This window comes from Oncorhynchus gorbuscha, linkage group LG15 (genome assembly GCF_021184085.1).
Source record: "Oncorhynchus gorbuscha isolate QuinsamMale2020 ecotype Even-year linkage group LG15, OgorEven_v1.0, whole genome shotgun sequence".
NCBI lineage: Eukaryota > Metazoa > Chordata > Actinopteri > Salmoniformes > Salmonidae > Oncorhynchus > Oncorhynchus gorbuscha.
In genome coordinates, this window is record NC_060187.1 from 64,379,703 (window position 1) to 64,432,796 (window position 53,094).

At 42.6% G+C, this 53,094-nt stretch overlaps 3 protein-coding genes across 8 annotated transcripts; 2 read left to right on the forward strand and 1 right to left on the reverse strand.

Moving 5' to 3' along the window:
* Window positions 1-22,630: 22,630 nt before the first annotated feature.
* On the reverse strand, window positions 22,631-37,936 carry hormad1 (HORMA domain containing 1). Of its 6 annotated transcripts, none has more exons than XM_046301410.1 (16): window positions 37,645-37,775; window positions 37,300-37,363; window positions 36,997-37,141; window positions 36,822-36,885; window positions 36,651-36,687; window positions 36,536-36,556; window positions 36,418-36,444; window positions 36,209-36,276; window positions 26,088-26,239; window positions 24,586-24,743; window positions 24,397-24,486; window positions 24,187-24,244; window positions 24,004-24,065; window positions 23,734-23,817; window positions 23,462-23,527; window positions 22,631-23,226 (listed from the first exon to the last, which is right to left on the reverse strand). In XM_046301410.1, exons 2-16 carry the CDS (start codon window positions 37,330-37,332, stop codon window positions 23,134-23,136), a joined length of 1,158 nt encoding a protein of 385 aa, XP_046157366.1. In that variant the 5' UTR covers window positions 37,333-37,363; window positions 37,645-37,775; the 3' UTR covers window positions 22,631-23,133. The 6 variants fall into 6 exon arrangements, with proteins under 6 accessions (XP_046157366.1, XP_046157365.1, XP_046157364.1 ...); XM_046301409.1 differs by having other exon boundaries at window positions 37,627-37,771; XM_046301408.1 differs by having other exon boundaries at window positions 37,561-37,676.
* Window positions 37,937-38,163: 227 nt separating this feature from the next.
* Window positions 38,164-47,305, forward strand: LOC123997754 (alpha-endosulfine-like). The gene is made up of 3 exons (XM_046302280.1): window positions 38,164-38,347; window positions 42,702-42,824; window positions 45,232-47,305. The coding sequence occupies exons 1-3, from the start codon at window positions 38,294-38,296 to the stop codon at window positions 45,400-45,402; spliced, it is 348 nt and encodes a 115-aa protein (XP_046158236.1). The 5' UTR covers window positions 38,164-38,293; the 3' UTR covers window positions 45,403-47,305.
* Window positions 47,306-50,265: 2,960 nt separating this feature from the next.
* On the forward strand, window positions 50,266-52,869 carry LOC123997755 (induced myeloid leukemia cell differentiation protein Mcl-1 homolog). The gene is made up of 3 exons (XM_046302281.1): window positions 50,266-50,902; window positions 51,094-51,344; window positions 51,472-52,869. The coding sequence occupies exons 1-3, from the start codon at window positions 50,419-50,421 to the stop codon at window positions 51,586-51,588; spliced, it is 852 nt and encodes a 283-aa protein (XP_046158237.1). The 5' UTR covers window positions 50,266-50,418; the 3' UTR covers window positions 51,589-52,869.
* The last annotated feature ends 225 nt before the right edge of the window (window positions 52,870-53,094 follow it).

Sequence of the window (53,094 nt, forward strand, 5' to 3'; positions counted from 1 at the left end):
CCGGCATGATTTCGCTTGAAAACAGAGGCACTGTTCTGCGCAAATGATGGAACACATGAAACCTGAAAGCGAAACCGTGTCCAGTGCCTTGGTTGTTTACCTTCTAGCCCATAAGGGACAGGGCTTTGAGATCATGTCTGTTTCCTCTGCTTTAACCATTAAGCGAAGACTCCTTACCAGACTAACTTTTCCTCGAATCCATTGAAGATTAGGATAAAAAAGTAAGCTATAGGCCAAGTGCATGAAGATGAAATATCACACACACAAACACACACACATGTACACACACACGTACGGCTTACATTTCCATATTTACTTTTAAGCTAACCTCAAGTTTCGTACACACACAGTGACGATGTTATGTGTGAAAATATTAAGGCTGAACATGTGATCTGTAGGCATATTGTCTCAGAGTTATCAGATTCCCTTTTTTAAATGAAGAAAACATAATATACAATATGTGTGTATTGAATAGACTAGTTGAGTCGAATACCTAATAGGCAAATCATAAAACAAGAATAAAACGCAAGGCCTTGCACTATACTTCTGCCGATCACTAAAACATTCGTTTGGGCATATTCTGCAAGAGAAACACAGAGGAACACATTCGAGGTTATTACATTTATTCACGTTTTACTGTGTATTATGAACTTGATTTATTTCATAATTATTTATGCATACCCTACTTTATGTTTATTCGTAAATGCAGCCAAACCATACAAACGTTCCATGCTCTCCTGTAACAGCTTGTGATTGTTCAACAAAACCTTGCATCCAAAAGTTACTTTCCAATTTCGTTGTGTCAGTATAGGCTTATGAAGGCCTATCTGCATGGGACAGACTAACTTTTATTTTAACGAGTTAACAAACCATACACTAATAAACTGAACGATCTTGACATTTTTACATTGTAAAAACTATTCCAAACGTTCATTGTGCAGTCCATTGGATATATACTTTGATAAACACAAACAAATATATGTTTCCTGTAGTCTATTCTCTTTCTAAATTATCACTTTCATTACACCAATCCCAGTTACACGAACTTCAGCATTTCCACTTTATATAAGGCCATTAACATACATGTCTGTTACTTGAAATAGGCCAGAGCATGTCAAAAGTTGAAATAGTTTCAATAGTTTCAATCAAGAAAATGTCGCCAGTTTGTTGGTCTGTTTAGGCTTTATGCTGTGACGTAGAGGTGTATGGATGGCATTTGGAGTTGAGTTTGGGATTTGCATAATAAATTGTAAATATCTATCTATTTATTTATATTGTTGTGCAATTTGTTTTTCAGTTTCAAGATAAAATGAAAATTAAGATAGCTGAATAAAAAGGTATTACGAAATAGCTTTTATTGTAACCACAGTGCTGAGAGTTTTTAAACCGCATAATCATTTTATCTAATCTAATTCTTTCTCAAACGATTAGAACTACCTCATGCAACATTTTTTAAAGTAAGAAAATACAAATTTGTCTCTAAAATATATGTATTTTGTGGTCTTTTTCTCCCCCCGAAACTGTATGACTCTTCATTTTATTGTTTTTATTTCATTGGGCCTATATTTCAATTCATTAAAGGAAAATACACCCATCAACCAATCAATAAATAAATTACTACCATGATGCTTGATGCAAGAGAATCATCAATAATTGAATAAATTTGACCGGATTAGATTTCTAACATCAGAAAATAAAATTCTAGGCTATTGATCTATTCATCAATGAAAAGTCTGGATCATATTCGTGTAACTTACAACATAAGACACCACAGGTGTTTTTAGTTAGTCAATACATGAGTGAGTCAATAAATCCGATAGAGATATAACTTGATAATCAATTGTGGGTGTACTTTTAGTTGTGGATAACGCATACTTTATAATGAAATCCAACGCATTGTGTTTGAAACGTCGTAAACCGCGCATTTAGGCCGTTTGCTGAAGTCGTGTCAATAAAATCCATACTTCCCTTAAAAATGTGTCATCTTGGAAAGCAAACTCATATTTGCGATCCAATTATGATCCAATATTTTGATGAGATCCTAAAGACATCAACTGCGTTGAATGACAGGTTGACGTCAACAGAGGCTCAACATGTAGCCCAGGGGTTCACTTAGGTGCCGAAAGAGCGCGAATGTAGGATACTTACCCATTTAGAAATGAATATTTTTGTGTTCTAAGATTTTTTATTTTATTCTAAAAGTATAGCAGCATATCTCACGTTAACTGTATTCAGTCATTCGCCTACCAATGCCAGTAATGATATCCCAAATGTCAGGGTCAGAACAACTTTGTGCACTTATGATTTGATGCCTTATACTATTTTCTCTATGAACATATCTAGTCATTTGACTTTAGTTTTGACTTTTTCTTTCAGTTTAATATTGAATTTAGAAGTCCTATAGGCAATAAATAGAATACGTTACACGTAGGCTATTGGTGACCTGTCAAACAATTAAACAACATTTGGATTCAAACGCTAAATACGATAAACAATTAGCCTAAATTACTGTACTTTTGTTTACACTGGTCTCAATTCAATTAAAATAATATATTATAATACATCGTAGATAGGTTTTGCCCTAGCCTAGGCTAATAATTGAGGAGTGTCGATTTTTCGATGCATCGAGTTTTCAGAATAAGACACGTGTGTGCAGCCAGGTGCAGCTGTTGGCTAAAATGATGGCATACATGTTATCAACACGAGGGTCTTCGATAAAACCACATTTGGAGTTGTTTTAGCTTAGTTCAGTTAACTTAGTTCGGTGTAGGCTAAGTCTTCGGTGTGCGCATGTGTGCATATTTGTTGATGTTTAGCCTAATCAATATAGGCATCTTGCATATTTACAAATATAGACCTAAAAATCACATCGCTGTTATAATTAGAATAATTACAGGAATCCATTCTTTATGTTAATGACATTATCATATTGCTAATGTTTGCTTCCCGAAAGAGGGAAAAACGATTTCATATGCAACCTTCTGCTCGAGGGGTTAGAAGGGTCGATATAGTTGCCCTTTGTTTTACTCCCTGGATCTGGTGCACATCTTACATTAACTATGTAGGAGTTCGGTAAAGTTTGAACATTAGCAGTAGGCTACTCAGCAACTGACAGTTTCTGCAGATGGCAACATAGTCCTGCAGGAACATATGAGTGCAGTAGCATTAAACACAGTCAAATTGGTCTTGTGTAACTAAAACCCCAATGTTGTATGAAGAAAATTGTCTCTTGTCAAAGTTAATGTGAAATAAATATTGCCTTTAGGTCATGGTTACAATCTCACCTTATTCCTCTTGGTCAATAAAATATTTAGAGCCATCTTTAAAGCCACAGTCTGGGATTTGGGATGCTGTTCACCAGTCATTTAATGAACTTAAAGGCCCAATGCAGGCGTTTTGTATCAATCTCAAATCATTTCTGGGTAACAATATTAGTGCCTTACTGTAATATATTAGAATGGGCAAAGCTTTTTAGCAAAAAACTCTTTCTCAAGCAAGAATTTAGCTAGAACTGTCTTGGAGTGATCTGATTGGGGAGGGGGAAACTGTAAACGATCTGTTATTGGCAGAGAGGTTTGGAACTCTCTTTCTTATTGGTCTATTATCTATTATTATTTGTCTGTAAACCAATTTATGATGTCACCATGGAAAGCCCATACTCCCACCCTGTCACAGTTCTTGTTTCTCAAGCGCTGTGTGAATTTGAGAGGGGTTACATTTCCCTAGTCCCATCCCTCAGCTGTATATCAAAACAACTGTCAGGGACCTCATTTGGTTTGTTTTTCAAATCCCAGAATATAGTTTTGTAGAATCTATGCATAGTACCTAGTGAAATTATTCTAAAAAGAACTATTTAGGATTCTTCTAGAATAAATCTAATAGAATATCAGAAAATATTATGATTGCGCAACACCACGTTTCACTGCAACCTATTGCGACAAATGCCTTTTGATTGTCTTGATTGTCAACTATGTTGATGCAATATGTTTTGGTTCTTGCACATTATATTTTATTTTCTATTCTACCTTATAGTTCAACAGATTTGATTCCAAAGCAAGCTAACATGAACACCCCCTCTCCCCCTCTTTCTTCCTGACCCCCCTCCTTCTCTCGATTCTCTTCTCTCTCTATCCCTCTCTCTTCTCTCTCTCTCTCTGTCTCTCTCTCTCTCTGACTATCTCTCTCTCTCAATTCAATTCTCTCTCTGTCTCTAATGCTCTCTCTCTCCCCCCTCACACACACACACACACACACACACACACACACACACACACACACACACACACACACACACACACACACACACACACACACACACACACACACACACACACACACACACACACACACACACACACACACACACACACACACACACAAACAAACCCTGCCGTTCTATCATCTCCCTCCTTGCATGCTCTCCACACCTTTCAGTCCCGCTTGGAATAAAAACCCACTTCTCAGAAATATCCATAACCATCTTATGAATTCCCTAATCATAACTGCTTAACGATGTATGACCGTTTGCCACTGTGCATTAGAGATACCACTTATGAAACATTTACAAACAGATTAGCATCATACATACTGTTCTATTTTCTATCATGATAATGCTTGCCTTGGCCTGTCAGCATGAGTGTGTGTCTCTTACAGCCAAGAGTGTATGAGTCTTTGCGGGTTAGCTCAGTGTTGTCCAGTCGGTGCTGTTTAGGGTTTGAAGCCGTCAGCATCGCTCTGTCAGGTCAGCACCTGCATCCATTTCCCCCTCCTCTCCCATCCTCCGTTCCGCAGCCGCAGCCTGCTCCGGAGCTCTCCTCTCCTCAAATTATCCCCTGCTTTCCGTTCCTTGTCCTGTTTTTTTAATCCGTTCTGCATCCTCTGCCTGAGCTCTGTCTCCCTGCTTGCGGCAGGGCTCTTCTGTGTCCCAGCTGCATATGTGCGTCTCTCTCCTGCCTACCAGTTCTCTCCCTTCTCTCTTTAATCAGCATGTTAATAAGAAAGGTAACTAATCAATACATTCAATGGCCTGGCCTGGCGATTGATACTATCTCAAACACCCCCCCTCACTCTCCCCAGCCAAACACACACACACAAACACACACACACAAACACACACACACAAACACACAGAGTTCAAGCACTCTTGCTACAGGGGCTCTCTGTGGTAATTGTAATACGTTATAATTTTCCAAATGTTTGGGGCAAATTTGTCACATCAATCTAATTACACAGAGTGAAAGGCTGACTTTTCTCTCTTAGTCTTTTTTTTCTCTTCCCTATCAGTGAACTTCACATTTGGTTGTTCATACTGTAGCTTTTAACCCATATTCTTCCTTTTTTCGTAGGTTAGTACTGTAGTGTTGTTTAGGTTATTCGGGCTTGGAGGCCTACAGAATCCTCAGGGCAGAAAAAGGTTGGTCTCAGAAGGGATACAAATGTTTAAGAGAAAATATACTCATACAGCTCAGGGCTTTTATAAAAAGAGGAAAGAACATCCTGCCTTGTACCAAAGCAAATGCATAACCACATTCCCACCCCCCCAGTATTATTAATAGAAAGAAAAACTTCCAAAACCGTCCTCAGGATATGGACTCAAACACAGAAATAAAACATGTCTCTGCAACTACTGAGGCTCACATGAGAGACATGGCAGAAGATAAAGGGAAAGGATTCATGCAGGGAGGAGGCAATGCTACATTGGCAACTCTACAATACAAGGTGGCCTTTTATGGCTGACAGTATGGGCTTATTCCCCTGACCTTAACCCAATGCGGTTTTGCCTTCTGGTAACTTCACTGCCGAGGCCAGAATGGTGTAGATCCATTTACATCTGTCTGTGAGTTGAAATGTTTCCCTTTTCCCCCTCCGTATCATTTTACCCTCTCACGGTGTGCAATCAATAAGAAAAAGGCTGCAATGGTACCTAATTGTATGAATTATTACTGACAATGTGTTATGAATTTATTGTAAATATTTTATGATCATTGAGTCAAGATAATAACTACATTATTAGTCGGGGTAACATGTATTTATACCGTACAATGTATTTTAGAGCTTAAGAGTTTTTAATGATTTAATTACCTGCCAAAAGGGTCTCATCTTTTTATTATTTTTAAAAACATTTTAGAACAGAATTGAGGTATTGTAAATTCCCACTTCAGATTGTTGTGTTATGTGGGTGGAGGGTGATTGTTATTACATTGGTTTAGAAACACCACAAAGGAAACTGAAGCCTAATAATGTCCCCATAATGTTTATACATGTTGAGTGCAATTCTAACAAACAGTGGCCACTGTTTAGTCTGGATAGAAATGCACTTACATTGTATTTGAAACATGCATGTTTGAAACCTTAAAAGGCTGAAGAGAACATATCTAAATGTTCAGTAAATAGCTACCTTCTGGTTGCTTGTACATTTGGAAAATTGCTCTTATTATTAACAGTTTCCAGGTAAATGGCTGAACAACAGAATCCAGCCAATGGATAGGTATCAAACCTGCCTCAGCCATGTTTATGCAATATCCTTGTTTACAAACAACCTGCACATTCATGTCTGATTCAGAAAACTGGAAGCATCTACTCGAGAGGGGGGAGTCCATGTTGTATTGATGTACCCTAACCCATTCTGCAAAGGTATTAGACCAGGGTGGAAAACCTATGCTGCATAAACACTGCAATGCGTATTCAATTGATTTGAGCCTAATGTACAGAAAGCTGTGAATATCACTGGGAGATTCCACATCTAAGGCATTCGACGCCTTAAATCACAAATTCATGCTTTGCAGGATACTTCTATAGCCCATATAGCCTATATCCTGTTTCATTGCATTATCTGCATGTCCGAAGCCTCCCATTGGGGCTCAGAATGACCACTGGCCCCAGTGACCCTCAGCTCTGCTGTCACCCTTCATCATCCCGTGCTCCATCTTGGATGGTGTGGTCACCTAGCAACGGAGGCCAGGGTTCGCGGCTCATGGACCAGAGGCTATTGGGAAATTAATCGATACTCCTCGGCCAAACTCGGCTCATCCCCTTCCCCCCCTTATTATGGCCAAATGAGACGAGGCATTTCTCACTTTTCTACACCTCTGTTTGTGAGGATATCCTGTTACAGGACAAGAAATGGCTCTGCTTGCCAGCAGCCTTCAATGAGGATGCTTATCTATGTATCTGTCCCTTCACCCACCATCCATTTCACCAATGAATGGTGGAAGGGACAAATAAAGCAAATTTGTAAGGATTTTAGTATCTTTGAATTGAGTATGGCTTTCAGTCATATAATGCTGACCGGAGATTGTTTTGGTGCAAGATCCTCTGCTATGTACAGTATGGTCAGCACAATGTTTCTGACGGCATTTAGTGCCTGCACTCCATTTTAGAGCTTTTGGATTTTCAGTTTGATTCATGAAATCGTATTAAACAACTCTCTGATATGAACACAACGATCATTTCCAAAAAAGCCAAATGAATAAATGCTAATAGGATATTGGATTCGTAAATAAAGGTGAAGCTGAGGTTTAGGCATATAGCTAGTGTTATCTAGCAATCCAGATCTGTTTAGCAGGATCCCTGTTTATTATGAAGGTCCCCAACCTTTATAATCAGGCAAGGGTCAGTCACCTTTGATCCCCTCCGACCATACTGGGAGGATGGGCAAAATTCGATCACCTTAAACAGTTTAAGACAGAAGGGCAGAGAAGGGGAGGACGATGAAAGGTCAGGGGGAGGGAGGAGGGAGTAGGAGGAGGAAAGGGAGGAGGTGTAACAATCCAGTGCTAATCTGTTCCCTGATCAGAGCCATCAGACTGAATGGGGAGACTAAAGTAGATCTGGTAGTCCATCTGTGCTGATTTACCTCCATTGTCTTCCCTATCTAAAAGGAGGAGCACCATTTTTTGCCATTCCTGTACAAATGATTTCACAACAATTCAGAGATTTCACCCTAAAATCATTGCAGCCGATGTTGAACATTTTTAATATGGTTCTGATCATATTTATGTCTTACATGTGGGACAAAAGAGAAACTGTCTTCGCACAGTAATAGTTGTAGTACTGAAAGCACCAAAGCACACTGCAGAGGCACACACCGAGGCAGCTGTGGCGGTAGCCATCTTTTGGAGATTCTCCACAGATCAGGCAAACAGCTTTCGGAACTTTTGTTGCTCATCCCGATAAGAGGATGCCACGTACACACAGATGGCTGTCCAGCGCGTGGCCGGAGGTGGGCCGTGAAATGACCCCCCCCCCCCCCCCAGCTGGACACTGTGGACAGGTCACTGATCTCCAATCCCTTCCTTTTGAGCCAGCTGCCAGCAGGCCATGCTAATGGTGAACCCCTCCCCCTCAGAGGCCAGGCCACAGGGAGTGTCCAGCTGCCCCCCGCTCCCCCGGCCTTTCACTGGACACCATAGAGCCTGGGGGTGTAGGGGCAGGGGTGGAGGCCCACAGGAGAGGCAGATGAGAGCAACAGCCACAAGGATGAAGCATGGAGGCATGACAAGAGAAGAGAAAATAACATTTTAACCATAAAACTGAGTCGCCGCCTCTGGAAACTGGTGAGACAGTATGTGTTTGTGTGAGAGTGCGGCTCCCATTGTCCCTGTTCAATGTCCAGTTGAGGATAGAATGGTGGATGATAGAGAATGAATGGAGGAGCTCTGGAGAAAGCATTGACTCAGCAACACATTACATTTGGATATGTCTGATGCTAATGTGATGCTCTTACGGACAGTACTGTTTCCAGTTCGATGACTTGGCATGGGCCCATCCTGCACAGGGGGTGGTAGCTCTACTGAGCTGGAGCCTGGCTGCCTACTGAGAGAAGGCTTTTGGGTTCGGTTGCCTGGAGTAATGTCGATAAATCAATAGGACACACGTCACTGCAGGCCTGAGAAGCCACATGAAACTGCCATTGATCGGCATAAAGTGTAGCGGAGGGGAGGAGGGTTGGGGGGGCTGAACCGAGGTGTTGGGATGGGAGGTACGAGGAGTCGAGAACCCGACCTTCACAATGAAGACACGGGTCAAATGTCAGGGCAGTGGCCAGTAGCCCTTGAACAACACCGCAGAGCCACGTGCCCATCAACACCACTATGTCACAGTTCACAAAACAGGAACAGCCTCCATCTCAGCAATACACTGCAATGGTGCACTCTGACACATTACTTGACTGACTGGCCCTGTACAATACAAACATAGCTTATAATGTCACATTGTAGCGGTTTTCACTGAAATAGATTATGTAATAGTGTTAGGAAATACTTAATAATGTAGGAATGTTCATGTGATTTAATTATGTTTAATTTTAGTGAATGGAAGGCTTCATCAACTTAAACCAAACTAGATTGAAGGAAAATCTTAGAAAAGGCACTCAATATACAGAACATGGTTTTCCATAACCACTGTTTCCTACGACTCAATGTCCATGACCGCAGCATTGTATACCAGATCCACTGTAGCAAGTCTCCACAACCAATTCCCCTCTCCTCCTGCATTTTCAGCAGTAGTTTCGATTGCCGATCAATACAACAACACATGATCAACACAGGCCAGATCATGATATCCATCCCCCTCACTTAGGGCAGACCAGGGGAGCACCAGGAGCCAATGAGTCCCTTGTTTAAAGTGTGATAAGTTCAAAGCACACTGCAGACAGACAAGAGTATGTCTGGTGTCAAGTTCTCTTGACATTCTGTCTGGCTCTGGTGCAGCGTTTTGATCTTCAGTGCTGACCAAGAGGAAAGCGTAGACAATCCCTCAACCACTCCCTCTCTCTCATCCAATTTCTCTTTGCTCTCTGGCCTTGCCCCTACATTTGCTCATGGTGAGCTAATGGCCAGCACATTGATCATGCTTGTTCGACCTCCAAATTGAGGTCAACCACGAAAGAAGCCCTCTCCAATGTCAGGAAACAACTGCTGATTTCAACAGTAATATGTGCATTATTAGCTTTTATGAAATAATTTAATGTATTTTCTTTCTTTTTTTCTATTGCCACATGAAACGCCTATTGACAATTTTTTTTATTTAGGCCTACTCAAAGTTATTACACATTATATAATTTCTTTAAAAGTGGAATATATATAAATTCCAACATCGTTGCATTAATTTGCCGGACACTTTCATTATCACCATAGGAACATGAAATAGGCAGGTGTAAATAAATACATGGCAGTCTCTGTCCTTGCTCTGCGAGTTTCCATGGAAACGGCTGATAGAGTATCTTATCGATTGCGGTGTCCAGTCTGAATTGTGTAGCCTCCTGAACCGACTTTTTTTCTGCAGTGATGGGCGTGGATCAATATCCCGATATTGTATGCTTTTTCGCCTTCCGTCCTCCACACTATCAAAAGATAGAACAAATAATTGGAAAATGTCAGAGATATTATTTCTAGAAAAGTCTAATGATCAACTGAAATGCTTTAATTGACATTAAAACGAGCATTTAAATGTATTTTATCCCAAAATGTGACAGATGCTCTTATATGACGCGCGCATGTTTTGGGGGCAGAATAATGGTCGTGCAGCCCTCAACATTCTGTCACAGCCACTCCATAATCACCCATTTCTTTAGTCTCAATATTTACGCATAGCCTACAGTCAGGGTGCATTCACCCAAATGTGTATCCATTTACCCAAATCGTCTCTCTATAGTCGAATGGGTATATTTAACCAACTGCTAAATAAAAGTCTATTCATCTGTTCTAAACGTAATGGCGTGAGAGGAGCCGCAGCGGACCTGGGGGAGCTCGTTTAAATCCTGCCTGAGGGATCCCCCCAGCTAGGGGTCATGGTTGAAGTCATGGAGCATCGGATTTAAAGGTGGGCTCTCCTCAAGGTGTCTCTGTCGCCCCGAGGCACGGTCATCACAATTCCTAGGTAGGTGGAAATGGAAGTGCAGAGTGGACAAAGGATTTTGGACACTTCTAGAAATGTTAGCCAATGAGCTTGGTGATGGTCAACCACCTTCAATAAAAACACCTTGCCCTAACCAATACACTATACGCCTTGTACTGTTTCACTGGTCTCCAAACCAACATTTTTTTCAGGACCTATTGATATGGGGGGGGCAAATGATTATTGTAGTGTCAGTTTCATTCAGTGTGAGGCTACTAATAAACAGACAGATGTGATATTAGACTTTGAAAAAGAGCGTAAAATAATATGGCCTATTTTACTTCCAGCATGTCATGGAGTCAATGAGAGTGTGTTATGGATGTCCATGTTTACCAAAAAAAGGGAACATGAAATGCATAGAAGCAGACTGAAGGTGGTTTGTTAGTGGACTGGTGTCATGCTGCTTATTCTTTTATAGTCCAGCACCAACCTGACAAATATACAGTCTCTCCCCACACAGAGATGTCAATATGTTTGGTCTTCACTGGGTGGAATGCGCCCTCAGGCTCCCGTATGAAATTAGCTGACCATTCCCATGTTGGTTCCTTTCATGCCCCCTCTTAATGCTGTATATACTATTGTATATACTATCAATAATTCAGCCACAATTTAGTTGTAGTTGTGCCACATGTTACAGGTCAATTGTAATGGTTAGATTGCACTGTATGCCTGATATACGCTAGATAGAACTTTTGTGACCAAGCCATATCTTAGAAAAAGGAGCTAAGTAGATCCATACAGGGTTCTTCGGATTGTCCCCATAGGGGAACCATTTTTGGTCCTAGGTAGAACCCTTTGCAAAGGGTTTTACTTATAATGTAGGGTACTTCATAGATGTAGCGTACTTCATAGAACCCACTATGAACGGTTCCATCTTTCTTAGTAGCCTTTAAAATGAAACAATTTATGACAATACCTTACACATATCATAAGGCCTTTCATTGAGGGACTAGTTATACCCTAACACAGTGGTGTTATGAAACGCATGGTTTACAGGCCACATCTGGCCTGCAAGTCACATCACTAGAGTTTTTACATTTGAGTAATTTAGCAGACACTCTTATCCAGAGAGACTCACCGTAGTGAGTGCATACATTTTCATACTTAAAAAAAATATTTAATGCTGGTTAACCAATGGGTATTGAAGCCATGTTTTTTCAAGCACCATGCTCTACTAACTGAGCCACACAGGACCATTGTGCTGGCTTGCAAAGTGATGTCTAATTTCTATTGGAATCCAGCCAGTGAGGATATCCAACAACTTGAACATTTAATCACCCACAACCTGCATTCAGAATGACTGCCAAGGTAGGGAAGATTGATAAAAGCGACTAATTAAACCATCTCAACTGAAACAACCATCTCAGTAATGGGTGCATTCAGTCCAACTACCAATAGATTTGATTAGTTTAGAAAAGTGTATCTTATTTATCTTTGTGTAGGGTAAGATCAATCAATCAATCAATGTACATGCAAAAACTGTCACGCCTTGGTCTTAGTATTTTGTGTTTTCTTTAATTATTTGGTCAGGCCAGGGTGTGACATGGGTTTATGTTGTTGTATTTCGTATTGGGATTGCGGCTGAGTAGGGGTGTTGTATGGGATTGGCTGCCTGAGGCGGTTCTCAATCAGAGTCAGGTGATTCTCGTTGTCTCTGATTGGGAACCGTATTTAGGTAGCCTGGTTTCGCTTTGTAAGTCGTGGGTGATTGTTCCTGTCTCTGTGTAGTTTCACCAGATAGGCTGTAATAGGTTTCACGTTCCGTTTGTTGTTTTGTATTTTGTATATTATGTTATTTTCATGTATCGTCATTTCATTCATTAAAGAACATGAGTAACAACCACGCTGCATTTCGGTCCGACTCTCTTTCGACAAAATGAAGAACGACGTTACAGAAGCAGAAAAAGGAGGACGTTATGGACAGCAATGGCATGGAGTATACGACGTGGGAAGAAATAGACAGGTGGGCGGCCGACCCAGAGAGAGTGCAGGAGCCCGCCTGGGATTCGCTAGAGCAGTGCGAAGAGGGCTATAGGCGAATGGAGTCGAAAAGAAAGACACTGCGGCGCAGAGTGAAAACCGAAAGTAACCCCCAAGTATTTATTGGGGGATGGCGCAGAGAGAGAGTGGCTGAGTCAGGAGTCAGACCTGAGCCTACTCTCCCTGTTAATTGTGAGGAGCAGCAATATAAGGACTTCTGGTCTTGGGAGATGATATTAGACGGAAAAGGACCCTGGGCCCAGCCGGGAGAATATCACCGTCCCAAGGAAGAACTAGAGGCGGCTAAAGCGGAGAGGCGCTGGTATGAGGAGGCAGCACGGCGACGCGGATGGAAGCCTGAAAAGCAGCCCCAAAAAATTATTGGGGGGGGGGCTTAATGGGAGTATGGCTATGCCAGGTAGGAGACCTGCGCAAACTCCCTGTGCTTACCGGTGGGCAAGAGAGACCGGGCAGACACCGTGTTATGCTATGGAGCGCACAGTGTTTCCAGTGCGGGTGCATAGCCCGGTGCGGTTCATATCGAGCCAGGTAAGCTTGGGCAGGCTCGGTGCTCAAGAGCTCCAGTGAGCCTGCACGGTCCGGTCTATCCAGAGCCACCTCCACACACCAGTCCTCCGGTAGCAGCTCCCCGCACCAGGCTTCCTGTGCGTGTCCTCAATCATGTAGCACCAGTTTCAGCACCACGCACCAGGCCTTCTGTGCGCCTCGCCTGTTCAGCACAGCCAGAGCCTTCCTTCCCTCCTGCGCTGTCGGAGTCTCTCGCCTGTTCAGCACAGCCAGAGCCTTCCTTCCCTCCTGCGCTGTCGGAGTCTTTCACCTGTTCAGCACAGCCAGAGCCTTCCTTCCCTCCTGCGCTACTGGAGTCTCCTGTCTGTTCAGCGCTATCAGAGCCTTCCTTCCCTCCTGCGCTGTCAGAGTTTCCCGCCTGTTCAGCGCTATCAGAGCCTTCCTCCTCTACAGCGCTGCCGGAGCCTCCTGCCTGTTCGGAGCAGCCTGAGCTGCCAGTCTGCAGGGAGCTGTCAGTCTGCAAGGTGCTGTCAGTCTGCATGAAGCAGCCAGAGCTGTCAGTCTGCATGATGCAGCCAGAGCTGTCAGTCTGCAAAGAGCTGCCAGTCTGCAAGGAGCTGCCAATCTGCAAGGAGCTGTCAGTCTGCAAGGAGCTGTCAGTCTGCAAGGAGCTACCAGTCTGCAGGGTGCTGTCAGCCTGCATGGAGCAGTCAGAGCTGTCAGTCTGCATAAAGTAGCCAGAGCTGTCAGTCTGTATGAAGCAGTCAGAGCTGTCAGCCTGCATGGAGCAGTCAAAGCTGTCAGTCTGTTCGAAGCAGCCAGAGCTGTCAGTCTGCATGAAGCAGCCAGAGCTGTCAGTCTGCAAAGAGCTGTCAGTCTGCAAAGAGCTGCCAGTCTGCAAGGTGCTGTCAGCCTGCATGGAGCAGTCAGAGCTGTCAGTCTGCATGATGCAGCCAGAGCTGTCAGTCTGCAAAGAGCTACCAGTCTGCAAGGAGCTGCCAGTCTGCAAGGAGCTGTCAGTCTGCAAGGAGCTACCAGTCTGCAGGGTGCTGTCAGCCTGCATGGAGCAGTCAGAGCTGTCAGTCTGCATAAAGCAGCCAGAGCTGTCAGTCTGTATGAAGCAGTCAGAGCTGTCAGCCTGCATGGAGCAGTCAAAGCTGTCAGTCTGTTCGAAGCAGCCAGAGCTGTCAGTCTGCATGAAGCAGCCAGAGCTGTCAGTCTGCAAAGAGCTGTCAGCCTGCATGGAGCTGCCAGAGCTGTCAGTCTGCAAGGAGCTGTCAGTCTGCATAGAGCAGCTAGATCCGCCAGTCAGCCATGATCTTCTAGATATGCCAGTCAACCAGATTCTTCCAGATCTGCCAGTCAACCAGTCTCTTCCAGATCTGCCAGTCAACCAGTCTCTTCCAGATCTGCCAGTCAACCAGTCTCTTCCAGATCTGCCAGTCTACCAGTCTCTTCCAGATCTGCTAGTCAACCAGAATCTTCTAGATCCTCCAGCCAGCCAGGATCTACCGGAGCCTACTACCTGCCTGAGCTTCATCTCAGTACTGGGCTTCCTCTCAGTACTGGGCTTCCTCTCAGTACTGGGCTTTCTCTCAGTACTGAGCTGCCCCTCAGTCCCGAGCTGCCCCTCAGTCCCGAGCTGCCCCTCAGTCCTGAGCTGTCCCTCAGTCCAGAGATGCCCCTCAGTCACGAGCTGCTCCTCAGTTCTGTGTGGTTCTGGGTGAGGACTATTAGGCCATGGTCGGCGGCGAGGGTGGATTATCCCAGGACGCGAAGGGGAGGAACTAGGACATTAATGGAGTGGGGTCCACGTCCAGAGCCGGAACCGCCACCATGGACAGACGCCCACCCGGACCCTCCCTATGGTTTTGAGGTGCGTCCGGGAGTCCGCACCTTAGGGGGGGGGGGGTTCTGTCACGCCTTGGTCTTAGTATTTTGTGTTTTCTTTAATTATTTGGTCAGGCCAGGGTGTGACATGGGTTTATGTTGTTGTATTTCGTATTGGGATTGCGGCTGAGTAGGGGTGTTGTATGGGCTTGGCTGCCTGAGGCGGTTCTCAATCAGAGTCAGGTGATTCTCGTTGTCTCTGATTGGGAACCGTATTTAGGTAGCCTGGTTTCGCTTTGTATTTCGTGGGTGATTGTTCCTGTCTCTGTGTAGTTTCACCAGATAGGCTGTAATAGGTTTCACGTTCCGTTTGTTGTTGTTGTTTTTGTATATGTATAAGTTATTTCATGTATCGCGATCTCTTTATTAAAGACATGAGTAACCACTACGCTGCATTTCGGTCCGACTCTCTTTCTACAAACGAAGAACGCCGTTACAAAAACACAGATATTGAAACAAACAATTCTAAAAATCATTCTGCTATAGAGCTGGGAAATATAACAAGGTTTGGGAATGGTTTTGAGTGTTTTACTCTATACAAAGTAAAAATGACACAATCACTCTCACCTTTGGTTATTAACACCAACACTCAGGATATTTAAAACGGAAATATCTTATTCACATAAGTATTCAGATCCTTTACCATGAGACTCGAAATTGAGCTAGAACCTGATCGTCACTCTGTCAGAGATCTAGAGTTCCTATTTGGAGATGGGAGAACCTGCCAGAAGGACAACCATCTCTGCAGCACTCCACCAATCAGGCCTTTATAGTAGAGTGGCCATACTGAAGCCACTTCTCAGTAAAAGGTACATGACAGCTCGCTTGGAGTTTGCCAAAAGGCACCTAAAGACTCTCTGGCCATGAGAAACAAGATTCTCTGGTCTGATGAAACCAAGATTGAACACTTTGGCCTGAATGCCAAGCGTCACGTCTGGAGGAAACCTGGCACCATCCCTACGGTGAAGCATGGAGGTGGCAGCATCATGCTGTGGGGATGTTTTTTTAGCGGAAGGGACTAGGAGACTAGTCAGGATCGAGGGAAAGATGAACGGAGCAAAGTACAGATAGATTCTTGAAGAAAACCTGTTCCAGAGTGCTCAGGACCTCAGACTGGGGCAAAAGTTCACCTTCCAACAGGTGAACAACTCTAAGCACACAGCCAAGACAATGCAGGAAGGGCTTCGGGACAAGTCTCTGAATGTTCTTGAGTGGCCCAGCCAGACTTCCCATCTAGCCTGACAGTAATTGAGAGGATCTGCATAGAAGAATGGGAGAAACTCCCCAAATACAGGTGTGCCAAGCTTGTAGCGTCATACGCAATAAGACTAGAGGCTGTAATCGCTGCCGAAGGTGCTTCAACAAAGTTCTGAGTAAAGGTTCTTACAACGTATATATAAATGACACATATATGTGATATATGTATTTTTTTTATAAATTAGCAAACATTTAGCAAACATGTTTAGAAAACATGTTTTTGCTTTGTCATTATGTGGTATTGTGTGTAGATTGATGAGAATAAAAAAATAACAACAATTTAATCCATTTTAGAACAGAGCTGTAACAAAACAGAATGTGGAAAACTTCAAGGGGTCTGAATACTTTCCGAAGGAACTGTAGGTACAGTTTAAAACATTCTCATACCTATCCTTTTAATAAACTCTGAAGCGTTAAAGTTTAAACATTGAGATAAACACTAATGCTTATGCACTATTTAAAATTTAAAATAAAAAAATACAATGATTCAAAAGGGTTCTAGGTGGAACCCTTCTTGCCTTCCAAAGAATCCTTCTTCCCAAGGCGGTTCTTAGGATGAGAAAGGTTCTAGTTTGAACGCTTTGCCTTACAAAGAACCCTTGTCTTCCAAAAAGGGTTCTTCAGGTGAAAATGGTTCTTGGTAGAACCCTATCCCTCTGCAAATAACCCTTTACAAAACCTTTTTTATAAGTGTATAAGCTTCACGCTAGAGTGGCTTGTCAAATTCATCATATTGTAGGCCTTCTGTGCTTTGTGACACGGTTCTGACACCAAGTAGCTGAGCCTGAGGTCCATGCTCCACAAAGGAGCAAAAGGCTGAGTGTGTGTCATATGAACACACTTAACTGGGGATGTATCCACTATCCACAGGACTGGTGGGTCCAGACAGGTCTCAGGGGTTCTTCCTATGCCGTCTCCATTGCTGTGTTGGATACTTGCTGTTATCTGGGCGGCTAGCTCGGCCGCGGGTGGTTAATGTTAGCTCCACACACTACAACAGAAATGGAAATCACTGTAGTGTTTGTGCATGCTGGATGGTAGGAGGGAGCAAGAGGAGGAAAGTGTCTGCCCTCGCATCCCGCTGAGATGAAAATCCTTCAGCCTGGAGAGGAGGAAATGCTACCAGGGCAGAAGTCAGCCTCCCCGGGCCTCGGCATGTGGGAGAGAAGGAGAATCAAGGAGTCAAACTTTTCTCTCCCTCCAGCAGATTGTGTGTGAGAGCTGTCAAAGTGAGAACATGGTGCTAAACTTCAGCTGCTCAACTTCATTTGTACATGTAAATGGAACTTCCTGAACATATTACAGTTTACTATAGAATACTACAGTACTCACTATATAATTATGTATTAAACTGTAGTATACTGTACAATACTATACTACACACTACTATCCCTCGATCAAGTATAGTACTTAGTACAGAATTTGTAGTATACTGTAGAATACTATAGTTAACACTACAGTATTATCCACAAAAAAACACTGTAATAATTACTACAGAAATGTCAGCAAAAACACTACATTCTGCAAAAACTTTTTTTTAAACTATAGTAAATAGTACAGTATTTCATTTGCATATGCCCTTGCCCATTCCCATCGCCCATAACCCAATTTGCACCACCCATATATTGTGTTCCCTACAGGTTATAGAAAGGAGCAGAATCTCTGAACTACCCTTTCAGCACCCAGTCCTACCTACTTACAGGTTATGGAATATTTCTCTAGTAGATTTCCTCAAGGAGAAAGCCTCCACTTCTATATCAAAGATAATACAAAGCAAAAATTGTTTTACAGTAATGTCCCCCAAAACACTACAGTAAATACTACAGTATACCGTACCGAAGTCCGCAAAAACACTATAGAAAATACTACTGCATACCACCGTCTGCAAAAGCACTACAGTCGTTACTTAAGCAATCAGGCCTGAGGGTGTGTGGTATATAGCCAATATAGCACGGCTAAGGGCTGTTCTTAAGCACGACACAATGTGGAGAGCCTGGACACAGCCCTTAACTCTAATATATTGGCCATATATCACAAACCCCTGAGGTGCCTTATTGCTAGTTTAAACTCTTTACCAATGTAATTAGAGCAGTAAAAATAATGTTTTGTCATACCTGTGGTCTAAGGTCTGATATACCACAGCTGTCAGCCAATCAGCATTCAGGGCTCGAACCACCCAGTTTATAATATAGTATATACTATTATTTGTTTCCACTATAGTGTTTATACTATAGTAAACTGTAAATACTACAGTATACTACAATAAATACTAAAAAAGGTCAGCAAAAACATTCCTACTGTAGCATACACTATAGTTTCTTTTCATGTGGGATGTACTGTAGGTCCAGTTTTCTACTGTTGCAAAAAAGAAGAGAAAAAAAAGAAGACATAGCCTACACCTTCAAGGGCCTTACTGTGTGTTAGATCTGTGCTGGCACTGTTGTCGTGGCTCTATAAAACTGGTATAAGGGATGTCGCCCAAGTCATCTGACCATCAGCATGCGTTCCCCTGCCTAGCCTTGGGTACTGTAGGTACGGCAGTCAGTAGTTATTCATCATCCGCAATGTTAACGATTACAGCATGTCGATAGCAAACCCAGGAGTTAAATGAGTTTGTGCACTCAGCTACGCCTGTGCTTGCAGTTCAAGGTCATTCCCTTGATCCTGACAGAGGGATGATTCTTGGCTGTGTTAGAAAGAAGCACACACATCTCGCCCAAGGTCAAGTGTGCCACTATTTAGAACAAATAGATACATAAAACACTCAATCTTGTGAGTGGGTAAAGAGTGGCCTCAGACCTTGGCCAGGGTGAAGTCACCAGCCACTCATAGATTTTGTTCGTTGCTTGTATTTCAAGTTGAAGTTGGTCTCATCAGTTAGTCTTTTACATTTCCAAGTCGGGTTGAATGTAATTCAACGGACATGTTTGCATAGATTTTTGTCACGTTTAAGGACATGCTAGAGTGCAATGTGCAGAGAGAGCTCAAAGGCTCCAGGTGACATATAGAGCATTTTTCATGCACCTGCTGACCAAATATACATCCGATTTCCTTAAAGCTTTTCAGCAAAACGTACCATGACCAAGACTGCTTTTTCATAAGGCTTAAAGCATTGTGTTTGACCAAGTTGGACAGGCAGTTCACGTGGCGAGAGGATACACTTGATTTGGAGTTAGTTAGCAGCTCATGCCTATCGTAATGGACAATGGTGAGGCCAAGTGTCTCTCCCTCCCTCCCCTTTCTCTCCTGGCGTGTTCCCCCCAGAGACACGAGCCTGGCCGGGCGCTCTGATGACCAAGCGTGACATTTAAACCCCTGCCCTCCGGTGGCTTTGGGGGAGGGTGAGGTACATCTGAGCACAGAGAAAAGGGGTACAAGGCAGAAGCTCTCCCTTCAATCTGCCCTCCTCCTCCCTCCCACTCTCTCAGAAATCCTCAGTGTCAGAACTCAGCCATTGTAAGTGTCCTGAACTGAAGAAAGGGCCTTTGGTAAACAATTCAACTGTCTACTCGGATCACAATGGAAGCACATCCCATTGCTTTGAGCATCTGTTTCAAGTAGGTAACACTACTGCTCAACACTGACCATATACACATACTCAATCTCAGAATCTGTTCTCCCTGGAAACACCTGCTCACATGGAATCTTATTTAACTTATTTTATGCAAATCAAATAGGAATAGGCTATCACTCTGCATAAAGTGCTTTCTATGGTACCACAAAGCAAATCATTTTAGAGTTCTATTTGTGATTAAAATGTAGTGCAGTTGGAAGTGAATATAGTATAGAAAGAAAGAAACCTGTTTATTGGTGCAAGTACATGGAAGTATTTGTCAATAGTCACATAGGTCTACAGATACTGAATCCTTTATCATCTAGGCCTGAGTCTCATCACATTCTGCAGCAACCTATCGCCCCCTTGTGGTCGTTTTCAAAACGACCAAATTGCAAATTACGGTATAGTATGTTTTTTTTATAATGTAATACATATAATTTATACTAGTTCAGAGGTATTCAGTGTGTTTTCCTCTAATTTAGTTTACAGCTCCCCTATTGTTTATTTTTGCAGACTTTAATCAATATATATCAGGCTTTCCCTCAAATTGTTGTTATTGTTCATAGTCATGCTCAGATACCATGTCGTCTATATTCCGAGGAGACTCCCCCAGTTCCTTTTACCTTACAGCAATGGGTTAACATCAGCCACGATGCTCTGCTGAAGAACCGCTAATCAGCTAGGAAACATTTGCTGCCCTTCTGGCAAGGTCAAAGGGGTCACAGTCCCTGGCTGAATGTCCAGTCCTCTCCCCCGCTTGCCTCTAAACCCTAACCGCCTCTGGAGCCCACAGGCCCTGCAGGCATAATCACAGCACCCCCTACATGCAGCCTGAGTGTCTTTCTAATCTAAGGCTCAGGGATGGGCCAGTCCATCCGTCCATCAGTCCATCTGTCTGTTTGTCTGACAGGGCTTCCCTCCTCATCACATGAACCGCCTCGGCCCGCTCATATTGACTCAGAGACCCGGGCCTTGGCTCCACATAGGGGGAGATACGGACTCTGAAACCAGGCTCATGTTTGACCAGCTGATTGATTTGTTAACACTTGCCATTCGACGTGTGTCCCTGAATTTAATTTCAGAATTCATTTCTTGAGACGTGTGTAGTACAGGCATAATGTTTGAAGGATAGGGGGTGGAGGTAAGTAGCATTGCATTTCAGATGTTGTCTGCTGATGTTGGCATGTCGTTTTTGATTCATTTGTGCACTTTACCTCATTGGAGTAGGCTAGAAGAGCTTCAGTCATACTGTATTGTCTCTGATGTATTACACACCTGATATACACTGCAATTCAGCTTTTAGACACTAATGTGTACAAGAACAAATAAACCTTACTAGAAACTCCACATGTTAAAACTGTAGCTGCATTTTAAGTCCCATCAATGTCGTCAAGTAGCCAGTTACCAATAATTGCTAAGCAGTGGAGGCTGGTGAGGGGATAGTAATGGCTAGAATGAAACACGTTTCCATGTGTTCACTCCATTCCAGCCATTACTATGAGCCATCCTCCCTTCACCATCCTCCACTGTTACAAAGCTATAGGAGTTAGATTAATCTTAAATTATAAAAGCCTCCTGTTCAATGTGTACTATTAGATTAAGTATTGGTTAGTATAATCAACCTGGATACACAGGTACTGTACTGTAACTACAATATAGTATAACATGACTAGAGAGAGACTTTCTTACTGTCTTTTTATGACTGTGGGCTGTCGATATAATAAAAATGGTTGAAAAATGCTTTTCACAGCTCATAAAAATTGTCAATTCGCTGCTGAGTGAGTATTGTCAAAGGCACAGAGGGCATTGCACTAGATTTTTCAGTCCATTCCACTTTCCACTTGAATGTTATCTCCAGTGCCTATAAAAAAAACAAGAGACAATGAAATGAGGTTATTCTCCAGTGCCGAAGACAAGCCCTGTTTGGATGTAGGAGCTGATTTGATGGACTCTCCCTCTCCCGCCAGCCGGTGTGGTGGAGAGAAGAGAGAGGGCCTGTTTGGATATGCATCACAAAGGCTTCCTGCAGTATTGATCTGCAGTGGGTTAAGGTAGTCTATCAGCAAATGTCCCTCTCTCTGGGAAAAACAACAGCTGATTAAAAGCACACAGCAGCCAGGCAGGAGGCTGCTGATGGCCGGTTATCTCAGCACAAAGGTCAGTGTGTACAGATATAATCCACTTTCACTTAACAGCTTAATTTAAGTCACACCTCATGCTAATGCCGCCATTTGGCAGTCCCTTTGTTAAAGGTTGGCTATTATTTAACAAGAAGATGATACAGTATTGTATAGATTTTTCTGCACTCATGCTAATAGCATCAGGTCTTGCAGACAGGAAGCTGAAGCTCTTTGAGCTTGAATTGTAGCAAGAGCTTGCGTTTTCTTTTTCCAACCATGACACTAAAACAGGTGCACCCAGGTTTGCTGCTGATGGAAGAAGTTGTATCTGAGGTTCAGCACTAGCATGTAGAACTATCTGCTCTTAACCATACAGACCGAAATAAGAACCCTTTTTCAAAACTGAGAAAAGGCATTTTAATTTATTAGGAACATACATATAATCAAATAACTTACAACTGGATGGTACTGTATATTGATACTTTATATAACAATATAAAATATAAACACAATTTTGCACAGTATAACGTTCATGGTAATCAAAAGACAAAAATAAGTTATTCTCACAATGAAAATGTCATCCTTTGAAATAAATAAAACTGTGAGTTTCGCACTTCACAGACCCTAATATACAATTGTAGAAAATACATTTTTCCCAGTCTCCATATCACACACTAGCATGTAACTCAACAATGGAAACAAAAGTATAAACATAAACAAGGTGGACTAGAAAGAACCATTTCCTGTATCCTTTCCATTGTAACAACAGAATGCAGAGGTACTATTGTGGTGTTGGCGGTGGACACTACAGCTTTTCCTTTAAAACAACTAAAAAGGCCTAGAGGCCATCCAAATTAGAACATCGGTTCTTGTCTTGACAGTTATTTTATAGGTAAGGTGGGGAGGTCAGTAGCGTTCCTTGGGTTCGCTGAACTTACGTTTCTTCGGCACAGAGGCCTGGACATCCTGACTGCAGGGGAACTCGAACTGCGATATCTGCTAATCAGAGAGTGACAGACAGTTTACAAACTAATGCAAGACTCTAAAATGAATAATGATTGCCAAACAATATTCTGTATACACCTAGATGGGATGGACTGAATGAGTCATATTGACTTGTTAAAAAAACATATAGGTTTTATCTTTAAAAGACCATTTGCAAATTATTATCACTCCTTCCTTGAGTAAGACTGGGGGCTGAAATCTATGATGCTCGAGGGGGCGTGTCTCCCACCATTTTGTCTTCGATGGGAGAGGGCTTCTTCTTGACACTGTGCACCTCAGTCTCAGCCTTTCTCTCCTGCGCACACACACACACACACAGAACAAAGACAGTAAATCACAGACTGCAGGGAAGTGCTTGAGAAGCTAGTCAGATATACTAGTCCCATAGATATACATCCTCCATGATCATTTTTACATGACGTTATACAAAGATGTCTTCCATTTGAACAGAACTACTCCAGTAGGAGTTAGATATGGTTGTATGTTTTGGTGGGCACTGACCATGGTGGACCTGGTGACACGTCCGCTCCTGGTCCTCTTAATGACCACTTCCAGGTCAGATGTCCTCTTTCCCAAAGTGTCCATCTGAGACAGACAGGTCAATCAAACCACAGACCGTTACCTTCACAACTGGAGCAGCACCTATATTACTTTATATTCATACAGTACTATCCCACCTATGTACTTGTATTGTTCTGTATTTACATTTGGTTGATACAAGGCCTATCTTAGTCATGACTATGCAGAATGTACATTTTGCTGTGATTTTACCTGAGAGTTCTCTGTGCTCTCCTCACACACCTCCATCTTCTCCTGGCAGTTCACCTGGACCTCTTTGAGCATCAAACATGATGAAAACACAACATGGATTTCAGACCGCATTTGACTTCTTAAAAGAGAAAAAAATGTTCAGCGAAACTTCTTTATACTAAGTTTTGAGAGAGGAGGTCCTACCGGAATTGTCCAAGTAAATGTCGTTGTCCGGATTTTCCATTACTTTTATCATGCGGGTCTGAAAGTAGAAACCCCATTAAAAATGTTATATACTGTAGATATATCCCATGGGATAGAGACAGCAACGCCCCCTACTGGGTTAAAACAATAGCGCCTTGCCTTGGGCACCCAGTCAAATTAGCCTAGATTTATGTCAGCCTCAGGTCTCACCTGCTGACTGCTGATCTTGGTCACTGTCCCCCCCTCCTCCATCTTCAGCTCCCACTTGTCCCTCACGCAGATGGGCTGCTCGTCATCAACCTACAGAGAAAAGGGGACAGTTGTTTAATCAACGTGTCACCCACTAGTCTGGTTGACATTACTCTGACTCTTTAGTTATTTCCCCCGTTTCCTTCATACCTGCTCGAGCCTTTCTCTCTCTGTGGTCACGTCCACCTTCAGGGTGTGGAAGGGAGTGACCACCTCGCCCATGGTCAGGTTGACGGGCTCCTTCTCAAACTGCAGGCTATCGCCGTCCCCCTCCATGAAGCCTGGGGGCTGGTAGTCCTGGGGAGTGACTGAGATATACACACACAAACACACTCTTTAGGTGGTTTAAAAAACAAACATATACTTGTTATATCCTATGAAAGTTCAATTTTACTTCCGTACTCCGTCCGGGTTTTGTAGGTAAGAATGGGCTTCAAATTTTGATATCAAATTCATAAAAACGGGGTCATTTAAGATATATTTATCGTATATATGCCAGTTTTCAACGTATTTGACGCTCAATAAGCAGAAAGCTGAAAAGTTTCCTTTGAACTACACAAATTAACTACAAATCAAAAGGCAGTGGTTGGCAACGTTCAATGAAAAACATTCCCAGCCTAATCTAATATAAAACACATCAAACAGCCTGCAACTAACAGGTTGTTACCTTCCTGTAAGTCCTCAGCTCAAGCAGGCATGCCCCAGCATGCTAACAACGCTGCAGTAGTAGTTCAAATTAGACTTTTCTAACTTTTGTAATGTCTTACTTATTGAGCGTCAAATATTTTGATAAAAGGCATCGGTATGAGAAAATCAATGCACAATTATAAACTGGGTGGTTCGAGCCCTGAATGCTGATTGGCTGAAAGCCATGGTATAGCAGACCATATACCATGGGTATGACAAACCTTTGACTTTTACTGCTCTAATTAAGTTGGTAACCAGTTTATAATAGCATTAAGGCACTTCTGGGTGGTGCTAGGACACAGCCCTTAGCTGTGTTATATTGGCCATATACCACACCACCTCGGGTCTTATTGCTTAAATATACACCGAGTATACAAAAAACCTGCTCTTTCCATGACATGGACTGACCAGGTGAAAGCTATGATCCCTTATTGATGTCACTTGTTAAATCCACTTCAATCAGTGTAGAAGGGAAGGTGACAGGTTAAAGAAGGATTTTGAAGCCTTGAGACAATTGAGACATGGATTGTGTATGTGTGCCATTCAGAGGGTGAATGGACAACACACAAGATTGAAGTGCCTTTGAACTGGGTATGGTAGTAGTTGCCAGGCGCACCGGTTTGAGTGTCAAAAACCGAAATGCAGCTGGATTTTTCACGCTCAACCGTTTCCCGTGTGTATCAAGAATGGTCCACCACCCAAATGACATCCAGCCAACTTGACACGACTGTGGGAAGCATTGGAGTCAACATGGGCCAGCATCCCAGTGGAATGCTTTGACACCTTGTAGAGTCCACGCCCCAATTATTTGAGGCTGTTCTGAGCGCTCCTAATGTTTGGTATACTCAAGTGTAATTAAATTCATTTGATCATTCAAAAGACCCGGGACATGACCCCGGAACAGCGTATTGCTTCACATCATCCCTTGTCTTTTAGCTTACTCTACATCATTGTGTGGTCTTTACCGTCGTCGTAGTAGGAGAGTTTCATGTTGAGACAGACATTGTCTGGCAGAGGACCCAGGTTCTGCATCAGTGTGTAGAGTTTACGCACCAGGAGGATGCTGGACTTTTTTGTGCTGCTGCAAGCCAGTTTTCCCAGATTCTTGCTGTTTTTGCTAAAACAAAAATAAATGTAAACATTTTTAAACAATTTAAAGCGTCTTTCTTCAATGTTTCTCAATGAAATTCTGCCATGTTATCATTATGTTATACACATTAGGGTTGAATATTTTCCCCGAATTTTACAAATGTCCGCCAACACCGGATGTGTCCTTCAAAAGCATTACAAAGCATATAAATAGGCATATGTCTGGATTTTATTAGAGCTTTGATCGTAAAGTCATGCCTGATGCAACCTAAACCTGATTAAATACATTTTATGACCCTACATTAAAGACATTTAATGAGCCCAAGCCCAAATGATTGAAACCGTTATCCAATACAGCTACTTCACATTACATAAGACAGAAAAACATAAAAGCCCATAGATGTAGCTAGCTATATGCTCTCTTAGGTAAATAAATGAAACAAGCTCCAGTAATCTTTTTGAGTGTGAACTGTATTACTGTACTGCATTCTATTATACTGTATTATATGAACTGGAATTACGCAGCTCGTTCAAACCATGATAAAGCAGGGAGAGAACATGCAATTCTGGTGCAGTACATGCAGTCTACAAAGTTATAAGTATAGGCTAGTGAATTTGATTGACATTTTTCATAATATTTCCCCTAATGTTATTAGTCTACCTCCTCTTTCTCTCTCTAGTGTTGCTTCATTCCTTCCTTGCTTTCAACAGGTAAATGTAATTTTGTTTTGTTGTCCTTATCTTTATCATTCTAATGACATGCTTGAATAATATAGGACTAGAATGAGATGCAACAGGCTTTCACTTCTCTTCATGAGGATTGGATGGTTATGGGTCTGCATAAATAACTGCTATAGCCTACCGCCATCGCACATTCGCTCTTCTTTCAAACTACCCATGAGTTCTATTGGCTGTTGTCCCTCTTCAAATAGTCTATTGGTATGAAAAAAAAATGCAAACAAATTATATCCAGCCGCTATTCTAGTCTAGGTTTTCCTGCATGGGAGCATTTTTTTTACAGAGAGGACAGCTGAGTACAGGTGTGTGCGTATTGCACAAGAGACAGAAGCTATAAGTTAGAAGCTTATTATGCATTACCCATCATCATGTATTACCTAAATATAAGGCTAATACTGCATTGGATGTATTACCTGAAAGAGGTAGGCTAGCACACCTAGAGTGCATTTGTAAATTATTCAATGCTCTTGACTTTCAAAAAAAAAATTACATTATAGTCTTATTCTAAAATGTATTAAATAAAACCTGTTCCTCATAAATCTACACACAATACCCCAAATTTGGACAAAAAGACAGGATTGTGTTGAGGCACAGATTTGGAGAAGGGTACATTTGAAAACATTTCTACTGCATTAAAGGTCCCCAAGAACACAGTGGCCTCCATAATTATTAAATGGAAGAAGTTTGGAACCACCAAGACTCTTGCTAGAGCTGGCCGCTCAACCAAACTGAGCAATCGAGGGAGAAGTGCCTTGGTCAGGGAGGCGACCAAGAACCCGATGGTCACACTAACAGAGATCCAGACTTCCTCTGTGGAGATGGGAGAAACTTCCAGAAAGACAACCATCTCTGCAGCTCTCCATCAATTAGGCCTTTATGGTAGAGTGGCCAGACTGAAGCCACTCCTCAGTAAAAGGTTCATGACAGCCCGCTTGAAGTTTGCCAAAAGGCACCTAAATACTCTCAGACCGTGAGAAACAAGATTCTCTTGTCTGATGAAACCAAGATTGAACTCTTTGGCCTGAATGCCAAACATAATGTCTGCAGGAAACCTGGCACCATCCCTACGGTGAAGCATGGTGGTGGCAGCATCATGCTGTGGGGATGTTTTTCTGCGGCAGGGACTGGGAGACTAATCAGGCTCGAGGGAAAGATGAACGGAACAAAGTACAGAGAGATCCTTGAAGAAAACCTGCTCCAGAGCACTCAGGACCTCAGACTGAGGCATATGTTCACCTTCCAACAGGACAACGAACCTAAGCACATAGCCAAGACAACGCAGCATTGGCTTCAGGACAAGTCTCTGAATGTCCTTGAGTGGCCCAGCCAAAGCCTGGACTTGAACCTGATTGAACATCTCTGGAGAGACCTGAAAATAGTTGTGCAGCAACGCTCCCCATCCAACTTAACAGAGCTTGACAAGATCTGCATAGAAGAATGGGAGAAACTCCCCAATACAGGTGTGCAAAACATGTAGTGTCATTATGGGGTATTGTTTGTATATTGATGAGGGGAAAAAACTATTGAATCAATTTTAGTATAAAGCTGTAACATAACAAAATGTGGAAAAAGTCAAGGGTTCTGAATACTTTCCGAATGCACTGTACATATAGGCCTATATACAGTTGAAGTCTGAAGTTTACATACACCTTAGCCAAATACATTTAAACTCAGTTTTTCAAAATTCCTAACATTTAATCCTAGTAAAAATTCCCTGTTTTAGGTCAATTAGGATCACCACTTTATTTTAAGAATGTGAAATGTCAGAATAATAGTAGAGAGAATTATTTCTTTCAGCTTTTATTTCTTTCATCACATTCCCAGTGGGTCAGAAGTTTACATACACTCAATTAGTATTTGGTAGCATTGCCTTTAAATTGTTTAACTTGGGTTAAACATTTCAGGTAGCCTTCCACAAGCTTTCCTACAATAAGTTGGGTGAATTTTGGCCCATTCCTCCAGACAAAGCTGGTGCAACTGAATCAGGTTTGTAGGCCTCCTTGCTCGCACATGAATTTTCAGTTCTGCCCACAGATTTTCTATGGGATTGAGGTCAGGGATTTGTCATGGCCTCTCCAATACCTTGACTTTGTTGTCCTTAAGCCATTTTGCCACAACTTCGGAAGCATGCTTGTGGTCATTGTCCATTTGGAAAACCCATTTGCGACCAAGCTTTAACTTCCTGACTGATGTCTTGAGATGTTTCTTCAATACATCCACATCATTTTCCTCATCATGATGCCATCTATTTTATGAAGTGCACCAGTCACTCCTGCAGCAAAGCACCCCCACACATGAACCCCCCGTGCTTCACGGTTGGGATGGTGTTCTTCAGCTCGCAATCCTCCCCCCTTTTTCCTCCAAAGATAACAATGGTCATTATGGCCAAACAGTTCTGTTTTTGTTTCATTTGACCAGAGGACATTTCTCCAAAAAGTACGATCTTTGTCCCCATGTGCAGTTGCAAACCGTAGTCTGGTTTTTTTATGGCAGTTTCGTAGCAATGGCTTATTCCTTGCTGAGCAGCCTTTCAGGTTATGTCAATATTAGACTTATTTTACTGTGAATATAGATACTGTCATGTTTGTCATTTATTATCATGTCTTGTCCCTGTGCTCCCCATTCTATTCGTTTCCCTCTGCTGGTCTTATTTGGTTCTTTCCCTCCTTCTATCCCTCTCTCTCCCCCTCCCTCTCTCACTCTCTCGCTCTCTCTTCTCTCTATCGTTCCGTTCCTGCTCCCAGCTGTTCCTATTCCCCTAATCATCATTTAGTCTTCCCACACCTGTTCCCGATCCTTTCCCCTGATTAGAGTCCCTATTTATTCCTTTGTGTTCCGTTCCTGTCCCGTCGGTTCCTTGTTTAGTATTCACCATGCTGTGATTGCGTTTCGCCCTGTCCTGTCGTGTTTTTTGCTGTGATTGTGTATCGCCCTGTCCTGTCGTGTTTTTTGCCTTCATCAGATGCTGCGTGTGAGCAGGTGTCTCTGTCAACTACGGCCTGCGCCTACCCGAAGCGACCTGCAGTCTGTGGCCGCTTCTCCAGTTATTCCCCTCTACAGACTAGAGGATTTCTGTTATTCCCTGTTTGGACTTAAATAAACTCTGTTTCTGTTAAGTCGCTTTTGGGTCCTCTTTCACCTGCATGACAGAAGGAACCGACCAAGGAATGGACCCAGCGACTTCAGACGCTCGTTACACTGCCGTCGAGATCCAAGGAGCCATGCTCGGCAGACACGAGCAGGAATTGTCTGCTGCTCGCCATGCCGTGGAGAACCTGGCCGCTCAGGTTTCCGACCTCTCTGGACAGTTCCAGAGTCTACGTCTCGTGCCACCTGTTACTTCCTGGCCTGCCGAGCCTCCAGAACCTAGGGTTAATAACCCACCTTGCTACTCCGGGCAGCCCACTGAGTGCCGCTCCTTTCTCACGCAGTGTGAGATTGTGTTCTCTCTCCAACCCAACACATACTCTAGAGAGAGAGCTCGGGTTGCTTACGTCATTTCACTCCTTACTGGCCGGGCTCGAGAATGGGGCACAGCTATCTGGGAGGCAAGGGCTGATTGCTCTAACAAGTTCCAGAACTTTAAAGAGGAGATGATTCGGGTTTTTGACCGTTCAGTTTTTGGTAGGGAGGCTTCTAGGGCCCTGGCTTCCTTATGCCAAGGTGAACGGTCCATAACGGATTATTCTATTGAGTTTCGCACTCTTGCTGCCTCTAGTGAGTGGAACGAGCCGGCGCTGCTCGCTCGTTTTCTGGAGGGACTCCACGCAGTGGTTAAGGATGAGATTCTCTCCCGGGAGGTTCCTTCAGATGTGGACTCTTTGATTGCTCTCGCCATCCGCATAGAACGACGGGTAGATCTTCGTCACCGGGCTCGTGGAAGAGAGCTCGCATCAACAGTGTTTCCCTGCTCCGCATCGCAACCATCTCCCTCCTCTGGCTCAGAGTCTGAGCCCATGCAGCTGGGAGGGATTCGCATCTCGACTAAGGAGAGGGAACGGAGGATCACCAACCGCCTGTGCCTCTATTGCGGAGTTGCTGGACATTTTGTTAATTCATGTCCAGTAAAAGCCAGAGCTCATCTGTAAGCGGAGGGCTACAGGTGAGCGCAACTACTCAAGTCTCTCCATCAAAATCCTGTACTACTTTGTCGGTCCATCTACGCTGGACCGGTTCGGGTGCTACATGTAGTGCCTTGATAGACTCTGGGGCTGAGGGTTGTTTCATGGACGAAGCATGGGTTCGGAAACATGACATTCCTTTCAGAGAGTTAGATAAGCCTACGCCCATGTTCGCCTTAGATGGTAGTCATCTTCCCAGTATCAGATTTGAGACACTACCTTTAACCCTCACAGTATCTGGTAACCACAGTGAGACTATTTCTTTTTTGATTTTTCGTTCACCGTTTACACCTGTTGTTTTGGGTCATCCCTGGCTAGTATGTCATAATCCTTCTATTAATTGGTCTAGTAATTCTATCCTATCCTGGAACGTTTCTTGTCATGTGAAGTGTTTAATGTCTGCCATCCCTCCCGTTTCTTCTGTCCCTACTTCTCAGGAGGAACCTGGCGATTTGACAGGAGTGCCGGAGGAATATCATGATCTGCGCACGGTCTTCAGTCGGTCCCGAGCCAACTCCCTTCCTCCTCACCGGTCGTATGATTGTAGTATTGATCTCCTTCCGGGGACCACTCCTCCTCGAGGTAGACTATACTCTCTGTCGGCTCCCGAACGTAAGGCTCTCGAGGATTATTTGTCTGTGTCTCTTGACGCCGGTACCATAGTGCCTTCTTCTTCTCCGGCCGGGGCGGGGTTCTTTTTGTTAAGAAGAAGGACGGTACTCTGCGCCCCTGCGTGGATTATCGAGGGCTGAATGACATAACGGTTAAGAATCGTTATCCGCTTCCCCTTATGTCATCAGCCTTCGAGATTCTGCAGGGAGCCAGGTGCTTTACTAAGTTGGACCTTCGTAACGCTTACCATCTCGTGCGCATCAGAGAGGGGGACGAGTGGAAAACGGCGTTTAACACTCCGTTAGGGCATTTTGAGTACCGGGTTCTGCCGTTCGGTCTCGCCAATGCGCCAGCTGTTTTTCAGGCATTAGTTAATGATGTTCTGAGAGACATGCTGAACATTTTTGTTTTTGTCTATCTTGACGATATCCTGATTTTTCTCCGTCACTCGAGATTCATGTTCAGCACGTTCGACGTGTTCTACAGCGCCTTTTAGAGAATTGTCTCTACGTAAAGGCTGAGAAGTGCTCTTTTCATGTCTCCTCCGTTACTTTTCTCGGTTCCGTTATTTCCGCTGAAGGCATTCAGATGGATTCCGCTAAGGTCCAAGCTGTCAGTGATTGGCCCGTTCCAAGGTCACGTGTCGAGTTGCAGCGCTTTTTAGGTTTCGCTAATTTCTATCGGCGTTTCATTCGTAATTTCGGTCAAGTTGCTGCCCCTCTCACAGCTCTTACTTCTGTCAAGACGTGTTTTAAGTGGTCCGGTTCCGCCCAGGGAGCTTTTGATCTTCTAAAAGAACGTTTTACGTCCGCTCCTATCCTCGTTACTCCTGACGTCACTAGACAATTCATTGTCGAGGTTGACGCTTCAGAGGTAGGCGTGGGAGCCATTCTATCCCAGCGCTTCCAGTCTGACGATAAGGTTCATCCTTGCGCTTATTTTTCTCATCGCCTGTCGCCATCTGAGCGCAACTATGATGTGGGTAACCGTGAACTGCTCGCCATCCGCTTAGCCCTAGGCGAATGGCGACAGTGGTTGGAGGGGGCGACCGTTCCTTTTGTCGTTTGGACAGACCATAAGAACCTTGAGTACATCCGTTCTGCCAAACGACTTAATGCCCGTCAAGCTCGTTGGGCGTTGTTTTTCGCTCGTTTCGAGTTTGTGATTTCTTACCGTCCGGGTAGCAAGAACACCAAGCCTGATGCCTTATCCCGTCTGTTTAGTTCTTCTGTGGCTTCTACTGATCCCGAGGGGATTCTTCCTTATGGGCGTGTTGTCGGGTTAACAGTCTGGGGAATTGAAAGACAGGTTAAGCAAGCACTCACGCACACTGCGTCGCCGCGCGCTTGTCCTAGTAACCTCCTGTTCGTTCCTGTTTCCACTCGTCTGGCTGTTCTTCAGTGGGCTCACTCTGCCAAGTTAGCTGGTCATCCCGGTGTTCGAGGCACTCTTGCGTCTATTCGCCAGCGCTTTTGGTGGCCGACTCAGGAGCGTGACACGCGCCGTTTCGTGGCTGCTTGTTCGGACTGCGCGCAGACTAAGTCGGGTAACTCTCCTCCTGCCGGTCGTCTCAGACCGCTCCCCATTCCTTCTCGACCATGGTCTCACATTGCCTTAGACTTCATTACCGGTCTGCCTTTGTCTGCGGGGAAGACTGTGATTCTGACGGTTGTCGATAGGTTCTCTAAGGCGGCACATTTCATTCCCCTCGCTAAACTTCCTTCCGCTAAGGAGACGGCACAAATCATTATTGAGAATGTATTCAGAATTCATGGCCTCCCGTTAGACGCCGTTTCAGACAGAGGCCCGCAATTCACGTCACAGTTTTGGAGGGAGTTCTGTCGTTTGATTGGTGCGTCCGTCAGTCTCTCTTCCGGGTTTCATCCCCAGTCTAACGGTCAAGCAGAGAGGGCCAATCAGACGATTGGTCGCATACTACGCAGCCTTTCTTTCAGAAACCCTGCGTCTTGGGCAGAACAGCTCCCCTGGGCAGAATACGCTCACAATTCGCTTCCTTCGTCTGCTACCGGGTTATCTCCGTTTCAGAGTAGTCTGGGTTACCAGCCTCCTCTGTTCTCATCCCAGCTTGCCGAGTCCAGCGTTCCCTCCGCTCAAGCGTTTGTCCAACGTTGTGAGCGCACCTGGAGGAGGGTGAGGTCTGCACTTTGCCGTTACAGGGCACAGACTGTGAGAGCCGCCAATAAACGCAGGATTAAGAGTCCAAGGTATTGTTGCGGCCAGAGAGTGTGGCTTTCCACTCGCAACCTTCCTCTTACGACAGCTTCTCGTAAGTTGACTCCGCGGTTCATTGGTCCGTTCCGTGTCTCCCAGGTCGTCAATCCTGTCGCTGTGCGACTGCTTCTTCCGCGACATCTTCGTCGCGTCCATCCTGTCTTCCATGTCTCCTGTGTTAAGCCCTTTCTTCGCACCCCCGTTCGTCTTCCCTCCCCCCTCCCGTCCTTGTCGAGAGCGCACCTATTTACAAGGTACATAAGATCATGGACATGCGTTCTCGGGGACGGGGTCACCAATACTTAGTGGATTGGGAGGGTTACGGTCCTGAGGAGAGGAGTTGGGTTCCGTCTCGGGACGTGCTGGACCGTTCACTCATCGATGATTTCCTCCGTTGCCGCCAGGATTCCTCCTCGAGTGCGCCAGGAGGCGCTCGGTGAGTGGGGGGTACTGTCATGTTTGTCATTTATTATCATGTCTTGTCCCTGTGCTCCCCATTCTATTCGTTTCCCTCTGCTGGTCTTATTTGGTTCTTTCCCTCCTTCTATCCCTCTCTCTCCCCCTCCCTCTCTCACTCTCTCGCTCTCTCTTCTCTCTATCGTTCCGTTCCTGCTCCCAGCTGTTCCTATTCCCCTAATCATCATTTAGTCTTCCCACACCTGTTCCCGATCCTTTCCCCTGATTAGAGTCCCTATTTATTCCTTTGTGTTCCGTTCCTGTCCCGTCGGTTCCTTGTTTAGTATTCACCATGCTGTGATTGCGTTTCGCCCTGTCCTGTCGTGTTTTTTGCTGTGATTGTGTATCGCCCTGTCCTGTCGTGTTTTTTGCCTTCATCAGATGCTGCGTGTGAGCAGGTGTCTCTGTCAACTACGGCCTGCGCCTACCCGAAGCGACCTGCAGTCTGTGGCCGCTTCTCCAGTTATTCCCCTCTACAGACTAGAGGATTTCTGTTATTCCCTGTTTGGACTTAAATAAACTCTGTTTCTGTTAAGTCGCTTTTGGGTCCTCTTTCACCTGCATGACAGATACTTTTGTACCTGTTTCCTCCAGCATCTTCACAAAGTCCTTTGCTGTTGTTCTGGGATTAATTTGCACTTTTTGCACCAAAGTACATTCATCTCTAGGAGACAGAAAGAGTCTCCTTCCTGAGAGGTATAACGGCTGCGTGGTCCTGTGGTGTTTATACTTGCATACTATTGTTTGTACAGATGAACGTGGTACCTTCAGGCGTTTGGAAATTTATCCCAAGGATGACCAGACTTGTGGGAGGTCTACATTTTTTTCTGAGGTCTTGACTGATTTCTTTTGATTTTCTCATGATGTCAAGCAGAGGCACTGAGTTTGAAGGTAGGCCTTAAAATACATCCACAGGTACACCTCCAATTGACTCAAATGATGTCAATTAGTCAGAAGCTTCTAAAGCCATGACATCATTTTCTGGAATTTTCCAAGCTATTTAGGCACAGTCAACATAGTGTATGTAAACTTCCGACCCACTGGAATTGTGATACAGTGAATTATAAGTGAAATAATCTGTCTGTAAACAATTGTTGGAAAAATGCTTTGTGTCATGCACAAAGTAGATGTCCTAACCAACTTTTCAAAACTATAGTTTGTTAATTAACAAGAAATTTGTGGAGTGGTTGAAAAATGAGTTTTAATGACTCCAACCTAAGTGTATGTAAACTTCCGACTTCAACTGTATATCAATCTTGAACACGATTATCTATTTTGGATGCAATTTGAATGGAATTGATGGAAAGAAAGAAAGACTGCGAGAGAGCATTCACTCATGCACCGATTTAAAGAAACGATAAAGGAGCGTTTTAACCACGGAAATTAAAGAAATATATAATCTTTACAATAAAAAAATAAGGTGATCCCCGAAAACCAGATGGAGGTGTGCAAATTAGATGTGCATTCGGTCTTTATATTACTGTAGCATAGGCTATGTTGCAGCAAATGTAGGACAACATATCACAATAAAAAAAGTTACTAAGTTACCAAGGGAGGGTCTACATACTGAGATGGGCTGTCGGTTCCCACCCTGAGTGTTGATGATTCATTATGCAGTGACCAGAGGGAAGGCCTTACTGAATCCAGATTTAGACATCACATATAATTGAACAGTTCCATTTCAAGTCATGCTGTTCATATAAATAATTTATAATAATTTACCGGTTTCTCAGTTATTTATCCTTGGGAAAGGGAGTGGTTTTGGGCAGTAAATCTCTGTAAATCTCAGTAACTGGGTTCCCACCATTCAACCCTAATACACATTGACAAAGCTATACCTTTCAAAGTCAATTTTGGGTCCCTTTTCAGTGTATTGGACTTTGAACTGGTAGCATTCAGTAACCTTCTGGAAATTGTAAAGAAAGACCAGTGTCACAATGAGAAACAACTTGATTCAAGAGGTTACACATACTGTAGTTTGTTCTAGTGCAGAGAATCAAAGCATTACTATGATCTATACCTATGGGGTTAAAAAGTAGTCTATTACCTTTGGATTCTCTGGGTCTGTGTATATCTATAGAAAGTGGAAGGAGACTACAAACTTTAGCAACGGAAAATGTAAAGGCTTTATATGCTGAAGAAAATATTCGATACGATATACTCACAGACATAACGACCGTCCGCAACTGTTGGAAAACAAGACATTCATTATTTGTAATTAATTAACATTAATAACATGCAGATAATGAATAAACAACTCAATTCTAGCATCTCACTTACGTATTTTCTCTGAAGGGCATCAAAGCATCCATGCATCCTGGGAGGTGTATAAAAGAGTGTTAATTAATCAACACTGAATTAATCATCTAACTAGGATAAAGGGAAAGGATTTGGCCACAGAGAAAACACTGTACTGTAATTTCCCACTGAGGCTTGGTGGTGAATACTAACCACTGTACAATCTGACTGGCACCAGGGCAGGTGCGCTCCTCCCTGAGGATCATAACTTTCTGCTCTGTGGCATAGAAAGAGAAGTGTAAGGCTACTTCTTGAAGATCTCGGCTAGGGTATCATCATTTAAATAACAATTGGTTTCATTTAAAAATAACATCAATTGTGTTTTGACCTTCAACATATTTTCTCCCATAAGCTTTTTCTGGGAAAAGACCCCTGAGGTAAGTGATGCTGGAGACTGCAATGGCCAGCAGTTTCTTCACAACAATCAAGGACTGCTGCTCTGTTGAAACTACATTTGGCAGCAACTGGGTGCCCTATAAAATATAACAAAGACAGGCGCTTACAACGAGGTAATTTGAAGAGGTCTGAATAAATAGACGCATGTAGATATTCATAGAACATGCCATTTGCTAGCTATAAAACAGCAATTCAATAGGACCAAGGTCTGGCTATGGATTGCCAGAGGTTTTACCTGAGCAGCCCGCAAACGTTGTTCACAGGCCATGGTAGTAATAGTTGATAACAAGTTGTCAAATCTACAAAATTAAGATTAATCAGAAGCCAGGTAACTAGCTATCAAGGTAAAGCTATGTTGAAATATGTAACTAGCTAGCTAAGTACTAAGTTTACACAGATAGATACAGAAATAAGTTATATTAATCTGGCTAGCTACGTCAGCTAACTAGCTATCTGCATTACATTTGTTAGCTAACGTAGCTAGAAGTACACACACCTACTGATCATGACACTGATTTTACTCTACAACCCATTGTGAATAGTATGAAATTGCATAACTCACATAGCTAGCTATTACTACCTAGATAGAGCGCAGTCACTCAATTTGTTTTTTGGTTTTAAAAAATTCAACAAAAATACAATCTAGAAGCTAGCCAGACCGAATTTACTAAGAAACTGTTGGATGTTGGACCAAACTCGCGCCAGACACACACATTTACCCGCCAAACCTGACAGCTAAAGTAGCCAATCAGAGGGAAGCTTAGATAACGTACATTTTCTTGCCACCACAACATGCATTGAGTGATTAGTGATATCAAATGTAGTAAGTGATATGTCCTGGCCGAGGTAAACATCAGTTTTAAATTAAGTTGATTATGTTGTGGCTCTGTTGTTAGTGTAGTTTGATGCAACGCTGCGCACAGATTGAATATCCGCACTCTATTGGACACAGCTCTGTCATTCAGCATTTCTCTATGATTAGTGGCATTTCATTGGCTCTCCTGGTATCTAATACAACGTGTCTCCTTATACCATTGGTTACTGTATATGTATGTCACAAATGGCAATCCCACACGACGGCGTCACAAATTATTTAGCTTTTTTTTGTGTCGAGGAGCCTTGTTCACTAGAGGCAGGTTAGATTTTGTGGAAGCTAGAGGAGCACCCCTGCATACATTCTAACCTGCGTTTTCAAGCAAATCGGACTTCCAGTCCATTGTAGCTGCGTAATGTCGTCCGAAAATCTATCAGATACTCCGATGGAATATGAGGATGAAAAACAGGTGGGTTTAATATCATGACACTATCTTGAGTTGGAAAGCTAACTATAACGCTAGCTCGTTGTAACGCGTTACAAGTAAAGTGTTTGATTTGATAGCTAGCTAGTTAGCTTTCGTTATAGCATCAAACCTGTAAACTGCTCGTTTACCAACAATGACAGTGTGTATAAATGTTTTGGAAAGGTATTGAGTAAGATTTACGTGTCTCCCGATAATCAATAATAACATAGGTACTGTATTATTGAGTTATTTGTTCCGTTTTCCCTTGCCACTGTGGCTCGCTGGTCCATAGGCTAGAAAATATGCCTGGGCCGTATTGGTCTATCCTGACACTGCAGTAGTTGAGGTTGAGTCTTCCGGCTTTCGAGACAAATACAAACAATACTATTATAGCCTATCCTTGGAAATCTGTGTTTCAATGGAAACCAGGGTCAATAATCACAGTTACTTACATGCCAGCGGATCAGTCACACAAAGCTTTAATGATGTATAAGCTAGATCTATTGATTCATACTCGTTTTCAGTCCCCTATGCTTTGTGAATGTTATTTGAAGTGTTGCACTGATATTAGGCGTAGCTATATATACAGTTGAAGTCGGAAGTTTACATACACTTAGGTTGGAGTCATTAAAACTCATTTTTCAACCAAATGTTTTGTTAACAAACCATAGTTTTTGCAAGTCTGTGAGGACATCTACTTTGTGCATGACACAAGTCATTTTTTCCAACAACTGTTTACAGACTTATGTTTTCACTAATAATTCACTGTATCACAATTCCAGTGGGTCAGAAGTTTACATACACTAAGTTGACTGTGCCTTTAAACAGCTTGGAAAATTCCAGAAAATGATGTCATGGCTTTAGAAGCTCCTGATTGACTCAAATTATGTCAATTAGCCTATTGGAGGTGTACCTGTGGATGTATTTCAAGGCCTTCCTTCAAACTTCAGTGCCTCTTTGCTTGACATCATGGGAAAATAATAATAAATCATCTAAGACTTCAGAAAAGAACATTGTAGACCTCCACAAGTCTGGTTCATCCTTGGGAGCAATTTCCAAATGCCTGACGGTACCACGTTCATCTGTACAAACAATTGTACGCAAGTATAAACACCATGGGACCACACAGCCGTAATACCGCTCAGGAAGGAGATGCGTTCTGTCTCCTAGAGATTAACGTACTTTGGTGCAAATCAATCCCAGAACAACAGCAAAGGACCTGGATGAAACCGGTACAAAAGTATCTATATCCACAGTAAAATGAGTCCTATATCGACATAACTTGAAAGGCGGCTCAGGAAGAAAGAAGCTACTGCTCCAAAACCGCCATAAAAAAGCCAGACTACAGTTTGCAACTGCACATGGGGACAAAGATTGTACTTTTTGGAGAAATATCCTCTGGTCTGATGAAACATAAATATAACTGTTTGGCCATAATTACCATCGTTATGTTTGGAAGAAAAAGGGGGAGGCTTGCAAGCCGAAGAACACCATCTCAACCGTGAAGCACAGGGATGGCAGCATCATGTTGTGGGGGTGCTTTGCCGCAGGAGGGACTGGTACACTTCACAAAATAGATTGCATCTTGAGGAAGAAAAAGTATGTGGATATATTGAAGCAACATCTCAAGACATCAGTCAGGTAGTTAAAGGTTAGTCACATGGTTCTTCCAAATGTACAACGACCCCAAAGCATGTTTCCAAAGTTGTGGCAAAATGGCTTAGGGACAACAAAGTCAATGTATTGGAGTGGCCATCACAAAGCCCTGACCTCAATCCTATTGAGAATTTGTGGGCCGAACTGAAAAAGCATGTGCGGACAAGGAGGCCTACAAACCTGACTTCGTTACACCAGCTGTCAGGAGGAATGGGCCAAAATTCAGCCAACTTATTGTGGGAAGCTTGTGGAAGGCTACCTGAAACGTTTGACCCAAGTTAAGCAATTGAAAGGGAATGCTCCAAATACTAATTGAGTGTATGTAAACTTATGACCCACTGGGATTGTGATGAAAGTAATAAAAGCTGAAATAAATCATTTTCTCTACTATTATTCTGACATTTCACATTCTTAAAATAAAGTGGTGATCCTAACTGACCTAAAATGAGGAATTTCTACTTGGATTAAATGTCAGGAATTGTAAAAACTGATTTGAAATGTATTTGGCTCAGGTGTATGTAAACTTCCAACTTCAACTGATGAAAAGCCACTTGTACAGGTAGCATCCTGAGTAGATGCTGGTGAAGGTCAGGTCTGTTGACAAACCGACTGGTCATATCATCAATATTCATTGACTAGCAGGTATAGGGAAGGTACTGATGCTATACTTTGTCTTATCGATGATAATGGGTGCTTTTAATGCAATGGTATTTTGATACAATGACTTGAAGTGAAACTGGTCATGTGAGAAAATAACATTTCATGGTAGCTAGCTACTATGGGTCTAGCAGTTTGGAACCGTTTGAGGGTGTGAAAAGTATCCAGTCCACTCTTGCATTTTCCCTCATTGGGGCTGAATACAGCAACTTTTTAAGTTTTTGTAATGGATCCAAGTGAATCAGCAAGGGAATCTGTTCATCTGCTTCTCTACCCTGAGTCACCTAATATCCCTGCTCCAGCAAGCTTTGCGTTTACTGTCCTCTGCATGGAATGGCAGATATTCTCCTGTACTTCGATTGCAGGGTTTTGTGGGTTTCTCAATGTCTTAACTTTTCTGGCTAAATAAAGCTATGTCTAAGCAGTGATGCTGAGACTTAGATTCTTCCAATGAAAATGTATGCCAAACTAAAAACCAATGATTGCACAGTAATAAATAAAAAACATGCATCCACAAGGACTACTTTTAACAGTTTCCACACAAACAATTTACCAAACACATTTACTTGAACAATACAGATACAAACAGAATGATGGTTTGTGCAGTCATTCTGTTACCAAACTTTGCATCTGCACTGTTCTGTAAGTACAAAAATAAAATAGAAATTGCTACATTTTCTGTAGAAATTGTTAGAAGTAGTGCTTGTACATAGAGTTGTATGGTTTGTTTAACTTTGTAATCATTGGGTTTTGTTTTGACATTTTAAAGTGAAAAATCAGTCTCAGCTTCACTCTGTTACTGTGGAATTGCCCCAATAGAGAATACATGTTTTGCTGACTTCTACCCAGAGTCTCTGGACTGTGGGCAATAGCAAGGTGTGTCCTGTTGGCCTACTTTCCATTGGCATCTGTCCATGGACTCCACACTGGCAGTGAAGGGTAAAACAGTTTGTCTAGTGCAGGAGTTGCCTCCAGTAAAACCATAGGCTTTCACAAAAAGCTTTAGCATGAAGGTGTCATGTGAACACTAGAACCACTCTGCAAGCTCTGTGTACCTAGACTTTGGTCAGCATTTACTCAAGGCCTGTTTCTGTATAATATTCCCCATAACCATAAATAACTATGGCTTGTACATATTTGCAGACAAACTGTTTTCCTTTAAAGTCATCTGTTTTTATGGCACCAATAACATGTCAGGGATGGGGAAACGGGTAACAAGGCTGTTTTATCCACATTAGCTGAGGGAAAGTGTGTAAGATATGGGGAAATAATGGATGTGAAGCTGCTTTTTAGTCACTTAATTCTTACTCAATCATAACACTCGTCTTCTGAGTGAGTTGTTCATCGCAGGCAACCATGAGGGCGTGAGAGGGAGTGTTGCAGGAGAGCATGCAGAGTGTGACTCATACTATGAAGACGCTTCAACTCCCTCAAGTCATTTTCATGGCATTAGCCCACTTCACAGCTGAATATGAGTAGGGTTAGGCTATATGATTCAGATGCAATCCTTTCTGAAGTGCACAGTGCCAGCCCAGTAATCTTGTTGTTTTGGCATCATCAGACCATCTTATAACCTTATTAGTTTCCAGTTGTAATGCCACAAGTACAGTGAAATGTCCTTCTTGCAACTTCTGAACCCAACAATGCAGTAATCAATAACAATGTAATACTAAAAACAACATAAGGTAGAACATAAACACACAAGAAATAGAAATAAGAATAACACAAAAGTAAGCATTCTATATACAGGGTCAGTCAGTTCCAGTACCATATTTACAATGTGCAGGGATACTGGAGGAATGGAGGTAGATAATTGTAGGGGTACGGTGACTAGGCATCAGGACAGTTAAATGGAGAATGTCTATTTTAAAAGCCTATGCTTGTTCTTCTCTGCGCATCATGGCTGACATTATGATGAAGGATATATAGGTGTAGGCTACATAAGACGATTGTTTAGATGTTTCCCTTCTTTAGCTAAATTCCTTGCACATAACATGTAGCACCCATATGACGGCACATCGAAATGTTTTCTTTGTCTGGACAGGACTCTCAGGAAAAGAATGCCAACCTTGTGAAGGGTGAAGAGGTCAAGCTGAAGGCCAAGTACCCCGGCCTGGGCCAAAAGCCTGGAGGCTCCGACTTCCTCATGAAGAGGCTACAAAAAGGGGTAGGTGGAACCCTTCTCCTGGAGAGCCACAGATAATCTATGCTTTTAATTCAGCATGTTAGTGAGGCTGGAACAAACACCTACACACCCTTGTTGACCACTTGACTAGGAAATCGCATAGGCTTCAAATACTCCTCTTTAAGACATTTCAATGCGTTCTGCATTTATGAGGATCTGAGATTGCCTTGGTATGTCTGTGGCAGTAGCGATGTTTCAATTAACTTGTCCAGATACTTTTAAAAATTTGTCAACATTTTAGAAAGTTCACAATGAATAGAGATTTAACTTTACGTTTGATTATCTTGTGTCAATAAATACAGCTGGACGTAATGACCTCGCACTTAAAAAACAATCTTTTTTTTTTGCAAAAACCTACAGTGTCGAATAACAATGGTTGAAGTGTTTCATTACCCATTTAGGCAAAATGTGCAGTAATAAATTGGCGACAGCCTCTATGCCCTCCCACACATCGGTTTGATGTCTCTGGTATAGCCAGTGAAAGTCATGTATACAATGCAATTTACTAATATTTCCATATTATAATAATTCTCATGTGCCAATGTATCACCATGGTGAAACTTGCACTCCTGTAGAGCTGAAATAATTGGATATGGAAACTTGCATCCAGCCAACCAGAAAAGCAAGGCAAAGCAATTTAGGTATTCTTGAAAGTCAGGACAATCCTTGTCCTGCAAAGAAGCATTATTTTATAGTTGAAAAAAAAAAGATTTTGCAAGCAGTAGGCATTTAGAATTAAAATGTGTAGTGGAGCTTTATCGTTACTTGTGACATACATTTTCTTGCTACTGTATGTGAACCCTTTGGAATTACCTGGATATCTACATTAATTGGTCATCAAATTTGATCTGATCTTCATCTAAGTAACAACAATAGGCAAACATAGTGTGCTTAAACTAATAACACACAAATTATTGTATTTTTCTTGTATTTATTGAATACATAATTTAAACATTCAGTGTAGTTTGGAAAAAGTATGAACCCCTCCCTATGCTAAAAGTTTCTCTAAACGCCTTGAAGTCCACAGTAAGGCAAATTGTCTATAAATGGAGAATGTTCAGTGTTCATGCTACTCTTCCTAGGAGTGGCCGTCCTGCAAAGATGACTGCAAGAGCACAGCGCAGAATGCTCAATGTGGGTTAAGAATAATCCCAGTGTCAGCTAAAGACTTATAGAAATCTCTGGAACATGCTAACATCTCTTTTGACGAGTCTATGATACGTAAAACACGAAGCAAGAATGGTGTTCGTGGGAGGGCACCACGGAAGAAGACGCTGCTGTCCAAAAAACCCATTGCTGCACGTCTGAAGTCTGCAAAAGTGGATGTTCCACAGCGCTACTGGCGAAATATTCAGTGGGCAGATGAAACTACAGTTGAGTTGTTTGGAAGGAACACACACCACTGTGTGGAGAAAAAAAAAGGCACAGCACACCAACATCCAAACCTCATCCCAACTGTAAAGCATGGTGGAGGGATCATCATGGTTTGGGGCTGCTTTGCTGCCTCAGGGCCTAGACCGCTTGCTATCTTGGACAGAAATGAATTTCCAAGTTTATCAAGACATTTTGCAGGGGATGTTAGGCTATTTGTCTGCAAATTGAAGCTCAACAGAAGTTGGGTGACGCAACAGGACAACGACCCAAAAAACCAAAGTAAATTAACAACAGAATGGCTTCAACAGAAGAAAATAGGACTTCTGGAGTGGCCCAGTCAGAGTCATAACCTCAACCCAATTGAAATGCTGTGGCATGACCTCAAGAGGGCAGTTTACACCAGACATCCCAAGAATATTGATGAACTGAAACAGTTTTGTAAAGAGGGATAGTCCAAAATTCCTCCTGACTGTTGTGCAGGTCTGATCCGCTACTACAGAAAACGTTTGGTTGAGGTTATTGCTGCCAAAGAAGGGTCAACCAGTTATTAAATCCAAGGGTTCACATACTTTTTCCACCCTGCACTGTGAATGTTTACATGGTGTGTTCAATAAAGACATGAAAACGTATGATTGTTTGTGTGTTATTAGTTTAATCAGACTGTCTATTGGTGTGACCTAGATGAAGATCAGATCAAATTTTATGCAGAAATCCAGGTATTTCCAAAGGGTTCACCTACTTTTTCTTGCCACTGAAACTACATTTATTCCAAAAACATTGTTTCCATTTGTCGAAATAAAGTTAGACAAAAGAAAATCCACCCCTGTCGAATGAATAAAAATTGAAGATCTTTAGAACATTTCTGCCATTTCCATGACACATCGGAAATGTTTTTTCTTGCGACATTGCTTTTGTTGAATAAACCAGCGTCATTGAACCTGCCTATATTAATTTTAGCTAGCAGAACTACTCAAGACAACCTGAATTGAATTCCTTTTTTCTTGCCCCCACCTAGCAAAAATACTTTGACTCAGGTGACTACAACATGGCCAAGGCCAAGATGAAGAACAAACAGCTGCCCGTGGCAGGCCCCGACAAGAACCTCGTCACAGGGGATCACATTCCCACACCACAGGACCTGCCCCAGAGGAGGTCCTCCTTGGTAACCAGCAAACTAGCAGGCTAGCCTAGCCTCCACCCATCCACCAGGCCCCCAGCTAACGTTCCTCACCTGTTCCCCAACAATGTTCCCCCCCTAGTCATCTCCAGGCTCCACTTGGCTTTAACATATTGGGGAGAGCTGTGAAAGTCAGTACATATTGCTTGTATATGGGTATGGAGGGGAGGGGAGGTGAGCTGGGACCTTTTCTACCATCTCTCCACACAGCTCTGCCCTCTGCGCACTCTGCTCTACTGCCTCCCTTATGTCTTGGTTTGGTGTTCAGAGGTACATAAAGTAGATGTGCCATCAGGGAGGCTGAGTTTTATGCACTTTGTATTATGTACAGTACCTTTTTGCATCCCGAACGACACCAAAATATGTTGTTGACGAGGGAGTTGGGAACCATGATCGCTCCACATTTTTCGATGTTGTATTCTCGTCAAAGCTGGGGGTAGCGTATTTTGCTTTCACACCAAATCTGGGAGGGAAGGGAACCATGGTGAAGCATCCAAAGGAAGGGAGCGGTAATCAGAGGGAAAAGTGGAAACTGATATGTGGTTTCCTTTATCTCATGTTCTGTCTAACAAAAATCCAAGGTCGTCCACGCTGACCTGAATGAACAGATATGAAACTGCACATTTTCTGCTCATGTCGCTTTAATTCTTGACTCCCTGTTGCTCTTCTTTTTTTTAAATATGCTGCATGATTGTAACATGAAACGAAATGTGCAAATCTGGAGGGGTTAGACGACTGACAGGAAGTAGCAAGCAACCACATGGAGCCCTGGAATGTCCATGGTCACTCTCCACACCTTCCTTCCCTCTCAATGTCCTGACAATCCACACACTCTGTCTGTAGGCTGCCCATGGCGAAAGCAATGGCAGAGCAAACTGAATACCCATATATCATTTTTAAGGCTGGGGAAAAGAAGCAACTGTTTAATATTCAAGTTAAATGTCAGTTCTGTGGCTATTACATCACCTCAAAAAGCCTAAATGATTGGTAGGGGATCAATTCAGTGTATATTTCTGTATTGTGTTGAGAAAATTGACATTTGGTATGATTTGTGTCTTCATAAAGGGTTGTTTGTTCATTGTCACGTATTAGCCATTTACTACAATCTGGCTCTTTTCACTGTTCATGGCAGTTCCTGTTGAGAAACTCTTCCTTCTTAAACATTGTAGGAGCCTCCCAGTGTACTGCTAAAGCATATAGCCTTACATATTGACATTCTAAATATAAAAAGCTGTGACGTCAGTATTGGGGTAAACAGTCGGCCACCGGCTAAACTGGCCCTGACTGGCCCCTGGCTCACACAGACCTAACTGGGACACAGCGTGTTTTAGAGATGTGCTCACTTGACGCATGTCAAAGGGAAGGGATTTTATGACAGGAGAGGGGGGTGGGCAAAGTGTGGGTGTGGACTTAGTTGACCCTGCTCATACCTGTTGGTATGGTACAACTTGCCAAATAGTTAACTCATACAAAAGTAAAATGCTTGTACTCTGGTTTAAAGGTCAGAGGTAGTAGGCTATCACCCGAATGAGTTGTCCTATCACACAATACACACTTGATCACTCCTATCTTGGCACCTTTTGAATATTCCCTGTGTCTAATTGGCATTGAGTGTGCTTGTCTGGGTTAGAATGAATGTGCTACTGTTCTCTGTCCCAGTGGGTGTAAATAGGCTTTTGGGGATTGAGTTTTTTTTTTTTTGATTTCACTACTTGTAGTTCTCTGATTCCAATGTTTCCTTTCTCCTGTCATTGAATACACTACGTAAGCTTTATATATTATTTTTTGTACTACAGAGACATTAATCTGTATAATATGAATGTGTGTAAATGCTGCTGATTTCAGTCATTGACAAATCTTTTAAACTGAGATATTACCCTAATAAAGAACGCCTGTCCTAGGATTCAAACAATTGGACCCACTCCTACCATCAATGTCTGCTAATGGGAGACTCACTAACCACTCCAGGTTAGGGAGAATAATTCCATTTCAATTAGGATATGATATTCTACCCATGATCAATGCAATCCATTTTGGGAACTGGCCAGCTAGAGTTGAAATTTTAATTGACACCAACATGTTACTTGAATTTGAACAGAAAGACCGTGCAGAATCCTAAATATTTGTAGCATGGCTTATTAAAGTGTCAAATAATATAATTGGATATGCTGAAATGAAGGTTGTTGAAACAACCGCAATCAAGAATTCCTCTCAAAGTTTTTGTGCACTGTCTGGCTTTGTATGGAGCAATGTAATGAGAGATATACAGGTGAAGTCGAAGTTTACATACACGTTAGCCAAATACATTTAACCTCAGTCTTTCACAATTCCTGACATTTAATCCCAGTAAAACAAATCCCTGTCGTAGGTCAATTAGGATCACCACTTTATTTTAAGAATGTGAAATGTCAGAATAATAGTAAGAGAGAATGATTTATTTCAGCTTGTCAGAAGTTTGCACACTCAATTAGTATTTGGTGGCATTGCCTTTAAATTGTTTTAACTTGGTTCAAATGTTTCAGGTAGCCTTCCACAAGCTTCCCACAATAATTTGGGTGAATTTTGGCCCATTCCTCCTGACAGAGCTGGTATAACGAAGTCAGGTTTGTAGGCCTCTTTGCTCGCACACGCTTTTTCAGTTCTGCCCACAAATGTTCTATAGGTTTGAGGTCAGGGCTTTGTGATGGCCACTCCAATATCTTGACTTTGTTGTCCCTAAGCCATTTTGCCACAACTTTGGAAGCATGCTTTGGGTCATTGTCCATTTGGAAGACCCATTTGCGACCAAGTTTAACTTCCTGACTGATGTCTTGAGATGTTGCTTCAATATATCCACAATTTTTCTTCCTCATGATGCAATCTATTTTGTAAAGTGCACCAGTCCCCCCTGCAGCAAAGCACCCCCACAATATGATGCTGCCACCCCAGTGATTCATGGTTGGGATGGTGTTCATTGGCTTGCAAGTCTCCCCCTTTTTTCCTCCAGACATAACGATGGTCATTATGGCCAAACAGTTCTATTTTTTTTCATCAGACCAGAGGACATTTCTCAAAAGTACAATCTTTGTCCCCATGTGCAGTTGCAAACTGTAGTCTGGCTTTTTTATGACAGTTTTGGAGCAGTGGCTTCTTCCTTGCTGAGCGGCCTTTCAAGTTATGTCGATATAGGACTCATTTTACTGTGGATATAGATAATTTTGTACCTGTTTCCTCCAGCATCTTCACAAGGTTCTTTGCTCTTCTGGGATTGATTTGCACTTCTCACACCAAAGTACATTCATCTCTAGGAGACAGAACGCATCTCCTTCCTGAGCAGGATGACGGCTGCGTGGTCCCATGGTGTTTATACTTGCGTACTATTGTTTGTACAGATGAACGTGGCACCTTCAGGCATTTGGAAATTGCTCCCAAGGATGAACCAGACTTGAGGTCTAGAATAGTTTTTTTTCTGAGGTCTTGGCTGATTTCTTTCCCATGATGTCAAGCAAAGAGGCACTGCGTTTGAAGTTAGACCCTGAAATACATCCACAGTGACGCCTCTAATAGACTCTATGTCAATTAGCATATCAGAAGCTTCTAAAGCCATGACATAATTTTCTGGGATTTTCCAAGCTGTTTAAAGGCATAGTCAACTTAGTGTATGTAAACTTCTGACCCACTGGAATTGTGATCCATTGAATTATTAGTGAAATAATCTGTCTGTAAACAATTGTTGGAAAAATGCTTTGTGTCATGCACAAAGTAGATGTCCTAACCGACTTGCCAAAACTATAGTTTGTTAACAAGAAATGTGTGGAGTGGTTGAAAAATGAGTTTTAATGACTCCAACCTAAATGTATGTAAACTTCCGACTTCAACTGTAGGAGGGTATGTTAAAATACCATGTCTCCTGTTCAACTATGATAAGTATGTGCCAGAATGTAAACAAGTGAAAATGACTGTGTGCTCTAAAGTACCTTGTGCTGCTTACCTAACCGGTTTTTGTAGCTCAGTTGGTAGAGCATGGCGCTTGTAACGCCAGGGTAGTGGGTTCGATCCCCGGGACCACCCATACGTAGAATGTATGCACACATGACTGTAAGTCGCTTTGGATAAAAGCGTCTGCTAAATGGCATATATTTTATTATTATTGTTTAGCATACAGTAAAGATGTTTTAACATTTATCTTACTCACTGCATAACTACAAGTTTATCCTGGCCCAAGATAACTGCAGGGATATCTGGAGCACCCTTGCTCCCAATAACTTGGGGTTTACATGAGGATATGCTGATTGTGGAGCTGGAGACAGAACAAAATATTGATTTTAAGAAATTTGAAAGTACATGAGTACTAATAATGTTTCAGTTGTGTGGAAGTAATGGAGTGAATTTGTCAGTATTTGAAATAAACTTTTACATTATCAATTTCTTGTTGTATGTTCAATGTTCTTCTCACATTATTGATTTGATCACCAGTCCTGTTTACAACAGAAACCAATAACCAACACACTGTCTCTAGCTACACAGGGCAGGATACCTCCACTTTATATGTTGATAAGTTCCATACAAAGTATATGATCACAATCCGTCATTGGCCACCAGGGGACAGCAGAATTCCGCATTAACTATTTATCAATGGTCTCTGAAGGGATATAAGCAAAGTGTACACTCTCCAGCCAATCAACGTAAAATGAATTTATGTACCGTTCAATGCAGAGAGAATGCATTTTTATATCCTCTCTTCGTGGATGTTTTTATCTGAATGTTATTGGAAAAACATATAGATATATTTGTAAAGCTAATTCAAGGAAGAGGGGGCCCAATGGGATAGGCAGTCGAAGTCCCTCCCACTTGTCTTTTCAAACATTACACGACAAAAGGTTGGTCATTTCCGCACCAGACTCACTGTTGTAGTTAGCAGTCAACGATGGGTGATATTTGAGCAACAAAGTAGCTAACCGCTAGCTTTTCGTAAAATAACAGCTAGAAGTGTATATTTAATTTATTTATCAAACGCTTGTTTCTTTATCTAAACGTTAAGCCAAGATGAGTCTGTCGAAGTCGATTGCACGAGCCACAACTACGATGTTGCATTTTCAAAATGGAGGATCTTCGTACCTAGCTGATGATGCTAGCCCTTTGTACTATTTCGACGGGGCCGTAGGTGCTGGGGCGTCACCAAAGTCTAAAGTGGACTTGGGAAATGGGACCGGCGATACTCCACCACGACCCACGACGTTAGGAGTGAATGTCGTGAAAAGCAACGTCCTCGATAATCATTTGTCAGACCGAAGCAACAATGACGATTCTTTGCCCTGCACTCCTCAGATGGCGTCAGAATGTGGGCCTGAACTATCGAATTGTCCATCGGGCGATGAAGTATTGGAACATGATACCAGACAACTCATTGAGATTTTTTTGGGGGACTACACAGGACTGTCTCAGCCTCGATGGAAGCAAAGCAAGCCTCTTACGACCATGAAGCGAGTGGTGGAGGACGTAATAGCAAAGCATCGATATGCATACAATGGTACGTAGATTTACAGGAAGGATCTCTATAGATCCTTATAGTACTGTATATCCTTATAGTACTGTATATCCTAATTTTCTGTTTGACAGTGGTACTGAGTTCATGCGCTAACTTGATTAATAGCATGGCAATATTATCGGTAATATGTTTAGTTCGTTTTACTCAGACCTAGATTTTAAATGTATTTTTAGGTATGGTCGTCAAACTTGACTTGGATGATCGATGCGATGACATGAGCGTCCTCAATTCTGTGGCCAAGACCATGTTCAGTGATGGGATCACGAACTGGGGTCGCATCGCCAGCCTGGTGGCATTTGGCGCAGTGGTGAGCCAGCACCTGAAGGAGAGTGGCAGGGGACACTGCGTTGATTTGGTGGGCCAAGAGATTGCCACATACCTCCTCTCTGACCAAAGGGACTGGCTGGTCAAAAACAATGCTTGGGTGAGTCCTCTATGTGTTCCATTAGTCATTTGAAAATGTGAGCTAATCTGAGGATAGTTCATCTTATTTAGGTTACTTGTTCAATAGCTAATCATGAACCAAACGTTGCCTTTTGTCTCCCTCTCAGAATGGATTTGTAGAGTTCTTTCATGTTCAAGATCCTGAGTCCTCGGTAAGGAACACCCTCCTAGCCTTTGCTGGAGTTGCTGGGATTGGGGCAACACTTGCCATGTTGATCAGGTGAATTGAACAATACTTAACTGTTACTTTTTTTTCAACGAAGAAAATGGACTATGCCTGCAAGTTCTCTGAAATCCTTGATAGCACCATGGTTGGAATGAGTACCCAGTGATGTCCTGCTTAGTCAAAGAAGAGGGTCAGTCTGTTGGATTATAGTGAAGGACTGAATTGGGACGGTGCTTTGGTGTCAAGCTCAAGTTTGCTTTTTTCCTGCATCAACATTTTGGTGCCTTTTTTTGTTTGAGGGGTCATTTGAGGATATTTGTTAACAGTCTCCAAATATATTCATCTGACTTCTTAAATCTAATGGACTTGTTAAATGGCGCTTTTATTTAATGTAAAAAGTACAGACATTTTATTTTTGTAATAAATGTATAGTTGAATTTAGACTCGTACAATGTTAATTCATCTGCAAACTGTCAACTCTCTTTTTAAGTAATCAAGATGGAAAAGCACTAGCTAATAGCTATAATTCACAATGGCAAAGTTCTGCCTCTGACCATAAATTTGGCTCAAATGACTCTGGATAAGAGCGTCTGCTAAATGACTTAAATGTAAATGTTCTAGTCCTTGTGATATTAGTCATACATGTACATACAGGGATTGGTGTAAGAAAGGCAGAACCTGCATTGAACTGACCACTGAGGGCCTTAGAATTCAACTAAGAAGGTATACCTAGGTTATGGGCATTGAAAATGGAAAGTGCTTACAGCAGAAAGGCTTTATTTTATATGCAATTAATTGCCTTAGGGTCTTTATGACATGCATGTATGTCATAGAGCCCCTAGCTCTCCTACACCACATTCATAAGTCCGTGTTCCTTGGGGTAGATTTTCCAGTCTTGCCTGGCAATGCATTTGTGTGGTTGCAATGTGACTTCCTGGTTAATGAAATCTTGTGACTGTTGCACTAGGCTTTACTGGGAGGGGGAAGGGGGGACCTGTTTGAAAGTCAATTGAAAATTCCATTCTCAAGACTATGCTGATTTGTATTTGAAGTGTTTCATTTCCAAATTATATCCATGTAAATGAAATGTGCTCGCAGGTATATGTTTTAAATAGGAGCATAAAGATTGTACATGGTATCTGGCATTGGTTCAATAGAGGCAAGATCATCTTGGACAGTGAACGTGTACCACAGTTCCACCCCAACGAACTAACACTATCCCTCCTGATGTATCTTGCTGGCAAATTCCTGTAATCTCCTGAAGTTAAATGATTTAAAGGATAAAATCATGCAACTTTATTCACTTTTGTGACTGCAATGAATAAAGGATGTGACTTTATTCACTTTGTGGCTGCAATTGTCTCAAAGCAGAAGTTTGACTGTTAACATGCTGTGAACTTTTGAGACTACTTCTCGGAAGGGAAGGAGATTTTGCACTGTGCTAGTTTCTGGTGCTGAAAAGTAAACCCATACACAAATGAATTCCTGTGTTGTACATAGTCATCTACACACACACAGTTAAGTGTTTATTCACACCACATCCCCAAACATGCACCGTGAGGTT

Excerpts from the sequence above, each read along its gene's own strand:
- hormad1 (XM_046301405.1), bottom strand. The coding sequence starts at position 37,918 with ATGTTTACCTCGGCCAGGACATATCACTTACTACATTTGATATCACTA. Across the intron at positions 37,142-37,837 it reads TGTTGTGGTGGCAAGAAAAT|GGCACCCAGTTGCTGCCAAA; the intron begins GTACGTTATCTA and ends TATATTTTATAG. Across the intron at positions 23,528-23,733 it reads GTGTCACCAGGTCCACCATG|GAGAGAAAGGCTGAGACTGA; the intron begins GTCAGTGCCCAC and ends GTGTGTGCGCAG.
- LOC123997754 (XM_046302280.1), top strand. The coding sequence starts at position 38,294 with ATGTCGTCCGAAAATCTATCAGATACTCCGATGGAATATGAGGATGAA. Across the intron at positions 38,348-42,701 it reads AATATGAGGATGAAAAACAG|GACTCTCAGGAAAAGAATGC; the intron begins GTGGGTTTAATA and ends TTGTCTGGACAG. Across the intron at positions 42,825-45,231 it reads TGAAGAGGCTACAAAAAGGG|CAAAAATACTTTGACTCAGG; the intron begins GTAGGTGGAACC and ends GCCCCCACCTAG.
- LOC123997755 (XM_046302281.1), top strand. The coding sequence starts at position 50,419 with ATGAGTCTGTCGAAGTCGATTGCACGAGCCACAACTACGATGTTGCAT. Across the intron at positions 50,903-51,093 it reads GCATCGATATGCATACAATG|GTATGGTCGTCAAACTTGAC; the intron begins GTACGTAGATTT and ends ATGTATTTTTAG. Across the intron at positions 51,345-51,471 it reads TGGTCAAAAACAATGCTTGG|AATGGATTTGTAGAGTTCTT; the intron begins GTGAGTCCTCTA and ends TCTCCCTCTCAG.